Source organism: Bubalus kerabau, chromosome 2 (assembly GCF_029407905.1).
Source record: "Bubalus kerabau isolate K-KA32 ecotype Philippines breed swamp buffalo chromosome 2, PCC_UOA_SB_1v2, whole genome shotgun sequence".
NCBI lineage: Eukaryota > Metazoa > Chordata > Mammalia > Artiodactyla > Bovidae > Bubalus > Bubalus kerabau.
Window position 1 is genome coordinate 13,887,720 of NC_073625.1, and position 72,089 is coordinate 13,959,808.

The following is a 72,089-nucleotide window of genomic DNA, read 5'->3' on the forward strand; positions in this document are numbered from 1 at the left end:
CATTGAAAAATGTAATTCCAGTTTGGATAAGTAAACTGAGGCACAGAAACGAATGGAGTGGGAGCCCATGGATAAAGTAATTACACAAGAAAAACAAGGGCAGGAAGACATTTCCGTCCTATGCACCCCCAGCAGCCTCAAAAGGGAGACCATTTCACTGGAGAAGCAAGAGTTATGACATTTATTGATAGTCAAGGAAATAAATTTTATTTATTATTGGATTGCTGTTGTTGACTATTGCTCTCTGTGTGACCACACAGCTTGATAAAATCTTGAACTTAACCTGTTATCATCACCTTAATGCAACCACATGCTTGACTGTTAGAGTTCACACTGAAAATAAAAAATATTTGCATTTGAAACATTCCTATTTTATAATTACATTTTGATTGCGGAGGCATTATCTGGGCATCCTGCAAAGCTCAACTAATGCAAACCTAATTCCCCTTTAATACCAATCCCAGGAGGAGTTTAACTTGAAAACAGTAAGATTTATGTTTGAGTCTGTAGATTATTTTTAAAATTTTAGTTGTTATATTTTATGTACTGTATAAGGAAGAAAACAGATAATCAGAAAGTTCTGTTATTTCTTCTTTTCCAAAGGAGGCAGGAAAGGCACAAAGCTCACAGTTATCAGTTATATAGTCTGGAAGATGACTGCAGAGCAAACAGGTGCATCATCACACAGTCACACAACGTCTCGGGTAAGATATATGAGAATAGGACATATCTCTTCTATAATTATAATTATTAGGGTGATTAACATTTATTGAACTCTTTCTATATACCATTTCTTCTGCATAACAACCCAAAGAGGTAGGTACAATTAAGTATCTTCCTTATAAAACCTGGTAAATCAAGCCAGAAAGATTAGGTAACATGTTTAAGATCCATCGCTGTGTCTTTTCTATGACTCGACATCTATGCTTTTAACCACTGTTCTATATGTGGATAACCACCCAGCAGTGATTCTCTTTTAAGTGTGATCCACTTAAAAGCATCATCCATATGGCCTGAGAACTAGATGGAAAGACCTTCTGAAGCAGAAACTCTGTGGATGGGATGAGCATCAGGTTTTCACCACCCCTCCAGTTGATGCTGAGTTTCTCTAAAATTTAAGAACCATTGCCATGCAGCATGATACTCACTCAATGTGTTTTTGGTTGAGGTGTATTTTAAGAGACACTATAAAGGATTTTTTTTTTTATTACACATTACAGACACATCTCTCAAATATCCAAGGTCAATCTTCAGAGCACATTATAGCAGACACTTAAATCTTATTTATAAAATCAGTCTAATATATTGTTTTGCTCCTGTCTGTCTTCTTTCCTACCTCCCAGCGCCCCTGCACTTGTACGAGTGCCTGACTCTGCTGCTTTAGGAGAAGACAATCCTACTTCCCTTCATGCTTTCTGAGCCCCAATGTCCTCATGTGTCTACCCCACCTATCTAGGAGTTATCAGCATCCAGCACAGCCTCTGGCACATTGCAGACAGTTAATAATCATTAACAAAATCATCTATTAAACTGCTATAAACTCTGGAGCAGATTTTCAATGATTATTCTAGGGACATTTCCAAAAGTGGATTTGTAATACTTGCTGACTAAATATCTGGGTACAACAAAGCATCTATCCAAGCTGGATATCATCATACTTCCATAACATATACATTAGCAATGTGGTCATTTGTCTTCAAAGATGGATTCTCCAGTGATCTACAGCTTCCCAGTAATCACCTTCTGTATACAGTGATTTTTGGTCATTTTTGAGTTTTTTGTTTTTCATTGTTTCATCTTCATTTTGTTTATCGGAGTATAGTTGCTTTACACTGCTGTGTCAGTTTCTGCGGCACAGCAAAGTGAATCAGCTATATGTATGTGTGTGTATATATATATATATATATATATATATATATATATTCCATTTTGGGGGGGTTTCCTTCCCATTTAAGTCACCACAGAGAACCTATTACAACTCTACAGAGCCCCTAGTATAGTGCCCTGTGCTGCACAGTAAGTTCTCATTAGTCATCTGTTTTATACACAGCATCAATAGTGTATATGTGTCAATCCCCACCTCCCAGTTCATCCCTCCACCCCCCTGCTCCCCTTGGTATCCACATGTTTATTCCCTATGTCTGTGTCTCTATTTCTGTTTTTTAAATAAGATCATCTATCCTATTTTTCTAGATTCCACATATATGCATTAATGTTGTATATTACATTAATATACAATATATACAATATACATAATTTTGAAATTGAATCATTTAGGAATGGAGTTTTTGCCTTGGTTTCTTGAAATATGTATTCAAGGGAAAACCAGCCACCACATAAGGAGTCTATACTGAGACCTTTGTGCTATAAGGGAATCCTAAGAAGCTAGTCAAATGGAGAGGCTCTATGGATAGATAGAAATGTCCAGTCAACCCCTAACTGTCCTGGGCCTTCCAGATGAGGCACAAGACTTGGGAGTGGAAAGCTATCATGGACATCCAGCCTAATGAGCCTTCAGCTGGGACACGTCTGCTATCTGATGGCAACCATATGAAGGACCTCAGACAAGAGCCTACATGAGCACAGCCAATCACAAAACAGTGAGCAACAATAATGCACTGCTGTTTTAAGTCACTACACCTCGAGGCAGTTTGTTATATAGCAAGTGCTAACTGCAACAATAGGTCAGGGTTTAAAAAGTGTTGCATATGCTGAACATATGTCATGGCGCCTAAATGTAATACAATCGGCCAAGGGAGATGGGTAAGATCTATGTATAATTCATTTCATTTTCTTAGCTTTAGTAACACATTACTGTTGCTTAAATGTGGACTGTACGTGCTCTTCTTATGAGTATAAAAACTAAATTTGCATAGAAGGCAATGTGGCATATTGCATATTTCAGTGGAGTCAGAAATTTCATTAACAGTACAAGGAATATTTTTATGAGTATCCATGAAAGGAAAAAAAAAAAGATAAAATTTGTATCCTGTTTAAAATTTTATAACTTGAGTTACACTGTACATTAAGTAGATCAGTTCCTAATACAACCTAAGAAAAGTGACTAAATGTTGACTGGTACTGCTTCCAGAAAGCTGTGAAGACTAGTATCATGTGAATCAGCCTCTTCAGGGAACCAGATACACACACATTCCACCGTTCATACTGGGACCTTCCCCGAGATACTCCGTAAGCCCACCTGACTGATGTTATTTAGCTTAACATTTGTCAAATTCCTGACCCTGAACAATTTTTATTTTACAATTAATTTTTTTTCTTCTCCACCTCTATCCTTCTTCAATACATAGTCGACTAAATGCATATCTTTATATATACCACTTACAATTTATCACATAGTATATATTGAACAACAGACTGATTCCAAATAGGAAAAGGAGTATGTCAAGGCTGTATATTGTCACCATGCTTATTTAACTTATATGCAGAGTACATCATGAGAAACACTGGGCTGAATGAAGCACAAGCTGGAATCAAGATTGCTTAGAGAAATATCAATAACCTCAGATATGCAGATGACACCACCCTTATGGCAGAAAGTGAAGAGGAACTCAAAAGCCTCTTGATGAAAGTGAAAGTGAAGAGTGAAAAAGTTGGCGTAAAGCTCAACATTCAGAAAACAAAGATCATGGCATCCGATCCCATCACTTCATGGCAAATAGATGGAGAAACAGTGGAAATAGTGTCAGACTTTATTTTTTGGGACTCCAAAATCACTGCAGATGGTGATTGCAGCCATGAAATAAAAAGATGCTTACTCCTTGGAAGAAAAGTTATGACCAACCTAGATAGCATATTAAAAAGCAGAGACATTACTTTGCCAACAAAGGTCCGTCTAGTCAAAGCTATGGTTTTTCCCGTGGTCATGTATGGATGTGAGAGTTGGACTATAAAGAAAGCTGAGTACCGAAGAATTGATACTTTTGACCTGTAGTGTTGGAGAAGACTCTTGAGAGTCCCATGGACTGCAAGAAGATCCAACCAGTCCATTCTAAAGGAAATCAGTCCTGAATATTCATTGGAAGGGCCGATGTTGAAGCTGAAATTCCAATACTTTGGCCACCTGATGCAAAAAGCTGACTCATTTGAAAAGACCCTGATGCTGAGAGGGATTGGGGGCAGGAGGAGAAGGGGACAACAGAGGATGAGATAGTTGGATGGTATCACCAACTCAATGGACATGAGATTCATTAAACTCTGGGAATTGGTGATGGACAGGGAGGCCTAGTGTGCTGCAGTCCATGGGGTTGCAAAGATTCAGACATGACTGAGTGACTGAACTGAACTGAACTGAATATATGCTAGCTTTATTCTATACACAACTAAATCATAATGTACTTATAGGTGAAAGTGAAGTCGCTTAGTCATGTCCGACTCCTTGTGACCCCATGGACTGTAGCCTACCAGGGTCCTCCGTCCATGGGATTTTCCAGACAAGAGTACTAGAGTGTGTTGCCATTTCCTTTTCCAGGTGATCTTCCCAACCCAGGGATTGAACCCAGGTCTTCCGCCTTGCAGGAAGACATGTTACTGTTTGAGCCACCAGGGAAGCCTTATAGGCAAAGATCATTTCTTTTTTTTTCAAGCATTATAGAGATATCATTGACATGTAACACTGTGTAAGGCTAAGGCTCACAGCGTGTTGATATGATACACTTATATATAGGAAAATGATTACCACCATAGCATTAGCTATGTAACATGATTAGATGTGACATGACACATCTATCATGTCATGTAATTACAGTGCGTGTGTAGTAATAACACTAAGATCTACTCTTTTAGCATTTTTAAGTATATAATAATGTATTAATAAATATAATCATCATGTTATACATTAGATTTCCAGAACTCATTCAGTTTATAACTGGAATTGTGTGCCCTTTAATCAATATGTCCCCACTTCCCCCAACACCCAGTCCTTGGTGACCACAACTCTACTCCCTCTCTCTATGACTTCAGTTATTATTTTAGATTTCTGTATAACAGATATAATACAGAATATGTCTTTCTCTGTTTGACTTATTTCACTTAACATAATTTCTTCAAAGTCCATTCGTGTTGTTATAAATGACAGAATTTCCTTCCTTTCTCATGGCTGGATAGTAATTCCACAATAGACTGATAGAGATAGATTTACATGTACCTATAAAAAGTACATATATCTCATCAAGGTCCTGATTCCATAGGCTTTGACTATACCTGGAAGTGGACTTGCGGGATCATGTGGTGGATATAGTTTTAATACTCTGAGAAGCCTCGACACTCTTCTATAGGGGCTGCACCACCCTGCATCCCACAAACAGTGCCCTGAATGCACAGGTTCCCTTTTCTCCAGTTTTGCTAACACTTGATATCTTTTGCCTTGTTGATAACAGCCATCATGACAGGTAGGAGGGGATATCTTGTGGTTTTGACTTGCATCATTTTCCTGATATTTAGTGATGTCCATCACATTTTCACATACCTATTGTCTATTTGTATGTCTTCTTTAGACAAATGTCTAGTCAGTGCCTCTGACCATTTTTCAATCAGATTGATTATTTTTTTGCTACTGAATTGTATTAATTCTTTATATATTTTGAATATTAACTCCTCATCAGATAAACGATTTCAATTTGAAAACATTTCTCTCCTTCCATAGGTTGCCTTTTTATTTTATGTATTTTCTTTTTTTCCTGCTGTGAGAGGCTTTTTAGTTTGATATAGTTCTGGTGATTAATTTTTACTTTTGCTGCCTGTACTTTTGGTGCAGTATCGAAAAAAGTTGCTGCCAAGACTGATATTAAGGAGATTTAGCCCCATGTTTTCATCTTGAAAGTTTCCATGTTCAGTTCTTATGTTTAAGTCTTTAATCCATTTTGAGTTAATTTTTGTGAGTGGTGTAAAGTAGGTGTCAAATTTCCTTGTTGAAATTTTCTCAGCACTATTTATGGAAAGAACTATCCTTTCCTCATTAAGTATGCTAGGTTCCGCTGTGAAACACTCACTGACTGTATGTTAGGGGTATGTCTGAACTCTCAAGTGTGTTCCACCGGCCTGTTTGTTTTTATGCCAGGACCATATTATTTTGATTACTATCGCTTTTCCTATTTTCCATAATGCTATCCTTTTGTTCCCATTCTGTATTATTTGTGAATCTATTGTCGGTGTTTGCTTTGTGGTTACTGTGAGGCTTGCATAAAACACTAAACATAACGCACTATTTACACTGATAATTTAACTTTGCACACAGAAACTACCCTTGTACTCCTTTTTTATGTTTCCAATGTCACAATCTATGTATTTTATTGAAATTGTGTATCCATTAACAAATTATTGTAGTATAGCTGTTTTTAGTATTTTGTCTTTAACCTTTATACTACAGTTAGGTAGTTAACAGACAACCCTATTTCAGCACTATTTGTTACCAAGTCTGAATCTGACCATATGATTAACTTTACTAGTGTGCTGTATATTTTCATATGTTTTCATGTTACTAATTAGCATCCTTTCATTTCAGCTTAAAGAATTCTTTTCAGCATTTCTTATAAGGCAGGCTTAGTGGTGGTAAACTCCTCAGGCTACTTTTGTTAGGAAAAGTCTTTATTTCACCTTTATTCCTGAAAGACAGCATTTTCATTGTTGGATGAAGTATTCTCGGTTGGCATTTTTCTTTCCTTCATCACTTTGAATTTATCATCCTGTTCTTTGCTGGACCACAAGATCTGTACTGATGTGTACAAATCCACTTTAGTGGTTTGAGAATCTCCTTTTTCTCTTGCCACTTTTAAAATTCTTTGTTTTATTTATTTTTTGTTTGTTTGTGTGGTTTGAACTGTATTTTATACATATGTATATATATATATATATATATTTTTTTTTTACTTTACAATATTGTATTGGTTTTGCCATACATTAACATGCATCTGCCGGGTGTACACATATTCCCCATCCCCTCCCACCTCCCTCCCCATACCTTCCCTCTGGGTCATCCCAGTGCACCAGCCCCAAGCATCCTGTATCCTACATCGGACCTGGACTGGCAATTCGTTTCTTATATGATACTCTACATGTTTCAGTGCCATTCTCCCAAATCATCCCCCCCCTCCCACAGAGTCCAAAAGACTGTTCTATACATCTGTATCTCTTTTGCTGTCTCGCATACAGAGTTATCATTACCATCTTTCTAATTTTGTTTTAGAAAGCTTCATTTTAGTGGATCTTGGAAAAGTTTGTCTTGGATTGAAATTTTTTGGTACCGATTAGTTTTATGAAGTTAGACTTCCAAATACATCCCCATGTTTGAGAAGTTTTCAGTCCTTAAATAAGCTTTCTGTCCCCTTTGCCCTCTCTGTCCTTCGGGGACCCCAGTGAGCATACATCACCTTCTCTTGATGTCATCCCATGAGTCCCATGGCCTTTCTTCATCCCTCTTCATTCTTTTTGCTTCTCTGACTAATTTCAGTTGCTCTGTCTTCTTGCTTGTACTCTTCTCTTCTGTTTGGACAAATCTGCTATTAAAAATTTCTATTGAATTTTTTAGTGCAGGTGTATTCTCTGACTCCAAAAAAATTCATCTTTGGTTCTTTTAAATTTTTCTGTATCTTTGTTGAGCTTCTCATTTTTATCTCATATGTGTTTCCTATTACTGTTAAGAAGTTTCTCTGTGTTCTCCTGCAGCTCTCTGAGCAATTATTGAGAATTCTTTGTCAAGAAATTCTTGGATCTCCATTTCCTTGGGGCCAGTTACTGGAGATTTACTATATTCCTTTGGTAAAGGAATATAGTAAATTCTTCATGATTCCTTTAGCCTTGAAAAGGTATTTGTGCAATTGGGGAGGCAGTCATTTCTTCCAGACTTTACAGATTAACTGCAGTAAGCGAAGGCTTTCACTCGAGGTTGGGGATGCAGTGTGTGCAATTGGGGAGGCAGTCATTTCTTCCAGACTTTACAGATTAACTGCAGTAAGCGAAGGCTTTCACTCGAGGTTGGGGACGCAGTGGAGCTTACTGGGACCCTGAGTCCAGTGGTACAGGGCGCTTAGTGCGGAGGCAGATAGCGCCTCTGGGTGGGAGCCGGGGGGCATGATGTCTCTTCCACTCAGGCTGTTGCGGTTCATAGCATCAACACCTGTGTGGTCCTTGGTAAGTACCAAGATGGGGAGGGAGGGCAGCAGTGGTTGCCAGGGCTGCTGGGATCCTCAGTGGCACCCTCAGGTCCACCTGCTAGAGACCAGGGCAGGCAGCAGTGGTGGCTGGAGCCAGCAGTGTGAACACACTCAGCAGTGGGGGCCGTTGCAGGTGCCTATGTAGTAGAAGGGGCTGGCTGCATACACGGGCCAGGGCAGGCAGGAAGGACTGTGACCAACCACAGGCTCACTGGCAGCTCTAGGAGCCCAGACTGTAAGCCTGCTCTCCTGTAGCTGCACAATCTGTCCTTTGGCATGCACACTGCCATGGGCGTGTGATGACAGGGGGCAGGCTGGGGGCAGGCACAAGCACAGCTGGAGATGCTGGCTGTAGGTGAGCACAGTGGTGCAGGCCAGTGACGGAAGACAGGGTCTGATCCAAGCCACATGCAGAGGCTCCGCTGTGGACGGGCTCTTCCATGGCTACACAGTCTCCCCTGGCATGCGTGTAGCAGCAGAGGCTGGTTCTGTGCCTGTACACAGCTGGAGCTCATCCCTGAGCATGTGCATGGCAGTGGGGACAGCTGCAGGGGTCTAGGCTAGTGTCCTGTATTCAGGCAGCCATGGATGGCTGAGCTGGCTATCGTTCCTGAGTTCTGGCAGACGCGGGAGTGAGCTGGCATTAGTGACCATGGATACCCATGGAGCGCAAGCTGGTGAAAACAGTAGGGGCTCCAAGGAGGCTGTACTGACCTTTTAGTTGCTTTGGAGACAAAATCTGCTGGGTTTGCCTACAGAACAGACCACTGGGAATGCAACTTCTCTTGCTACATGGCTGCTTTTGGTAGCCCAGGCATTCTTCTCTGCTCCTGCACCTCTGTAAAGTCTCAGCTTCGCAGCCTGGTTAAGGTGAAACCAAATCAGGACTTTAGTTCAGAGCCTCAAAAGGCTGGGAAAGCTCGTGGCTCTTCTCAATGTTCCTCTCCCGGCGAGAGGAACTCTTTGTAGCTGAGAAGTTCCATTTTGGAGCTGAGCAATGCTGACTTGGGGTTGGAGCAGGGGGTGGGGATGATGCAAACAAAATGAAGCTGTCACCTTCTCTCCTTGCATGGTTATTCTCAGGTTTTTGATCCATTGTGTTGGCAAAATCTCTTAAGTGGAGTCCAGAGCACTCCCGGGGCTGTTTTTCATCATGGATAGCTATCTAATTGCTGATCTTCATTGAGGGGGAAAAGGCTGGGGTCTCCAATGTTGCTATTTTGGTGACCTCCAGAAAAGGTCATTTCTTAACTTCCTTTTGTATCCCTGATAGTACCTGGATTAATATATTAGAAATTATTTAAGAGATATTTATCAAAATGAAGGAATGGGATAGTTTCATGGCTGGAAAGATACCTTATTTTGTTTTCCAGACTGAGATACATACAGCATAGTTGATACATTTGAATTGCTTTATCCTCGACCCCTGATTTGTCTGCTGCAGTCTACACTCTATTCTCCAATTCTATTCAGTCTATACAATGGACTGACTTCTTTGCAAACAAGCTCTGATTTAAAATCCATGATAGAACTGTGATCACTGCCAGGCCCACTACTCTCAGCTCACCTTTTGGCTTGACTTAAGTAACAGATACTCAATACCCCAGGCTTCCCCAGTGGCTCAGCAATAAAGAACCTGCCTGTCAATGCAGGATGTGCAAGAAGATCCCTTAGAGAATGGAATGGCTACCCACTCCAGTATTCTTGGAAATACTAAGATCATGGCATCTGGTCCCATCACTTCATGGCAAATAGATGGGGAAAGAGTGATGAACTTTATTTTTGGGGCTCCAAAATCACTGCAGATGATGACTGCAATCATGAATTAAAAGATGCTTGCTCCTTGGAAGAAAAGTTATGACCAATCTAGACAGCTTATTAAAAAGCAGAGACATTACTTTTCCAACAAAGGTCCATCTAGTCAAAGCTATGGTTTTTCCAGTAGTCATGTATAGATGTGAAAGTTGAACTATAAAAAAAGCTGAGCACCAAAGAACTGATGCTTTTGAACCATGGTGTTGGAGAAGACTCTTGAGAGTTCCTTGGACTGCAAGGAGATCCAACTAGTCCATCCTAAAGGAAATCAGTCCTGAATATTCACTGGAAGGACTGATGATGAAACTCCAATACTTTGGCCACCTGATGCAAAGAACTGGCTCCTTGAAAAAGACCCTGATGCTGGGAAAGATTGAAGGAGGGAGGAGAAGGGGACGACAGAGGATGAGATGGTTGGATGGCATCACCGATGCAATGTACATGAGTTTGAGCAAGCTCCAAGAGTTGGTGATGGACAGGGAAGCTTGGCGCGCTGCAGTCCATGGGGTCGTAAAGAGTCGGATATGACTGTTTGACTGAACTGAACTGAACCCACTCCAGTATTCTGGCCTGGAGAAGTCCGTGAACAGAGGAGCCTGGCTGGCTACAGTTCATGGGGTCACAAAGAGTCGGACATGACTGAGTGAAAAACAACAACAACAGCAACTCAATACCCCAGTGTTATATCTGTGGTGAAGTCTTCCCTTAAAGGAAAATGCTAGGGAAACAATGAACAAAGTCATGTACAAGTATAAACCTTCATAAAATATTGAATCAGCATAAGAGGTGACCAGTGAGTCAAGCACTTGACATTTATTTACATGCTTAAAGTTTTACCATAATGTTTAACCTTAAACTAATGGAGAAGGTGTTTTGTGACATCTTCTAAATTATTTCCAGAACTTTGCTTCTTAGTCTATAGAAGAATGTTTATCTTGTTTATCTAAATAAGAATGTTTATCTGTCATGGTGCTGACAAGCCCATCAGCTAAAAAGGGATACAGCACAGATGTTTGCTCTCCATACCACAGCTATCACTTAACCACACCAGGAGATTCACCACCACTAAATATCAACACTTTAACACATAAAACTCTGAAACAGGAAACCTCTCAGGGGGTCTTCAACTATCTCAGCAAGTTCTACTAATAGATTTCATACTGTGAGTGACTCACTCACACACACACACACTCATACACTGCTTTCCACAGTAGACCTAGAAAATATAATGAAAAAAAGAGGAGAGCCCAGCTGGCAGTGAAGTCTCCTTCTTCACTCTTTAAATACTTTAAGCTTCTTCTACTCCCCTTCACATAAGCACCTCATTACTAATCCCTGTCTCCTCCCCCTCTAAGCTTATTTTCACAAATATCCTCAAGAACTCAGGAAAAAAGAAAGCAAGAACAAAAGTCCCCTTTATAATAAGGTAGGAGACTCCCAATATCTGGATAATTGTAGACCATTCTCCACTGAGCCTGTTGATGGGAAAGAGAGGGAGGCATCAGGGATGCAATGAAATGTAGCACATTTGATCAGGAATGGAAACCTCAGGGACTGAAAGCTGCCTTAGTCTGCTTGAGCTGCGATAGCACAATACTATAGACTGGGTGGCTTAAACAGACACATTCATTTCTCACAGTCTTCGGTGCTGCGAGGTCCAAGAGTAAGGTGCCAGTAGATTTGGTGCCTGGTGAGACTCCTCTTCCTGATTTGCTGTCAGGTGACAGAGATATCATCTCTCCCACTACAGTCTCCTCCTACAAGGGCACTAATCCCATTTATGGGGACTCCACCCTCATGACCCAACTACTTCCTAAGGTTCCAAATACCTTCACACTGAGGGCTAGAGCTTCAATATATGAGTGGGGGGGGGGGGACACAAACATGCAGTCTACAGCGGCGGCTTTAGAAGAAGTGGACACCAAGGAAATGGGGACACCGAGGAAGGAGTGTAGCAGAGAAACGGATGTATTTTGCTGTGAGAAATCGGATCCCAGTTTAAAAATTCTCAAAAATATGGAATTCTATATTCATTCTACTCAACTTATTTCCTCTCTCCACTCCACCCTCCTCTTCAGAACTGATGTTTTAACGTATATGTACAAAATTCTCACAGTAAATATTGACAGTTCTGCCTTAGACTATTAAAGTTATGTTATAGTGGTAACAATGCTACTGAAAAAAATTAAGTCAGCACTTTTTCATTTCCATACGAGTCCCAGTGAAGCCACACATCTGTGCAGCTGCTTGAAATATCTGTTTATGTTGTTTTCAAACCAGTTAGCCTTAATTCTTTCCCAGAAAATCACTAGTTGGAGATGTGAATGGCAAAGAAATACTAACCTTAGCACCCTTACATTTCAAATTGTTAGCCTACAGAAATTACTTCCATCTGGTAAATGTATATGTGCAGCTCAGACATCCAGATACAAGAGGCACTTGCATCCTATTGGCAGTTGATACAGTGACCTGAGTCCTTCTCCACAGTTTGATCACCCTTCTTGTTTCATCTCAGCAAGCCCAGGAGCCTACCCCTCGCATTTCAGATGCCACTGATTCATGAACAGTGAATTCATGATTTATGATTTCCTCTTCAAATCAGATTTGCTCACTCCCTCCTACAATTCCATCACCTGTGGCATCTATTGCATCCTGCCTTAGATTCTTCTTATGAGTCTACATCCTAGCTCTCTTCAGAAGTGCTCTGCTCTCTGAGGGCAAGGGTTACAGCTTGTTAATCTGTGCACCATCCTGAGATTGGCACATAATGGATTGTGTGATAGAGCCTGAGGTGTGCCCTTCAGCATATTGTCTCAGCCCTTCAGACACCACAGTAGCTGCTGGTCATAGCTGCTGGTGCCCTATCCATGTGTCCTTGGGTCTAGGAATTGTAAGGTTCCTGGGACTTTTAGCTGCCAGAGCCAACATCTCTTTGCCAAGACCTTACTCTGGAGTCCATTCTTCCCAAGGGCACCATGGGGAAAGTGCTGGAGAATTATGGTGTATTTCCAACACCCTGTCTCTGATCCTCCATCATGACCTAGGGTGTTGGTGTATCAATAGCCCAGCTGCCTTCCACCGTCCATGGCATCACTTTGAGACAAGTGTTTTACCCATGCTCCCTAGTTCATCAGTTTTTAGACTTGAGGGAGCCATAAAATTCCCTGCAGGGTTTATTGGACCACGCTGCATGGTTTCTAATTCAGTAGGTCTGGAGTGGGACCTGAGAATCCACATTTCTAACCAGTGTTTGAGTGATTCTGGCCAACCTTTAACCATACTTTGAGAATCAGTCACTGCTCCAGGTGTCACAGTGATGACTTACTTAGTAGTCTGTTCTTCATTGCTTGCTTTCTCTTTCCTTTCCCTACCTTAATACCTAACCACTGTTTCTGGGATCACCTTGCAAGTCAACTATTTTTTCTCAGTCCACATTTGGGGGTCTGCTTCCAGGGAACCAGAAAAAGAAACAACCAAGATCTATACAGTTATTCTTGCCAGGATACACATGAGAACTTCCTTACTTAGAGAGATTAGTCTACGTCTTTCAGGTTACACAAATGGAAAAGTCCAGCCGTTGACCACAAACAATACTGTCTCCATGGCATAAGGCCTTCCCCATATAAAGTCCTCTATAAACATTACTACAATTAAATTAAATTTTGTGGCTCAACTATCTCACAAATATTAGGATCAGAACCCACTTACTGTCTGGAAGTCTCAAAGGTATCACTATGAGTATTTCAAGTTTTATGGCAGAGCCATGCATCTGGAAAGGTGAGCAGATTTGTTTAAGCAGGTCCCCCAGCATCTGAAGAGTTAGGATTGGCTTGGCTCTGCATTGACCCTGTAAGTCTCTTGATGCAACTGAGGTCTGATGTTTTACTCTGAAAATTCAAATGCTAGCCTGGAGAAGTTTACAGCTGCTTGACAGCTGGAGTCCGAAAATCCTAATGCCCCCCTCTGGAGATAATTAGACCCACTGTCTGCTGTCACTGCTGCACTTTGATTCTCCTTTTTATATTAGTCAAGAGCCCAGATTCATCTCTCTCCAGTATGTATCATTTTTGGCTCGGCTCACCACTCTTAAAGAATTTGTTATATTCTCCCTTCCTCTTTTTATGGATGATGGGATTTTTTTCCCCACACAGAACAAAGCATATGTTGTAGATTTTGAGTGGTCTTATGATTCAATCACATCAGTCTTTAAACAATCTTGTCAAAAATTTAGAGGTGGTTGAATACTTAAAGCTCAAAACCAGACATGACTCTGGCTTCATAGATCAGTCAGTCATGCAGCATCAGGCCCTTGAGAGAACTGTACATAACAGAAAAATAATATATAATTGCATGAACAATTTACTTTATTAGTTTCCTTGGGATTAAGCTTTTACCATCTATTGTAGCTCTGATAGCAAAAGAAGAAAATAAGGCAAAACTTTGAAATTTTCATAACTTATTCTGTTATTCTGTAGAACAGACTTTGAATTGAATTGTATGATAAACTTAAAAAAAGACACAAGGAAATACTTAAAGTGAATGTTCAAGTTTATTTATTTTTAATTAATTTCAGTGATTGTAAAACAAGTCAGATTTCTAGCTTGGGAATTACAATACCAAGAACAAGAGAAAAAAAAACTGAAAAAAAAAAAAAAGAAAGGAGTTGTGTATATTCCTGTGAAATGTCACTATCACCTCTGCCATGAGAAGAATTACTTTCAGTCAATGGTTTAGAGGCCATGAGCAGAGGAGCCAGGCAGGCTTCAGTCCACGGGGTCGCAAAGAGTCAGACACGACTTAGCACCTAAACAACAACAAGAATTGGAGTCCTTAAAGACAGTCCTTTGGAACAGCCTCACTGAATACAAAATGCCTCTGCATCAGTACTGACTTAAATCCATTTGTAAAAAATAAGACAAGTATTTTGAAGCAACTGAGTCTTTTGTCTTACTAAGTGCCTAATGTCCACAAAATCACTATCAGTAAATAATAATAATAGCAAATATTTACATAGTGTCTGTTTTCAGAGCTAGCTTCATGAGTATGTGATCAGCTCAGTCTCATAGGCTCTCACACTCAAGAAAGGAAACCCCAAATGGGGTTTATTATTTCCCAGTTGCCATCTTAAATTCTTCCTAATCTTATCTTTGAATCTCTTTTTTGTAAGGTCCAGTGTACAGTGGAGAATGTGCCGGAGGCTTGAAGTCCCAGCCCATGTGTAATGTCTCCTCCACTGCCCCCCTGGGTCTCCAGGATATGGACTCAGACACCCCAGCCACCTACTCTCCCACCTCAGGCTCTTGGTCACCCTGGTAGCCCCTCTCTGCTGTTCCTGCCCAGTGACCACTGCCACCCTCTGTCCCCAGGAGGGTCCTAGGTTGTAGATGCAGGGAAGGTTGAGCTCCAGTCTCTACAACTATAAACATGTGACATATGGTACCTGGGATTATGTTATGCCACATGACAAGAGGGATTCTGAGAGATAATCAAGGTTACTAAGCAAAGTAGATATCTCTTCAAGAAAATGAGAGATACCAAGGGAACATTTCATGCAAAGATGGCTCGATAAAGGACAGAAATGGTATGGACCTAACAGAAGCAGAAGATATTAAGAAGAGGTGGCAAGAATACACAGAAGAACTGTACAAAAAAGATCTTCACAACCCAGATAATCACAATGGTGTGATCACTCACCTAGAGTCAGACATCTTGGGATGTGAAGCCAAGTAGGCCTTAGAAAGCATCACTACGAACAAAGCTAGTGGAGGTGATGGAATTCCAATTGAGCTATTTCAAATCCTGAAAGATGATGCTGTGAAAGTGCTGCACTCAATATGCCAGCAAATTTGGAAAACTCAGCAGTAGCCACAGGCCTGGAAAAGGTCAGTTTTCATTCCAATCCCAAAGAAAGGCAATGCCAAAGAATGCTCAAACTACCACACAATTGCACTCATATCACATGCTAGTAAAGTAATGCTCGAAATTCTCCAAACCAGGCTTCAGCAACATGTGAACCGTGAACTTTCAGTTGTTCAAGCTGGTTTTAGAAAAGGCAGAGGAACCAGAGATCAAATTGCCTACATCCGCTGGATCATCAAAAAAGCAAGAGAGTTCCAGAAAAACATCTATTTCTGCTTTATTGACTATGCCAAAGCCTTTGACTGTGTGGATCACAATAAACTGTGGAAAATTCTGAAAGAGATGGGAATACCAGAGCACCTGACCTGCCTCTTGAGAAACCTATATGCAGGTCAGGAAGCAACAGTTAGAACTGGACATGGAACAACAGGCTGGTTCCAAATAGGAAAAGGAGTACGTCAAGGCTGTATATTGTCACCCTGCTTATTTAACTTATATGCAGCGTACATCATGAGAAACGCTGGGCTGGAAGAAGGACAAGCTGGAATCAAGATTGATGGGAGAAATATCAACAACCTCAGATATGCAGATGACACCAGCCTTATGGCAGAAAGTGAAGAGGAACTCAAAAGCCTCTTGATGGAAGTGAAAGAGGAGAGTGAAAAAGTTGGCTTAAAGCTCAACATTCAGAAAATGAAGATCATGGCATCTGGTCCCATCACTTCATGGCAAATAGATGGGGAAACAGTGGAAACAGTGTCAGACTTTATTTTTTTGGGCTCCAAAATCACTGCAGATGTTGATTGCAGCCATGAAATTAAAAGACGCTTACTCCTTGGAAGGAAAGTTATGACCAACCTAGATAGAATATTCAAAAGCAGAGAAATTACTTTGCCAACAAAGGTCCATCTAGTCAAGGCTATGGTTTTTCCTGTGGTCATGTATGGATGTGAGAGTTGGACTGTGAAGAAAGCGGAGCACCAAAGAATTGATGCTTTTGAACTGTGGTTTTGGCAAAGACTCTTGAGAGTCCCTTAGACTGCAAGGAGATCCAACCAGTCCATCCTAAAGGAGATCAGTCCTGGGTGTTCTTTGGAAAGAATGATGCTAAAGCGGAAACTCCAGTACTTTGGCCACCTCGTGCGAAGAGTTAACTCATTGGAAAAGACTCTGATGCTGGGAGGGATTGGGGGCAGGAGGAGAAGGGGACAACAGAGGATGAGATGGCTGGATGGCATCACTGACTCGATGGATGTGAGTCTGAGTGAACTCCGGGAGTTGGTGATGGACAGGGAGGCCTGGTGTGCTGCAATTCATGGGGTCCCGAAGAGTCGGACACGACTGAGAGACTGAACTGACTGCCTGAACTGAAGCAAAGTTACTCTAAAGAGGTGTTATTTGAGTGTGTCCAACACTAATCACATAGGACTTGCAAAAGCAATGAGTTTTCTCCAGTTGGGAGCAGAAGGAGAATTCAGATATTCAAAGTGTGAGAAGGACTTCGTGTATCATTGCTGTATGGAAGATAAAGCAGGACTTGTAGGAATGAATGTAGGGGCTGCAGGGTGGGGGTTCTGCGAACAGAGAGAAGCCTTCACCTAACAACCAGCAAAGGAATTAGGATCCCAGACCTACAACCACAAGCAACTGGATTATGAAAACAAACTGGATGGTCTCAGAAAAGGATTCCTTCCCATAGTCTCCAGACCACAGCTCAGACTGATCTTGATTTTGACTTTCTGAGAGTCTAGTCAAGTCCTCCTCTGACCTTTACTACTATGAGCCAATAAATGGATATTGCTTTAAGATGCTAACTTTGTGCTAGTTTGTTACACAGCAATAGAAAAACAAATTTACCTCTATTCTGCCTAAGTGGTCATTTGGCATTACTTTTTAAGAGGAAGTCAGTTATTACATGATTGGTTGGTTGGTTAAAGTAGCCTCTTAAAAGACAGCTTTGCTGTATTTACATCCACCTACAAACAGTACTGGTCTATCAAATAATATATGACCAGGCTTAAAGAGTTTTATGAGTGATAACATTTATACTTAAGTTAAATACAGATTTAACTAGCAAAGTAATGCTCAAAATTATCCAGGCAAGGCTTCAACAGTACATGAGCCATGAACTTCCAGATGTTCAAGCTGGATTTAGAAAAGGCAGAGGAACCAGAGATCAATGCCTGATCAAATTGCCTACATCCATTGGATCACAGAAAAAGCAAGAGAATTATGAAAAAACATCTACTTCTTTTTTTATTTTTAAACTTTACATAATTGTATTAGTTTTGCCAAATATCAAAATGAATCCGCCACAGGTATACATGTGTTCCCCATCCTGAACCCTCCTCCCTCCTCCCTCCCCATTCCATCCCTCTGGGTCGTCCCAGTGCACCAGCCCCAAGCATCCAGTATCGTGCATCGAACCTGGACTGGCAACTCATTTCATACATGATATTTTACATGTTTCAATGCCATTCTCCCAAATCTTCCCACCCTCTCCCTCTCCCACAGAGTCCATAAGACTGTTCTATACATCAGTGTCTCTTTTGCTGTCTCGTACACAGGGTTATTGTTACCATCTTTCTAAATTCCATATATATGTGTTAGTATACTGTACCGGTGTTTTTCTTTCTGGCTTACTTCACTCTGTATAATAGGCTCCAGTTTCATCCACCTCATTAGAACTGATTCAAATGTATTCTTTTTAATGGCTGAGTAATACTCCATTTTGTATATGTACCATAGCTTTCTTATCCATTCATCTGCTGATGGACATCTAGGTTGCTTCCATGTCCTGGCTATTATAAACAGTGCTGCGATGAACATTGGGGTACACGTGTCTCTTTCTACTTCTATTTTATTGATTATGCCAAAGCCTTTGATGGTGTAGATCACAACAAACTGTGGAAAATTCTTAAAGAGATGGGAATACCAGACTACCTGACCTGCCTCCTGAGAAATGCAGGTCAAGAAGCAACAGTTAGAACTGGATATGGAACAACAGACTGGTTCCAAATTGGGAAAGGAGTACGTCAAGGCTGTATATTGTCACCCTGCTTATTTAACTTATATGCAGAGTACATCATGAGAAACGCTGGGCTGGAGGAAGTACCAGCTGGAATCAAGGTTGCTGGGAGAAATATCAATAACCTCAGATATGCAGATGACATCACCCTTATGGCAGAAAGCAAAGAAGAACTAAAGATCCTCTTGTTGAAAGTGAAGGAGGAGAGTGAAAAAGTTGGCTTAAAACTCAACATTTAGAAAACTAAGATCATGGCATCTGGTCCCATCACTTCATGGCAAAGAGAAGGTGAAACAATGGAAAGAGTGAAAGACTTTATTTTCTTGGGCTCCAAACTCACTGCAAATGGTGACTGCAGCCATGAAATTAGAAAATGCTTGCTCCTTGGAAGAAAAGCTATGACCAAACCAGAAAGCATATTAAAAAGCAGATATATTACTTTGCTAACAAAGGTCCATCTAGTCAAAGCTATGGTCTTTTCTAGTAGTCATGTATGGATGGAGTTGGACCATAAAGAAAGCTGAACACCAAAGAATTGATGCTTTTGAACTGTGGTATTAGAGAAGACTCTTTAGAGTCCCTTGGACTGCAGGGAGATCCAACCAGTCCATCCTAAAGGAAATCAGTCCTGAATATTCATTGGAAGGACTGATGCTGAAGCTGAAACTCCAATACTTTGGCCACCTGATGTGAAGAATTGACTCATTGGAAAAGACCCTGATGCTGGGAAAGATTGAAGGCAGGAGGAGAAGGAGATGACAGAGGATGAGATGGTGGGATGGCATCACCGGCTTAAGGACATGAGTTTGAGCAAGCTCCAGGAGTTGGTGAGGGATAGGGAAGCCTGGCATGCTGCAGTCCATGGTGTTGCAAAGAGTCAGACACGACTGAGCAACTGAACTGAACAGACCTAAATACAGATAATCAAATATGCAATAAAACATAAGACAACTGAGTGTTCTAAAACTAATTCCTGACTCCATTCATGCCAAGCCCATATTTTGTGCAGGGTGCTATAAAACTTAAGAGGAATGCTAAAATTTTCTACCTCTCTGAGGGTCATACTTAATCCATAAAAGTGTCAGAGAAAGAAAGAGCAAGAGAGAGCAAAACTGGTGGAGAAGGTGTATCATATTTCCTTGTCTCTGCTTCGTATCTTAATGTGGACAGTGTGTCTTTTTGATGAAAATTATTTTACTCTGAAGTCAAACAGGGGTCCTTAACTTCCAGCTCCTGTGAGCTACATATTGGTAAATAGATGGCACAGGAAAAGAGAAGAGGCTTTGTTCTGGACCCATTTGATGTACAGCTCGAACACAGGACCAATCAGAGCTGGCCCCAGTCTCCAGCTCATCTTTATGCCCCTTATAACTCATCCCTCTCTGCACATCAACCATTCCTCGCTGGACCTCCTTAATGTAAGACCCTCCAAAGACTGAGTTCTGAAATGTTCAAAGAAAACCTTTCATCTATTCCTCTGAACCCTATTAGTCACTCACCATCTCAAAAGCAGATGTTCATCTCTGTGTGGTAGAAAATAACCATCACACCATTAGAATTCAACTTTCAAACTCCTCTCCTGAAGCATCTGAGTTGTCCAGAAAAAAATCACTACATCAACAATCCACTCTGAATAAATGAAATTTAAGTCAAGACCCATATTATCATTTTACAATTAATTCTCAATGGAGGAACATGTTTTACATTTTTTTTTTTTTTCTTTTTGGTGTCACTCAGCCAGGAGACTCTTAAACACAGCTTGCTACCAACCATTATTTATGCTCCTCTTCTGAGCGGCACCTAATAACTGCTAATTAAGTCTTTTGTAGCCTGACTCTGAACTAATTAGGGTTAATTGAGCCTGCTTGTACATTTGCTATTCTAGCTCTTTTCCTGATAATCAGGATTTGGGAGCACATTGAATATTTAGTGAGCTGAGATTTCCTCCACTGGGCATTCTTCTGCAGGCCTCCGTCATCTGTTAATGGGCAACAATGAACCACTCTCTGCTTTATGTGTACCTTGCTTTATGTTGTGTGTGTGTATAAACAGTCAAGGAAAGTGAGAGAAGAGGACAAACAACGAGGTTGGTGTCATGCTATTTCAATTTTGATTTTTAATCATTTAAGAGACTCACTCAGGGATATATCTTCTCAGAGAGAGACAATGGAGTTTCTGAGGTTCTGTGCTTGTGGTCCATAAATAAGATGGTTTTTCTTCCTAGTCCTATTCATTTTTAGATGGTTATATCTTTGATTTTTTTTTGTTTTTTTTTTTAAATTTTATTTTATTTTTAAACTTTACATAATTGTATTAGTTTTGCCAAATATCAAAATGAATCCGCCACAGGTATACATATGTTCCCCGTCCTGAACCCTCCTCCCTCCTCCCTCCCCATTCCATCTCTCTGGGTCGTCCCAGTGCACCAGCCCCAAGCATCCAGTATCGTGCATCGAACCTGGACTGGCAACTCATTTCATACATGATATTTTACATGTTTCAATGCCATTCTCCCAAATCTTCCCACCCTCTCCCTCTCTAGGATTGTGGTATGCCTGTCATTGAGGAGCCTGGTTCTGTATTATTATTATCACTTATTATCATGTTAGCATGATTATTTGATTTGTATTAATAGCCTCTATGAGAATCATTTCACAACCTTTCAGACCACTGAAAACCCAATCTGCTTTTAAAACCTCAATAAATGTTTTGATCATTTAGCTTGGAATTCCATTCAGTTTTTTAGTCATATCTATCATAAGAAACAATTCTACACAAAAACAAATTTTAAAATTTGTTTTCATGGCCATTCTTCCAAGGAAATTAAGTTGAACAACAAAAACTGAAAGATAATTCTAACATGAATTAACAACTTTTCTAATATCACCAAGATGACTGGCTAGTCAATAATTTCTTTTTGTATGTTGGCTGCTGAGCCAGAATTTAAAGCAAATAGTTTGGCCACAACAAAGACTAAACTAGAATTTCTTTCATGACCCTCAGATGGGGAGGTGGATAGAGGTCATCCTTGAAGCAAAGAGCCCATCTTATGTTTCTTTCAGATCTCATATATACTAAAAAATTCATTTATTAGTAAAATATTAGTGAATAAATGTGTCTTAATAGGGTAGTAAATGATATAGTTACCTTCTCTATCTTTCTATATATGTACAGTCTAGATGTTTATGTTATATAGTCCCTTAATTCCTTATGTTTCTTAGGTCAGCAGGTGAAAAGACTTTGGTGATCATTCATTTTAATCTCTCTCTTTACAGATGATAAAGCTAAGTAAGGATAACAAAGGTCAAGTAATGGACCCAAGTTTGCTCACAACTGTTGATGTTGCTGTTTAGTCCCTCAGTCATGTCTGACTCTTTGTGACCTCCTGGACTATAGCCCACCAGGCTCCAATGTCCATGGGATTTCCCAGGCAAGAATATTGGGGTGGGTTGCCATTTCCTTCTCCAGGGGATCTTCTCAACCCAGGGATAGAACCCACGTCTCCTGCACTGCAGGCAGATATTTTACTGCTGAGCCACCTGGGAAGCCCTTGCTCACAATAATGCTAAAGCTGAAATCCAAACTCCGGAGCAAAGTTGACCTCCTGGAAGAGGGTTTCATTGTGAATGGAAATTCTGAGAACTGATACTGTGTCTGGTCATCTGTTGGAAGCTCCTTTACCTTCAGAAATATGACCAAGCCAGTTACAGAGCCTCAATTCCAAACCTCCATTTCTGCACTGAAGTACATAAAGCATCCTGTAGCAGCGGCCCATTTAGCATCAGGGCTATTTTAATTTATGTAAATTTGCGTTAAAATATAAATTTACATAAATTAAAAGTATCATTTACATAAAGTCCAAAGAAAAGTCTTATTACACAGCTTTCAATTCAGAATTGAAATCTCCCTTTGAAAAATATCCAAATAAAATAATTAATATCTATATATAGATGTGCCAATATGTGTAAAGGTTCAAAGAAAGTTATATATAAAAGGGAATATATATAAACTCTATAAGCAAAGACTATGGATAATTTGTTTCCATTTTAATTTAATCCAAAATTAATCGATAAAAGTACTATTTAATATATATTTCCATTGAGCTCTCAAAAGCCTTGTTTCAGTGGCTTTAAACCAATGATTATTTTACATGCATTAAAATATACTGCAAACAATTGGCTGTTCATTGAAATAATATCTAATTACTGCAGTAGGTAGGGGAAATAATAGAATCCATAATTGTGGCCTAAAAAACTGCAGTTTAAAGCATGCATGCTGCTGTTAAGATTTATGATCACACTAATCAAATTGATGTCAGGGTTTATTTCATAACGGGAATTTTATGATTCAGGAAAACAACTCTGATGGCTGAGAACAAGTGAAATGGATTGTTCGATGTGCTGTTCCAGAGAACGGTGTGATCATGTATTTCCCAAGGAATTCTTCCATTTCTTTTCCTCACAGCTCCTTGCATTCTAGTGTGATTAATACTGTGGGCAATTCTTGATTTTTCTGGTAAGATTACTGTAACAGGCAATTCTTAGAGGAAGGGGAATGCAGAGTACTGATAATTAGAATTAATCAAACTAGAAAAGGATTCATTACTAGCTCTTGTTTCATCTGCATTGCACCATTGTGTTCACTGTGTCCTAAATTAATTTACAGAGACTCTCTAGAGGTGATGACACGGAGAGGTCAATGCCATTGAAAGAACCTTCAGTACTCACAATTCCCAAGAGAAGGAGACATGTCATATTATGCAGGTCTACATGGGGAAGGACCCTGGTTGGTTAGGAGGCAGAAGGAACAACAAAGTGTGGCCAGAGCCTTACTTCCTGGAAAGGAATGGACAGGAGAGGCAAGTTTGAGTACATTTAGGACTGGACAGTTCAAATTATTTCAGCAGGCTCTGGGCTACAGGGGTGGTGTCCAGGTACCTGGCACCCAGTCCTGGGATGATTTACAGAAGGGAAGTATTGACTAGGCACATGAGCATTAAATGAAGGAGGTGGTAGGGCTGTGTGGTAGGCTGTGTGGGCTTTCAATTGGTTGGTTTGCATTTGAATGTTGTGCTGACCTAAGAATCATCTTCTCTCCTGGAATTAGGTACCTCTGAGAGGGAAAATCTCTCCCCAGCCAGCAAGGTACCAAGATGTCAAAGCATTATAAAATACACAAAATAGAAATACATGATTAATATAACCATCCCTAAAGCTTTATCTCTACTCTTCTTGGTCTGTTTAATTCCAAGAGGAAAAGACTGGTCAAGGGAGGAACTTGTTAAACTGAAATGAGGAAAAAAATCAAGGTTTTATTGGGTGTTCTATATAAAAAGATTGTCTTTGCATTGGACTATGTTGTGAATGTGTTGCCCACATTTACAAAAACATTAGAGAACTGGTTACGTGTATACTGAACATCACTCAGATGTGTGATACTATTTGCTAGGGGCTTCCCAGGTGCTCTGTGGTAAAGAATCAACTTGCCAATGCAGAAGATGCAGCTTGATCCCTCGGTCAGGAAGATCCACTGGAGGCAGGAATGACAACCCACTCTGGTATCCTTGCCTGGAAAATCCCATGGACAGAGGATACGGGCAGGTGACAGTCCATGGGATCACTAGGAGTTGGACATGACTGAGCGCATATGCAAAGGTGTTGTGGGTTTACACGCAAAATACTACTTGATAAATCTTCTGTACAATCTTCTTTCCCTTCAGAAACACAGCCACAAACATACATACACACACAAATATATACTAGAAGTAAGAATTCAGAAATCCTAAATGTAAATAAGGCCTAGATTTAATAACTGAAAATAGGACAAATTAACTCTAGATTATTTTCCTAAGAGCCTGGACCCTGCAGTTGAGGGACTGAATTCACATCTTCACATTTCATGATCTAAATATCTATTTTGTTTTCCTTCTTCTCTTCCTACCTACCTCTTTTGTTTTCTATCTCCTTTTAACAAACTCAGTTGAGTTCATATTGTACAGTAAGCTGGCTAAGTGTTGGTGATACAAAGATGAAAAGACACATCAGTATCCTAAAAGAGCTAAGGTACTAGTAGAAAAACACTGCTGAAGTATGAATGTTTACTGGACACTCTAGGAGCTATTTTAAGAAGAGTATTTGAAAGAGAAAACTGGAGCAGGGAGACCTAAGTGTGTTGAGGAGTCAGCGCGACACTCAGAGGAAGAAACCCAAGCTGAGAAGGGGCTGTCAACGGGAAAAAATTGCACAACCTAAAAGTTGAGGATTGTGTTTTATTTGGCAGACTTTCCTGAGCTTCAAGGCCAGGAAACAGCCTCTCAGAGAGTTCTGAGGGACTGCTCCAAAGAGGTAAGGGAGGAGGCAGGATAATATAAAGGATATTTTGCAACAAAGACCAGGTATTCAGAACACCAGAAGTTACTGTTAATTAACGAAAATCAGACACATCCGGTTAAGGAATTTAGTGCTTTTCTAAGTATGGGAAGATGCAAGAGTCTGGGCTCACTGAAACCATCCCTTTGATATGCACCTCAGCTATTCAGGGCAAGTGTTTGGTGCTTCCTCATCCCCAGTCTCTTCAGGGTGCACAGTTGGGGCGGCTGTGATGTGATGGTCTGATGGCTGCAACAGCCTTTGTTTATTGATATGGTAGGCAACGTTTTTCATTCACAGGACCAACAGTTGAAAGGTAAGCGAAGGAAGCAGACATTCTAAGAACACTGAGACTATATGCTCAGTGGTGAAAGGAAATCTGGTTGCGTTAGGGAACTGGTCATAGATGAAACTGACTGAAGGCTAGAGAGTGAAGGCAAGTGGAAAATATACACAAAAAATAAAGCAAAGGCCAGATCATGAAAGATCATGTTTTATGTGAGGCTATAAAGTTTAGATTTCATCCCCTCCATTCACAAATATCAGCTGAGACCTAGTCTCAGACAACACTTCAAATATTGAAAATGTGGCAGTAAACAGGACATCCAGTCTTCACATAATAGTGCAAACGCGTACAAAAATGTATAAAATTGCGTCGGATGGTGACACCTGTAAGGGGAAGCATGAAGATGTGAGTGCTGTTCTAAACAGGGTGATCAAGGCAACTCTCCAAAGCACAAATCTTTAAACAAGGGTTTAATGAGGAAGTAGTCTTTTGCATGGAAAATCCCATGGACAGAGGAGCCTGGTGGGCTGCCGTCCATGGGGTTGCTAAGAGTTGGACATGACTGAGCGACTTCACTTTCACTTTTCACTTTCATGCATGGGAGAAGGAAATGGCAACCCACTCCAGTGTTCTTGCCTGGAGAATCCCAGGGACGGGGGAGCCTGGTGGGCTGCCGTCTATGGGGTCGCACAGAGTCGGACACGACCGAAGCGACTTAGCAGCAGCAGCAGCAGTCTTTAAGAGACCCAAAGTGAGAGGAAAGCCATAGGAATGCTCTAGGTAGAGGCAGGGATGAGGCTGGGATATTTGGGACAATAAGAAAAATCCACAAGGCATGAGGTGTGAGGGAAGGACTGGGTGGTGGGAGGAAAGGCTGGAGAAGTGGGAAGGTCCCTCCTATGTAATGATCTAGGTGAGATGTGAAACTGAAATCCATGCTGTGCTGGGAAGGTTTTGAGAGCTACGACAAGTAACATACTGCGATTTATGTTTGAAAAAGAGAGGTTTGGTGTTTTATATCTTACTTGGATGGTAGTTTCACAAATACATATATTTATCTAAACTCATCAAAAGAGATACAGTACCCATGTGTTTTATCATATGTGAATTATGTCTCAAAAATATGTTTAAAAGATCATCTGTGGAGATTCATGTAGAGCGAGGTAGTGGAGGCAGAAGCTGGGTGGGCACACCTTTTTCATGGCGTCAGTTGAGAGTCATTGAAAGCTGGCAAGAAGCAGCAGCAGACGTGTGCTTTTGAAACATAACTTGATACTCATCTGCGGAATGGACTGGAGAACCTGAGAACAGGAAGCCTGGTTAGAAGCACACTGTTGCTGTAGCCCAGGCAGGACATGATGAGGGCCAGGGTGCAGACGACGACAAGGGGATCATTAATGTAGTCAGGAGGTAGAATTGCCATAATTTGACCAGTTGCATGAAGGGACTAAGAGGGAGAAGACTCTAACATGAATGATTCTCATGTTTCTGACTTTGGAGCTTGAGGAGAATATGATACATTCATTGAGACAGAAGTTGTGAAAGAAGGAAATTATTTTGGCTGCAGGGTGGGTGTGGTGCCATTCCATTGGTACGTGTTTAATTTGGGGATGTTTGTGTAACACACAAGTTGAATTGACCAGCATGCAGTTATAAATAGAGGTCTAAGAACAGCCAGCGGCCTGGCTTATAAATTAAAATGTGTGAGTTGTTAATGAATGAATATTGGTTAAAACTCTAAGGATGGATATGAATGCCCTGAGAGAATCCCGAATCACAGACTACAGACTTCAAAATGTGAAAGTGATTTTTTAGTGTGAAAGAATCATTTACTTCTCCATAGCCCATATCATTTAAGCAAGTCTTTACCAAGCACATATGTGCTTGGTAGTAAGCTAGGCATTGTGGCTGATAAAAAAACTGAAATTTACATAGGATTTTTCTTTTAATGGAGACAAATGCATACAAGTTACTAGAATCATCAAATCCTTTCAAATATCAAATCTTGAACTCATTTTATAGAGGAATCACCATTTACTGAATGCAAGCATTTGCCTGGAGTGAGGTGAATTTCAGTTATCCAGGTGGGCATGACCTAAACGCAAGGGCCAAGTTAAGAGCAGAGACTTTTCTCTGGCTAGTAGCAGAAGAGGAAATCAAAGAGATGTGATCCATCTGGCCTGGAAAACTGCAAACACCCTTCTCGTGAACTGCCCTTGGGGACCACATGGCAAGGAACTTCAGGCAGCTTCCTGTTGCTGAGAACAGTTCCTGCTCAAAAGCTAGCAGGAAAAGGAGGATCTCAGTGCTACCTCTGTAAGGAAATGAATTCTGTCCATAGCCTGTGAGCTTTGAAGAAGATCTTGAGTGCCAGATGAAAACTGTAGTCCTTGGCCAACAGAGTCCTGTGAAACCCTTAGCAAAGAGGCCAACCCCTCAGTGCCTGGATTTCTGATCTACAGAAACTGGAGGGTAACAAATGGGTGTTAAATTGGTGGCAATGTGTTATACAGCAGAACATTAATACACGCACATACCCAATAATTCTCCATGCTGAGGCTCCAAGGGTTGAAGGAACACACCCTGGCTCCCAACGCTGGCCAGCGGAGCAGCAAAGACTGCAACCAAGGGGTGTGCCTGACTCTCCCCAACCCTTCCCACAGTCCTTGCAGAGAAATGCTGTGGTAAGGTAAGCTGGTACCCGGAGCAGAACTGACGCTCAGCATCCTCATCGTAAAGCTTTGTTTTCACCTCTGAGCTCTGCGACCTCTGCTCCGAGCTACAACATGGAGCCGGCCTCCTCTTCAGCACCCATCTGACTTGAGGGAAAGGAATAAACACTCTTCTCTTGTAGCCATTAATCTTTGACCACTGAGACTGCCTAACAGAGTTAGGAAGGGTGAAATTGACTCTTGTTTTGTAGGACTGAGCTGGGACCCTGATTTATTTCACCTTGTTTGTGAAACAGCAGCTAATGACTCTGGTTCACTACCCACCTGGACTAAATTCAGGAGACTCACAGGAGAGGACAGCTGGGGCCGGAGCCAGCACACTTCGGTCTTGGCTGTAATTCATCTTCCCTCAGGTTCAAAAGGCTTGGGGAGCCAGAGAAACATTTACTGTTCTCTTATTAAAAGGTGTTAATATCTTAATGACTGTGCATGAACAGGTTTATATTTCAGTGCTTCCTATACCCCAGATAAACCCAATAAGTACTTTCATCATGCTAATAACAATACAATACTAAGAATCTCTAGTCCCCAAACTCCTGACCCATAAGGAAGGAATACAGCAACACCTTATGGAAATATTGTAAATATCACACATGATAATGGGCATGAAAGTGCACTAAAAACTAGATTGAGAGTAGGCTCAAAGCAGTTATCTATAAAAAGGAAAAAAAAAATCTAAGTATTTGAAACTATAAGAATGTAGAAACTGTGGAAGATGAATGGTCAGAAGTTTATTCTATTTTCTATGCATTAAATCTCTCTCTTTTTCCACTGAAATGAGATGTTCCATTTTAACCTCTTTAATCCATCCTAGCATCATCTTGAGAAACTCTCAGTTTACATGTTCTAGTACTTTTGGCCACCTGACACAAAGAGCCAAGTTATTGTAAAAGACCCTGATGCTGGGAAAGATTGAAGCCAAAGGAGAAGAGGGTAACAGAGGACGAGATGGTTAGATAGCATCACTGTCTCAATGGACTTGAATTTGAGCAAACTCCGGAAGATATTAGAGGACAGGGAAGCCTGGAATGCTGCAGTCCATGGGGTCTCAAAGAGTCAGACAGAACTTGGCCACTGAACAACAAATTCTCAATTACATTCAGTCCCATGCTCCTAATCTCTTACAGAAAAAGGTTGTGTCAATTACAGCTGCTGAGCCTGCACCTTTCTTACAGCTGAATTGTCCTGCCTGGTATAAATGGAGTTATATTACTACCAGCTCTATCAGAGCCATACACTGGGCTACGGAAAACTGCCAAATGAGATGCTGAAATTGGTAGGGAAAAGAAATGGAATTTTTCAGCTCCTTAAAAGGGAATTATCCTCAATAGAGAGTGAGAAAGAAAGAAGAAAAATTACAGAGGGAGTGTTACAGAGTTACTTACAACACATTTTTATGCAATGGACAACAGCAAGAAATTTGTCAGCATTGAGCAGCATTATGGTTTGCCAGAGCTATAAAAAGGTTATGCAAACAGTAACCCAAAAGGAATAGAAATACATTAGAATTTATAGGCCTAAATTGCTCACTATGTAAATGAAGCCTTCAAATATATATGGTTTATGGAAATTAATGTCTTATATTTATTACCCAGCTCCAAGATTAAAATTGGAACCACACTGATTAGGTAACATTACAAATCAATTCCCATAGAGAGAAATAATAATAATACATCAAAGTACAAATGCACTGATTAAACAAGTTGATATATAAGAAGGAAAAAATATGTGTGCTTTTCTTGACTGCCGTTTCTGAATGCTAGTCAGTTTTCTCCCCATTCTTCCCAAAACAATGGGCTGAAAGCAAGCAGACAAGTTGGTTACGACACTTGCTATTTCAGTTAACACACAGAAGGAAAGGAGAGAGAGAAAGAGCTGGGTTCTTTTCCTGCAAGTTAAATATCAAATCATGTGAAGCCTGTATTGCTAAATGTGGCAACACTTCAAGTGCTACAATCAATGTAGCATGTAGACAAAGAGAAGACTGGAAAGCAACAGCGTATTACTGGACCATTCTTTACTTCAAGTCTCTCCAATTCCTTTAGCTCTTCCAGACAGGGCAGGAGAGTTATAAAGTATTGACAGAAGGGACAATATAAAAGGACTGACACATTCAATATTTAATTCAGTCAGATACACTAATGACCTGTGAAAACTATTAGAATCCAGGTTGTCCAAAAGCATTCAAACAGTTTATTCTACCATAAGGGAAAAAAAAGATTTTATTTTAAAAATGACAGAATGCAAGAAAAGTTAAATCTCAGTGCACTTCAGGGTGCCATGGGAGAAAGGAGAAATTTCTAAAAATGTGTTTTCAAGGCTTTCCGTGGGAGGCTGTGCTGTGCTGTGCTTAGCCACTCAGTCTTGTCCAACTCTTTGCAACCACAGAAGGACCGCCAGAAGCTCCTCTGTCCACAGGGATCCTCCAGACAAGAACGCTGGAGTTGGTTGCCATGCCTCCTGCAAGGGATCTTCCCCATCCAGGGATCGAACCTTGTCTTCCGCATTCCAGGCAGATTCTTTACCATCTGAGCTACCAGGGAAGTCCATGAAAACTGGAGTGCGTAGCTTATCCCTTGTCCAGAGGAACTTCCTGACCCAGGAATCGAACCAGGGTCTCCAGCATTGCAGGCGGATTTTTTACCAGCTGAGCTACCCAGGAAGCCCCATGAGAGGCTACGTGAGCATAATGCTTGCAGAAGTACTATTTATCTAAATGATTTGGGACTTGGTTTCCTTTTATGAATAGGTAAACTGTCCCTGTTAGAGAAAGGACCAATAGACAAAACACATGTTAAAACAGACACATATTTTAATTGACAATAGTGATTTTCTTTATCATTTTGCTTCTGCTCAGATCTACCCCAAATATCTCATTTATAAAACAAATAATAGTTGCTCACAAGCTAGTGGTAGGAGAACCTTTTCCACATCATTAAAGAAGGATGTGGGCTTCCCTGTGGCTCAGACAGTAAAGAATCTGCCTTCAGTGCAGGAGACCCAGATTCAATCCCTGGGTTGAGAAGATCCCCTGGAGAAGGGAATGGCCTGGAGGATTCTAGGGACAGAGGAGCTTGGTGGGCTACAGTTCATGCCATGACAAAGAGTTGGACATGACTGAGCGATTCATATATATATATATATATATATATATAGAGAGAGAGAGAGAGAGAGAGAGAGAGAGGGAGAGGGAGAGAGAGAGTGATTCATATATATATATATATATGAATCACTTTTCTGTACACCTGAAACTAACACAATATTATAAATCAACTATAGTTCAGTTTTTTAAATTAATTTAAAAAAGGAAAGCAGCATGAAAGGAAAAGGGCCTTTCTTGCAAAAGGAACACTGAAGACCAAGACAGAAAAGGGGAAGACATATATGTTAAGTTGCTTTCCAGTTGGCTAGAGCATAAGGGACATAAAGGAAACATGTGGGAAGGAACATTTTAATTTTAACATCCATGTAAGGGTTACATGGGAGATTTCAAATATTTGAGGTGTAAGGACTTAATTTTATTATTAATTGGGAAATAGGAAAGATTTTGAGACCAGAGATCACAAAGTCGAAGATAATCTTTGGAAAGAGTAATTTTGCAGCTATGGATGAGATGGTTAGACTTAGAGGACAAAGAGAGAGAGAATGAAATGGGACCAGAGAGAAAGTAATTACAACAGTTCCTGAAATACTGTGCTGATCTCAACTAGGTCCACAGGTAGATAAAGAAGGGACCCTTATCGTTGCCTCGAGGGAGGTGTGGCTGGGCAAAAAAAAGAGGCACCCTACGTCTTCACTTTTTCTTTCAATAGCCTAACCCTAGAGAATACCTTATAGTTTGCAGCAAGGAAATGGGATGGACTTCACTTTTCACTTTCATTCATTGGAGAAGGAAATGGCAACCCACTCCAGTGTTCTTGCCTGGAGAATCCCAGGGATGGGGGAGCCTGGTAGGCTGCTGTCTGTGGGGTCGCACAGAGTTGGACACGACTGAAGCAACTTAGCAGCAGCAGCAGGGTATGTAAGAAGAAGCAAGAGGCAGAGAGATACTTCTCCAGACTAAGGTGTTCCCCTGGACTATACGGAAGAGGGACAGAAGTCTGTGGCTTACCGAGCTGTGGGACCAGTGTCCCCAGAGAGGGCTGGCAGCAAAGTCCAAGACAACCACTTAGGCACCAGTGTCTCCAGCCTCATAAGAGTCTTGCCTCCCATGCATGGGGGGAAGAACTTAACAGCACCATGCAAACAGGGAAGACATATATCTCACCACACAGATACCTAATAATTGGAGGCTCCCTCCAGCATCCCTTCATTACAGATGTTTTGGAATTGCATATGGCGTGACCCATGGGAGCAGGATGAGGGAAATCCCAGGAATACTAACCTTGAATTTCTTATCAATACATCAGGAACAGGACTCGAGCCAGATATTAAATTGATTCAAAGAAAATTAGAAGTGTTCAATTTCTTATCCACCTGGATTTGTAAACTGAAATTCATATACTCTAAACGTTTACATATTTTTGTATTCTGGGCATATGCATAGCACATGCTAAGCAGGCTATACTCAAAAAACAGGTGTGCATAAATGTAAGTGGATGAAATTCAAGATAAATCAAATTTGCAGATATATTTGCCCTATAGTATATAATAATAGAAATGTTTGTATGTATTTTTACTACTGATAATTGCCTACTTTTTTCTCCAAATATCTGGCTTCTTTGTCTTGAAAATCAAATTACCAGACTGCATACAAATAAAATCCTGTTGGCTCATCTGAAAGTTCCTGAATTTGTTTGTTTTCTTTTTTTAACTCAAAGTAAGCCTAATACTTTAGTTCATAGATTTTAAATCCGAAGAGATAATAATTGGTTGTATTTACTTATTAACTGTGGTAAAAATAGAACAATCCTGCAAAAATTAAATTAATCATGGCCTTAATAGCAACAAATATCTAGTTTAAGATTACACCATCAGGACTGAGCACATTTGCAGGCAGAACCTACCCCAAAATTTGTGTTTATTTATTTTACCTATCAGAGTCCAAGTCAACCCACATATTCATTCCTATGTCCTAGAAAGATATAGAAACAACTCAAGTGTCTGTTGGGGCAAGAATGCATACAGAAGAATATACATGCAATGTTATTCAGTCGTGAGAAAGAAGGAGCTCTTGCCATTTGTGACAACATAGATGAACTGGAAGACATCGTGCTATTACATCACGGAAGCACCCTAGCTGTCCACTGGCAGACAAATGGATAAGGAAGCTGTGTACACATACACAGAGGAGTATTGCTCAGCTATAAAAGAGAACATGTTTGAGTCAGCTCTAATGAGGTGGATGAAACTGAAGCCTATTACACAGAGTGAGAAACACCAATACAGTATATTAACTCATACATATGGAATTTAGAAAGACAGTAACAATGACCCTATTTGCAAGACACCAAAAGACACAGAGATGTAAAGAACAGACTTTTGGACTCTGTGGGAGAAGGTGAGGGTGGGATGATTTGAGAGAATAGCACTGAAGCATGTATATTACCATATGTGAAATAGATGGCCAGAGCAAGTTCGATGCAGGGAGCAGAGCACTCAAAGCGGGTGCTCTGAGACAACCCAGAGGGATGGGGTGGGGAGGATGGTGGGAGGGGGGTTCAGGACTGGGAACATTTGTGCACCCATGGCTGATTCATGATCATGTATGGCAAAAACCACCACAATGCTGTAAAGTAATTAACCTCCACTTAAACAAATTAATTAAAAAAAATAAAAGATACCGTGCTAAGTGAAATAAGCCAGAGAGGGAAAGACAAATACTGTATTAAGAGAGCAGATTTCAGGTACACTAATCACCAAAATGTGGTAATTATGTGAGGCAATGATACATTGATAAACTTTATAATAATCATGTATATATACATATATATATATGCCAAATTATCATGTGGTACACTTGAAATATATATATTTATATATATTTAATAAATAGAATTATTCAAAAGTTTCTTTCCCTATACAACAAGGATAACAATGGGACGTAGGGAGGGATAGAGGGAGAGAGAAGAAAAAGGAAGTTAAAAATAATAATAATAATATCAACAAACAGCACACACAAAAAACAGCCAGTTCACAAAAAAGGGATTTATAAATGGTTCATAAAGACATGAAATGAGCTTCAACATTATCAGTAAGCAGGAGAATTAAAAATTAAACAATGAGATACCACGTTTCTTCAAGCAAACAGGCAGGACAGTATAATGCTACATGCAGAGACACCAGAGTGGTTCTGCCCGAGTCTGAATTCCAGCTTCATAGTTGATTAGCCTCCAAATCCTGCACAAATTACTTAGCCTCTCCCGGTCTATTTTCTCATTTGTATAATGGAGATCGTAACTACTTCACAAGGTTGTCATGGCCATTAAATTAGTTAGTATGTGTAATATGCGTGAAACAGTACCTAGTCAATAGTAAATGCTCTTAACATGTTTGGAAAGAAATAAAACTCATGTCGGGAAGGGCATGGAGAAATAAGTATTCTTCAGTTATTTTCTGAGCACCTCCTATGTGCCGGCCACTATCAAGGTGCTGAGGATACAGGGCAGAATTCTTCTCTTAAGGAAGTATGCTTTCTAATGGATAGAAAGAGAGGAAACCATGCACATAAAAATAAGTAACCTAGTTAGACCATTTCAAGTCCAGTGTATTAATATTCCTGTGGGGAAAGTAAGGCATGTTGACATGAAAGAGAGTGATGGAGGAGAGACGGGGGTCAGGAAACGTGCCTTAGGGAGGTCACACTTCAGTTAAGATCTGCAGGATACAAAGGAAGCAGCTTAACCTCACATAGAGGGAAAGCGCTGCAAGTGATGAAACAGCAAGTGTCTTTCAGATTCTTCTGATAGTTTCTTTGGCATCTTTACTGATTGTAGCCTGTTAAGAAGGCCATGTGGCAGTTATCTGGCACACTATTCATACCCTATGACTCCAGGTGTGTATTCCACTGAAACAGTGCACAAAAATACACGTATGCAGAGGTTCTTAATAGAACAAAATCAGAAACAACACACCAATGGAAAGGCAAGTTGTGATATGTCTATAATATGCAATACTCTTCAGCAGTAGAAAAAGTACAAGAACACTAAATTAAATCAGAAACCGCTCAGCTTCAGAAAGAAAAAGGATAAGAAGAATCTATTCCTGTAGGAAGCAGGCTGACAAAAGTCCAGAACTCTAGGTGCCTGCAGCTTAGGGAACTGAAATGCTAGCCGTTGCATGATCTCAATAATCATGGCAGAAAGTAAGAGAAAAATGTACTGAATGAGCACTTAAGTGCCCAGAATCTCAGAACCCCAGAAACCCCAAATCTCACCTGTCCACAAAAGTTCCTTTCAATAGGGAATTGCCCAGATGGCCCACTGGGAGGTTAGTTCAGGATTGGAGGTGCGTTCGGGGTTCCATGAGCAAAAGTGAGCACAAAATACTCATGAGAGATACCCAGAGGCACTAAGGCTAGCGCGCTCAGTTGCTCAGTCATGTCAGAGTCTTTGTGGCCCCACAGACTTTAGCCCACCAGGCTCCTCTGTCCATGGGATTCTCCAGGCAAGAATACTGGAAGGGGATGCCATTACATACTCCAACTGAGGCTAGAGGAATAACCAAATCCCGTTCAGTGGGAAAAGCCAAGATTCAAATACTAAAAATCCCAGCTGAAATTCCACAATGAGAGTAAGGCCAGAATTGCAGTAAAAGTGACAAAGCTGACTGATGAACGTTGCAATGACCAACAAGCTCCTGAAGGCGGCCCAGGCCAGTTTAAAACGCCATCAACTGAGCTAATCCCACCATACAGGAAATTGAGCCTAATGAGATCGCCTCAAAAACAACAAATGGGGTGGTTGAGTCTGCAGCTGAAGTTTCCCTTCATTAGGAGATAAATCAAGGAAGAAGGGGAGGTCGCCCAAGAATGATAGAATTCACTTCCCTTTTTCTGCCTTCAGTCCAGTGGGTGACTGTATTACTACAGCCCCCCTCAGGGGAACTCAAGGCCATGAAACACTCGTAAATCTTCCTCTTCCCTGCCAGAGCCCCTACTCCATCCTCCCCGGAAAACACAAAGCTCACGCTGTGATCACACAAGGAGTCTTACAGGAAGCAGGCTGTGTGCTCTGTGTGCCAAGTCACTTCAGCCGTGTCTGACTCTTTGCGACCGTATGAACGTAGCCCACCAGGCTCCTCTGTCCGTGGGATTCTCCAGGCAAGAATACTGGAGCGGGCTGCCATGTCCTTCTCCAGGGAATCCTCCCAATCCAGGGATCAAACATGATTCTTAGGTCTCCTGCATTGGCAGGCAGGTTCTTACCACTTAGCGCCACCTGCCGAGCTCCTTGTAAAAACTCCAAGCACAGCTTTCTACTATAACCCAATCAAGAAGTCATCATCAGGGCCTGACTTGCCAGAAAGGAATTTTTCAATGAGTATGGAAATCTGTCCAGGTCTCCCATGGGTGAAGATTAGGAGACAGTGCTTCAACAACTTCATTAAGCAGACACATGCCTGCGAAAGAACTCTGGGAAGCGAAAGAGGAGAAAGTGCATCCATCAAATCCTTGACAGGGTGATAGAAAGAAGTCAAGGTCTTGTCAGCTGAATTCCATACTGACTTTCTTAGCAGAAGATCAACACGCTCCTGGAGGCATCAGCTAAGAATGTCGCTCCCGAGCCTGTTATGAGGGGGGGATACATGTGCTTCGTACTGTGTGAAAAACCACGGGGAGGAAATTGTCTGCCCCCTTCCAAAACTCGGCCAAAGCTTCCTGCTGCCTTTTGTCACAAAGCGAGGTTGTGCAGTCTTGGTTCCCTTTGACTTATCTTGTGTACAGTCTTAGAAGCCCACACCCTCGTCCCCCAATGTGGTGGATTTATAAGTCGTAGACCAGCTCTTGGAAGCATCTCCCAGCCGATCAATATGCTGAGAGGCTCTGCAAAACAGGCAATAGCCATCACAGCATGTCCAAATTCTCTGTTTTCCCTTTTACATCTGTTAAAGGTCAGAGACTATATTTATCACAACCAAATAGACCTGGATATTGAAAAAATATCTTTGCTGGCATATTGTGTTCAAATGGGGTGGGGTGTGGGAAGGCTTCCTTCTGGTTTCTGAAAAGTTCACATTAAATGAAAGCACATTGCACTTTCATATGCTTCTTTCTATCAAAAGATTCCAAAGTACTTAAACAACTTTAATTAAGTTCTCCAGCATCTCTCAGGAACAAATCAATATTTTTCATACTCCTTGTTACAGGCTAGGGAAATAAAACCCAGCACTACCAACACCCTCCCTGAGCTCATATTTAACATTCTTTCCTTGAAATATGGAAAATTCCTCTTGAATATATTTAATTATGATGAAGTAAAATTTTCTTCCTAATGTGCCCGTGTCTCCTCTGTTGGGGATGAGGAAAAAATAAAAGGGAGCCCCAAATAAGAATCTGAGAATATTTTTTGGAGGCCTGGATATTAAAAGTGGCTTTCCTGGTGGCTCAGTCGGTAAAGAGTCAGCCTACAATGCAGGAGACCTGTCTTTGATCCCTGGGTCGGGAAGATCCCTTGGAGAAGGAAATGGCAACCCACTCCAGTATTCTTGCCTGGAGAATTCCATGGACAGAGGAGCCTGGTTCACTTTGGATATTAAAAGCAAAAAGAAAATATATTTTCCATCTCACAGGCAATATAGGAGAATATCTGATTTTTTTCAGCCTGTAAACAAAAGAAATAGAGACATATTTTCAGAGCCCTAAAAAATGAAAATATTCTAAATTTGCAAAAGCATCTGAACCAGCTCTTCACCTCAGAAATGTCACCAGCATGGTCCAGTTCTGTAAGCAGACTTGTGGCTGACCAGGGGGAGAGGGAGTTGGGGGGTGGTGGGGTGGCTGGGGACTTTTGAGTTAGCAGATAGTTTGTATCTGCTATTATATATACAATGGATGAACAATAAGGTCCTACAGTATAACACAGGGAACTATATTCAATATCCTGTGATAAACCATAATCAAACAGAATATGAAATATATAAATGCATAACTGGATCACTTTGCTGTACAGCAGAAATTAGCACAACACTGTAAATCAACTATACTTGAATAAAAATTTTTTTAAGAGAAATTGTCCTCTATCAACCTGTGGAAGAGTGTGGTGGGTGCCAACTTTTTCTTACATTCTCTTTGTAGGATAATTAGGTTTCTGTTTAATTTCTTTCAATTGAAGACTGACGTTCTCTGTGCTCAAACCGTCTAACTGTCCACTGGGGAGAGACTGGGCTCCTGCAGCAACCAGTGGGTTTTGGGCTGTTTGCAGGATGACAGGAGGGCAGGAAAAGGCTGCTCTGCCCTCCTGGAGGTGACACCACGGGGAGTTCAGGGAAAAAAATAATCTAAGAGAAAAAAGGCAAGTTAACTACTCACGTTTGTGCACCTGGGGGGCTGCTGTTTTTAGGGAACAAATTGCTATAATAATAGCTACACTTCTAACACCTTCCTGGGTTCACCTTGGAGATGGTTTTAAGCTCCTGAGATGGGAGGCTTTTTCTGTTAAAGTGAAAGCTTTGAGTGCCTGCAACTCTCCCTTAATGGCTTTTGGAAAGAGAGCCTTCTGCATTTCCTGCCCTGGGAAGCTCCAAGTCCAGGAGCATCTCAGCTGAGCTGCATCTAGACTTGTATTTACGCAGCAGCTTCATTGCGCAATGCAGGGGCCACTAACTCTCTACGCATAGCATGAAGCAAAGGGCAATGATGGCCTCTAGGCAGGGTAAATTGGCCTTTCAGGCCTTCTGCCATTTTGCTCCTTAGTAATCTCTTCTCAGACCCTTTATACCAACATCCTTGAAAGTAGTTTTGGTGCATCTTGCTGATCTGGAGTGTTGCCATTTCCCCTCTCTGTTCACATGCATTTCCAGGGAGAATAATGTTTCCAGAAAGAGGACTGGTTTTTTGATCCAGGGCACACATATGTAATCGGATGAGTTGATGGAAAGATCCAACCAATGGCAACATCTTCTTTCCCTATCGTCACCTCCAAGATAAAGAAATCAATATTATGTTTCTAAATATTCATTTAGGAAGACCTCACATAGGATAATCATACACTCTGGTTTATGCCTCTTTTCCTGGTGTGGTTTTTATTCATGCTCCCTTTTACCTTTGGAAGTGTCCTGGTTTAGAGAAGGATGAAATATGTAAAGTCTAGGAAGGAAACAGTTGTTGTGCGTGCATGCTCAGTTGTGCCTGACTCTTTTAGACCTATGGACTGTAGCCCACTAGGTTCCTCTGTCCATGGGACTTCTCAGACAAGAATACTGGAGTGAGTTGCCATTTCCTTCTCTAGCGGATCTTCCAGACCCAGGGATCGAACCCACGTCTCTTGTGTCTTCTGAATTGGGAGACAGATTATTTACCACTGCATGACCTGAGAAGTGGAAGGAAACAAGAGTTTTGGCCAATTCCCTCACCACACCCTGGACCTGCCTGGTATGTCTTCTGAAGTTGGATTCCAGATGCTAAAGACCTGAACTACCTCAAGATCCCTGCACCCAAGCTGGCAGCATAACATATCTGCATATGGTGCATCGATCATGTGGCCTCAAGATGTGTGCATATCAGAGCTGACCACGAGAAAGGCTAGAGAGCATTTCTTCAGTTGACAGACACTCACCTAAGCTACCTGTCACCAAAATTATTACTGAGTTTGATTTTTTCCCCAAGCATGACTAGCATGGGCATAAACTCAGAACTAATTTGATTTAGAAAAACAATGCAGCATTTCTTATAGCCAGGTGCAGAGAGAGAAATTCAGGCCTACCATGCAAGCACCTAAGAACTTCTGTTTGCATCACTAAAGTAATTGGTACACAGGTGGGAGCCGAGTCTAGGGCCGACCGGTTGAATCAGGCGGTTTTATCCCCTTCAGTGAGCTCATGAGGTCCGAGTTCTCAGTGGTCTGGATTCCCTCAGGGCTGAGTGTGCCAAATGGGAAGAAGTGGAGGGAATTGCTCACAGAGGTACTGCTACAGCATTCATTTATTCAGTGGATTCCATGTATATTTATAAAGTAAGCACCATCAACTCTTCCATGGCTGTGTTACTATAAATTCCTCTCTTGCCTATCAACTCCATAGGCTATGCCCAGCTCTGTGGTACAAGTACATATTATTTCACCTGCAGGATAAATACTTAAGCAAGAGAGGTTTTTAGTTCAGGTAAAACAGGACATCATTACAGACATGGAGCCAGGAATTCATATCTGAGACAACAAGACTGAAACACAGGAACAACTGAAGTCATAATAATTAAAAGAAAACACGTATTCAAGATTAAAAGATTAAAGAGAGCCATGATGGGGAAGTGTTCAGGAGATTTGTTGTTGCTGAGTTGCTAAGTTGTGTCTCACTCTTCACGACCCCATGGACTGCAGCACACCAGGCTTCCCTGTCCTTCACTATCTCCAGGAGTTTGCTCAAATTCACATCCACTGAATCAGTGATGCTATCTAACCGTCACATCCTCTCCTGCCTCCTTCTCCTTTTGCTTCAATTTTTCCCAGCATTGGGGTTTTTCCTAATGAGTCAGCTCCTAGCATCAGGTGGTCAAAATACTAGAGCTTCAGCTTCATCATCAGTCCTTCCAATGAATACTCAGGATTGATTTCCTTAGGATTGACTTATTTGATCTCCTTGCAGTCCAAGAACTCTCAAAAGTCTTCTCTAGCACCACAATTCGACAGTATCAATTTTTTGGTGCTCAGCCTTCTTTATAGTCCAACTCTCAGATCTGTACATGACTACTGGAAAAACCATAACTTTCACTATATGACCTTTCAGGAGATTTAGGAGATTACAGATTTAAATATTAAGCTGTTTAGTTAATTAATCATTGTTCCACCTAATTCTCAAAGGAACATAAGAATTTAAAGGTGTAAGCACAGTAGGATAATTAAGGAGGCAGACTGAGAGAATGCATACCCACCTTGTATATGATGTTTCAGATATGCTAGGAGTAAGGATGCAGGTGGGGTGTGGCTGCTGTATGTGACTTGAGGACTTGATACATTAAAAAAAAGGTCTCAAGGAAGGATTCCTTGGAGGAACATAGTTGTGCAAATTAGGATATTGGAAGTCTTAAGTTAAGCCAAGGTTTATGAGTAAATGAACCTATGAAACATTTTAATGTCCTAACTGCTATTTCCCACTGGAGCATCCAAAATGAGAGTGCATAATAATTTGAAGTCATGAATGATAATGAGCCATAAGATATCCACAGACAGCGGAGACAACTGGAATTCCCGGGGCATCAGGGGCATCATGGGCTGCTGGTCCTAAATAGCTTTGAGATGGGATGGGACCTGGGATGGACTTTGAAGTGTGGTAGGAGATGGGTGGAGGAGCAATGAACCTCAAGCTCATTCCCATGCTCACCTCTAGCCATCATGACCAACAGCAACTAACGTTGATGTGCTTTTTATCCAAACGGGTATTCCACTGGGCGCCTCTGAGTGACTATATAAAAATAATAACAATACTAATCACCATCAGAATTAGCCGCAGTCTAGACCTTGAAAGGACACAATGATAAGTGTCTCCACCCGGATAGGTCCTCCCATTTGTGGTGAGAGCCTTCAGAATTAGTCCTGGGTGATTGCCCAGGAGGAAATTGCATAAAGTCCACTATCTCATTTATGGAGGCCACCAAAGAGCTATCAAGTGAAGGTGATCTTCTGCCGCGATCAACTTTGACTAGACTCAAACCAATGACCCTGCAGCAGGAGGCATATCTACAGACTAGCTTCCCTCTGACAGGTACAGGGTTGATTTAAGCCTTGCAGCTGTTGCATTAAAGAATTATTTGTGCTGCTACTGAAATCCCCCCAGCTGACCCCTTCCCAAAATAATTATCAGTTACAGCACAGATATTAAAATGGCACCTTAAAAATTAAAATATAATTCTTTTAAAAAAAGACCATATAAATGTAGAATTACCTGCTATAGATGCTTCAAATTACCAAGAGACCTTATTTTATTTCTGTCACAGCAGAAAGTGCTTCATCAGGAGGAATTCATGTGGAGAGCCAACCATGTCCTAGTTATTTTGTATTTAATATGCTTGAGATGTTTAATTATTTTTGATTAATTCAGTTACCATTAAACTGCCCAAAGACGTGGATATGTTTTGCACTGAGAGGCTTGTCAGTGTGTGAGCTACACAGACACAGCCTTAACGGAATCGACAGAAAAGCCCAGCATTGAGGGTCAAAACAGATGCAGATTCAAACCCTGGCTCTATGCCAGCTATGTGAACGTTGACAGCAAACATCCCTGAACTGTGGTTTCACCATTTATAAAATGAATCTGACTTCACAGCATATCATGAGAACTAAATAAGAAAAATGAAGGTAAAGCATTTTGGATTTATGACTAATTTGGTATAAAAAAAAATTAATGCAGTAAGTCCCTTACATACAAATGAGTTTCATTCCAAGAGCACATTCATAAGTTCAATTTGTCTGTAAGTCTAACAAAGTTTGTCTAAGTACCCAAATAACAGCTATAGAGTATCAACCTATAGAGTATAGGTTTATAATGTGCTCACATCTTTGAAAGTTCACAACTTACAGGGTCGTCTGCAAGAGACTTACTGTTAACAGAAACCTCAGTTAAACAGAGCTGGGGGACCAGAAGGGACAGTTCACAGACCCTGCAAAGAGAGCTGAGCTAGACAGGAAAAGGAAAGACACCTCTTTCCAGGCAGGGACTCAGCCACTGACAACCATGGACTCTGTATTTACTGCCATCCCCTCCAACTTCCTTTCCCCCTCTATTAAAACGTTCTCCTTCCCTTACTGTGCAGGGATTTCCATGTGGATCCCCAAGGTTGCAGACATCAATCTCTAATTCTCTACTGCTCCCAAGTAAACCCATTTTATAGGCAGTCTATTTATTTTAGGTCAACACTAGGCAAGCACTCAGTAAATGGTAATTATTACTATTCTGTAGGAATGCTAACCATCTACTATGCACAAAAGTAAAACACATCATCATTGCTTGCTTTGCCTGACAGTAGGCAGATTTCTCGGAGAAGGCAATGGCACCCCACTCCAGTACTCTTGCTTGGAAAATCCCATGGATGGAGGAGCCTGGTAGGCTGTAGTCCATGGGGTCGCTAACAGTCGGACATGACTGAGCAACTTCCCTTTCACTTTTCACTTTCATGCATTGGAGAAGGAAATGGCAACCCACTCCCGTGTTCTTGCCTGGAGAATCCCAGGGACAGGGGAGCCTGGTGGGCTGCCATCTATGGGGTCGCACAGAGTCGGACACGACTGAAGCGACTTAGCAGCAGCAGCAGCAGCAGCAGCAGCAGGCAGGTTTCTAAGGATGAGCCCCAGTCCCAACTCAGATAAATCCGAAAGAAATGAAGCTGGGGAGAGATTTCACCATTGCATCTTAGCCCACATTTTGTCTTGTCTCTTCCCAGTACCCCCAAAGAACATTGAATTTCAAACAGGTGGCCTTAGTACCCACTGAGCACTCTGGCATCACATCTATTTTCCATATAATCTAAGTAGCCTACTGGGACAACTACAACCTTCATGGTAGCTTCTTCTGACACTTATTGAGGGACCCCTGACCCTCAATCGGAGAATTTAAAAGGTGGAGCAACTCCCAGAAAGTCAGAGGAAGAAAGGAGTTTGCAGGTCATGTAGCACCCTCTTTACAAACAGGAAAATTGAGCCCTGAAAGATTAAATAACTGCAGTTCAGTTCAGTTCAGTCGCTCAGTCATGTCCGACTCTTTGCGACCCCATGAATTGCAGCACACCAGGCCTCCCTGTCATCACCAACTCCTGGAGTTCACTCAAACTCACGTCCATCGAGTCAGTGATGCCATCCAGCCATCTCATCCTCTGTAATCCCCTTCTCCTCCTGCCCCCAATCCCTCCCAGCATCAGAGTCTTTTCCAATGAGTCAACTCTTCGCATGAGGTGGCCAAAGTACTGGACTTTCAGCTTTAGCATCATTCCTTCCAAAGAAATCCCAGGGCTGATCTCTTTCAGAATGGACTGGTTGGATCTCCTTGCAGTCCAAGGGACTCGCAAGAGTCTTCTCCAACACCACAGTTCAAAAGCATCAATTCTTCGGTGCTCAGCCTTGTTCACAGTCCAACTCTCACATCCATACATGACCACAGGAAAAACCATAGCCTTAACTAGACGAACCTTTGTTGGCAAAGTAATGTCTCTGCTTTTGAATATGCTATCTAGGTTGGTCATAACTTTCCTTCCAAGGAGTAAGCGTCTTTTCATTTCATGGCTTCAATCAACATCTGCAGTGATTTTGGAGCCCTAAAAAATAAAGTCTGACACTGCTTCCACTGTTTCCCCATCTATTTCCCATGAAGTGATGGGAGTGGATGCCATGATCTTCGTTTTCTGAATGTTGAGCTTTACGCCAACTTTTTCACTCTCCACTTTCACTTTCATCAAGAGGCTTTTGAATTCCTCTTCACTTTCTGCCATAAGGGTGGTGCCATCTGCATATCTGAGGTTATTGATATTTCTCCCAGCAATCTTGATTCCAGCTTGTGTTTCTTCCAGCCCAGCGTTTCTCATGATGTACTCTGCATATAAGTTAAATAAGCAGGGTGACAATATACAGCCTTGACGTACTCCTTTTCCTATTTGGAACCAGTCTGTTGTTCCATGTCCAGTTCTAACTGTTGCTTCCTGACCTGCATATAGGTTTCTCAGGAGGCAGGTCAGGTGCTCTGGTATTCCCATCTCTTTCAGAATTTTCTACAGTTTATTGTGATCCACACAGTCAAAGGCTTTGGCATAGTCAATAAAGCAGAAATAGATGTTTTTCTGGAACTCTCTTGCTTTTTCCATGATCCAGCGGATGTTGGCAATTTGATCTCTGGTTCCTCTGCCTTTTTAAATAATTTGTTCAAGGCCATATAATTAGGTAGAGACAGAAGCAGAAAAAAGACTCAAAAGACTCCCAACTCCACTTTACTGTCCTCACCAGACTTCCTCAGCTGCCGTGGCTCACTAATGTGTTTCAATCTGGCAACTTCTTAAATGAGAGGAACTACTTAAAATTTCTTGAGGGGACATCTTGGTGGGGGATGCTGGGTAACTGAAGCAGTAGAACAGGAATTAGAGCAAAGAAATCTTTGTCTTTGCTGCCAGTGTATAAGTGTCTCCAGGAAGAAGAGAAAAGAGATTACAATTATTGAGTCCTCACATTCTTCAGGCTTCACCAATCTAAGTCTAAAACCTGGGGAAAGTAAGTGCCCTTTCCCTCCATAATGGTAAACCCAGGTGCCCTCAAAAACCCCACACCCTACAGCAATTCTGGACATCCTTAGGAATATCTCACTCTACTATATGAACATCTTCACAGTTGTGATGGCCATCATTTTCCTCTTTAGTTTTTTTTTTTTTTTTTTCCCCTGGTCGCACCGTGTGGCATACAGGGTCTTAGTTTCCCTGACCAGGGATCAAACCTGTGCTCCCTGCAGTGGAAATGCAGAGTCTTAACCACTGACCTGCCAGGGAATTCCCTCTTCCTTAGGTACAGAAAACATTCTTTTATGACCACTAGCTTAGCTAATATGATGCAGACTGTGAAGCCAGCACAGCATGACATATTTCTGGTGTCTCTACATAAGGATTGGTGTGCCTTATGAATCAAGCTGCTATGTTTTTTGTTTTTTGGTTTTTTTTTTTACTTCACATCACGCTCCAGTAGTAATCTAGAAGGAGAAAATACCGTTCATTGGCACACGGACAACACTTAGTCACAACAAATCAGGTCTTCTCCTCTCAGAATCTATCTAGTGAAACTAGGCTTTCCTTTGTTCATTGCAGTCCATCTACTAAGACTCAGAAACAGGTCCCGAAGGCTCCTAAGGCTCAGAAACAGACAGACAATGAATGGTCCTGAAATCATACCTGTCTTCCAATACTCCATAGTGTCCTTAAACAAAAATAGTCATCTAAGCATTTCCCTTGCCTTGGAATGTGTTGTCAATGCCCTGCCCCAATCCCGTCGCCAAGGTTCTGAAAGAAACTGAAAGTGAAAGTCACTCAGTCATGTCCAACTCTCTGTGACCCCATGGACTGTAGTCCATGGAATTCTCCAGGCCAGAATACTGGAGTGGGTAGCCTTTCCTTTCTCCAGGGGATCTTCCCAACCCAGGTATCAAACCCAGGTCTCCCATATTGCAGGCGGATTCTTTACCAGCTGAGCCACAAGGGAAGCCCAGTGAAAGTGAAAGTGAAAGTCGCTCAGTTGTGTCCAACTCTTTGTGTCTACCTTCAGTCAGAAAGGTCTGGGACCTCCCTGGTGGTCCAATGGCTGAGGGTCCACACTCCCAAGACACAGGGCCCAGGTTTGATTCCTGGTCAGGGAACTAACTCCCGTATGCCATGTTGCAACTAAGACCTGGCGTGCGCATGCACAGGCTCATGTTTACACAAACTTTAACGCAAGTGATTAAAAAAAAAAACAACAACAAACCTGGGTTTCTATTATTTTAAAATTGAAGTTTAGTTGATTTTCAATGTTTTGTTAGTTTCATGTGTATGGCAATGTAATTCAATTATTCATTCATATATATCTATTTTTTTATGTTTTCCCTTATAGGTTATTACAAAATATTGAGTATGGTTCCCTAACTCTCATGATTTTTACAAAACTGTTACAAGTAGGAAGTATTGCTTCTCTGTGCCAGATGCCAGCCCAAGGTCCCAGAACTAGTAACTTGGGAATTAGAGCTAGGAATTGACCCTCTGTCTGAGGTCACAGGGGCTTCCCAGGTGGGGCAGAGGTAAAGAATCCACCTGCCAATGCAGGAGATGTAAGAGATTCAGGTTCGATCGTTGGGTGGGAAGATTCCCCAGGAGTAGGGCATGGCAACCCATTCCAGTATTCTTGCCTGGAGAACCCCATGGACAGAGGAGCCTGGCGGGCTATAGTCCATAGGGTTGCAAAGAGCCAGACACGACTGAAGTGACTGAGCATTCAAGTTGAGCTCATGTTCTTGGCACTGGGCTTCCCACAAAACTTGGGAAAGATACCATCTTCCATGTCCAAGCACAGTCCTCTACTCTGTACCAGTCAGTTCTGCCCAGTCTACTTTTCCAGCTTTCTTGTTTGATATGTTTTGTATATGATTTTTTTTCATATTCTTTCTGTGGATGAACTCACTGTGGTATTTTATCCTATCCCTGGTACCTCTGTGACCTACCTGAGTCACTTTAGAATCTCTAATGTGCTCTTACAATCCAGTAACTGATGTCTACAGGCTGGCTTATTATGTGTTAAAGATAAGCACTTTTCAAAGAAAAACACAAGCACACCATATTTCTGATTAAAACTAATGGTGGACTAGGTACAAGCAAGGAAAGCTCTTAGATAGCCTGACAGTGACTAATAGAAGTTTGTGTGTTTATGTATCTTCCAGTGAATTATATATGCTGCACTGTAGACACAGATGGAAAACAATGCAATTTATCTCTTATTTTCTTTAATGGTTTGGCCCATAAAAACAGGTCAATCATGAAGATGCCTTCTTGAAATAATAACCTCAAAATCAAACTTCCACACAGACACTCAAATGTAATTCAGCATCCAAAGGGAAAAATAGACCCCTCGACTCTGATTTAGCCTGAAGTCACTACAGACACTCGAATATTCTTGTCCAGAAAATCCCCCAGACAGAGGAGCCTGCCACAGTCCATGGGGTCCCCAAGAGACAGACATGACTGAGTACTCATGCGTGCACTACAGACATGTCCACTATATTGGGAGGACCCTTGTATATTTTCCACATGCTGCTGCTGCTGCTAAGTCGCTTCAGTCATGTCCAACTCCGTGTGACCCCATAGATGGCAGCCCACCAGGCTCCCCTGTCCCTGGGATTCTCCAGGCAAGAACATTGGAGTGGGTTGTCATTTCCTTCTCCAATGCATGAAAGTGAAAAGTGAAAGTGAAGTCGCTCAGTCGTGTCCGACCCTCAGCGACCCCATGGACTGCAGCCCACCAGGCTCCTCCATCCACGGGATTTTCCAGGCAAGAGAACTGGAGTGGGGTGTCATTGCCTTCTCCATTTCCACATGCACAGGCTATCAATTATCATGAAAACTGCACGCAAGACAGTTTCTGACAAGTCAGTCTCTCAATATTTGAACTTCAGGAATAGAACATCCAAAAACTGATTCCATTATGGATGACACAGATACCTGTGAAAGACAATGGCAGCTACCCTTTGTCTTCTACGTTCCCCACTGGAAAAATGCCAGGTTTCTCAACATCCTGAAAGAGGTCATAGCCTTGATTAATTTAGCTACTACCTCCTTATGTATCTTGGGGCACAGTACAGACATCATAAACTGTCCTCACAGGGGTCAGAAATCCCTGGAGTGCCAAGTGGCAGGGAAAGCTTGAACTAAGACACATGCCCCTACTCATTTGCCATACCTGTTACACACTGCTCACCTTGACCTTCGATCACTAGGGAAATAATATATGTTTTTAGGGTTCTGATATTTTATTTAAAAATTTGCTTTCTAAGCTTCCTAACCTCTCACCGGAATTGTAACTGCTTCCTCAGTGTCACAACTTTTTACTACCTGGTGGAGTTATTTATTTATAAGGCCTTATTTATAAAAATTACTGTGGTTTTATTATGATAAAGTGGAAAGCAATCATGGAACGCATTTGAAAAATACTGAAAGGATAAAGTAGAAGTGTGTAATCATCCACAATTTAACCACATCTCATTATATTTCTCAGAGTTCTAAAGTGGTTTCTTTTCTTTCTTTCTTTTTTGGCCATGCTGCATGGCTTGTAGGATCCTAGTTTCCAGAACAGGGATTGAACCTAGGCCCTTGGCACTGAGAGCACAGAGTCCTAAGTACTGGACCATCAGGGAATTTCAGATCACTAGGGAAATAATATTAGCAGCAAAGACAGGTACACCCATCCAAAGTGCTTTTTGAAGCATTAATTAATGTAACCCTTACTATATTATTTCATTGTGTCTTCTCTGATTTTCCTATCATCTTCTGCAGCACAAGCCTTAAGCACACATCACTCAACTCTGTTTCACCTAAAAAGATAAACATCTCCCTCCTGACTCAATCAAGCTTTGTTCTCCTTTGCTGACATTCTTCCTGTTCCAGTTTTGTTAACATTTTTCTAAAGGTTCTAGATATGAATTGTCCAATAGAAAGGCCATTAAGTTTTTACTACGTAATTTTCTTATACACTTTAAGTACTTGCACATTTCTTACACATTTCAAGTACTCACATTTCTTACACATTCTTATACATTTCAAGTACTCCATCTTGAAATAGCCACATGTTTGCTGATGGCTACTGTAGAGAATAATGCAGATCGAGAATGAGAGGATCCCCTGGAGAAGGGAATGGCAACCCACTCCAGTATTCTTGCCTGGATAATTCCATGGACAGAGGAGTCTGGTGGGCTACAGTCCATGGGGTCTCACATGACTGAGTGAGTCACACACACACACATACAGAACATTTCCATCAACTCAGAAAGTTTTATTGAACAATGTTCCTCTACAGGGAAGGTCCAGTTTTTGTTGAGGTGGTGCTTGTTTCATTTCCCCTGTCTATCACAGATTCTTTTTGATCTATACTCTATTCAGAAATTTCTCTTTAGGCTACAGTGGGGTGACAGGAATGATATTTATTCTTTGGTCTTCAACAACTGGAAAGTTGGAAAAATACACGAAATACATTTTGAGATTTTAGGCACTGGAGAAGAGGCAGGACAGAAGCTGACCTCTGAAAAAAGTAAAATGAAGAGAAGTGAGTTCTATGATTGACCCAGCTTATGCCCAGTGACAGTTCCTAAGCCTACACTAAAAGAAATGATACAAAAATTTCTTTAGATGAAAGGAAAATAATATTAGATATAAATTTGTATCTACTCAAAGAAACAGAGTTCCAGAAGTATAGGCTAATATAAAAATAAAATTCTCAAAACTTTAAATCTCTTTGAAAGGTACCTGACCACTTACATGAAAGTAACAATAGATCATGGGATTTATACATGTGTATATTAAAACATAGAGCACATAGAAGTTCATAATTTTAAGGTTTTTGATTATACATGAAGTGACATAATTTTACTTGAAAATAGACTGTGATAAGTTCAAGATATACATTGCAAACACTAGAGCAAACACTAAAAATAAATAGAGGTACAGCAAATAAGACAGCAGAAAAAGGAAATAAGAAAGAGAATACTAGAAATCAATGAAATAGGAAACACAGCGACAATAATGATATCAATTAAACCATAGGTTGTTTTTTTAAGAAACTGAAAACAAGAGTCAGACAAACCAAGAAAAAAGGGATAAGGTGAATAATCAAAATTAAGTATGCAAGAGAGACCATCAATAAGATCCTCAAAATATTCAAAATATATTTTATAAAATATAGTAAGTAAAAGTGACAGTGAAGTCGCTTAGTCGTGTCCGATAATAACTTTATGAAAAAACAGACACAATCGATGATGAGTGTTGGAGGAGAAAGGGACAAGAGAATGAGATGGTTGGATGGCATCACCAACGCGATGGACACAAGTCTGAGCAAGCTCTGTCAGATGTTGATGGATAGGGAGGCCTGGCATGCTGCAGTCCATGGGGTCACAAAGAGTCAGACATGCCTGACTGACTGAACTGAACTGAACTGAAAATCCTGAAAAATTAGTTCAGTTCAGCACAGTTCAGTCGTTCAGTTGTGTCTGACTCTGCAACCCCATGGACTGCAGCACGCCAGGCCTCCCTGTCTATCACTAACTCCTGGAGTTTACTCAAACTCATGTCCATTGAGTCACTAATGCCATTGAACCACCTCATCCTCTGTTGTCCCCTTCTCCTCTCACCTTCAGTCTTTCCCAGAATCAGGGTCTTTCCCAATGAGTCAGTTCTTCGCATTGGGTGGCCAAAGTATTGGAGCCTCAGCTTCAGCATCAGTCCTTTCAATGAATATTCAGGACTGATTTCCTTTAGGATGGACTGGTTGGATCTCCTTGCAGTCCAATGGACTCTCAAGAGTCTTCTCCAACACCATAGTTCAAAAGCATCAATTCTTTGGTGCTCAGCTTTCTTTATAGTCCAACTCTCATATCCATACATGACTACTAGAAAAACCATAGCTTTGTCTAAGACAGACCTTTGTTGGCAAAGTAATGTCTTTGCTTTTTAATATGTGGTCTAGGTTGGTCATAACTTTTCTTCCAAGGAGCAAGCGTCTTTTAAAAATCACAAACTGCCAAAGCTCATGAAATAAGAAATATGAATAGTCTTATTCTTAGTCTTAAAAGCTAAAATCATAAGCTGAAAAATTTCACAAAGAAAACTCCAGACTCTAAATTTTATTTAACATTTAAGGAAAAAAAAAATAATACCAATTACACAAAAACTCTTCCAGAACACAGAAGAAAATAAACACTCCCCAACTGATTTTATGAGGCACAAAGTGCCCCAATTTCAAAAAAAGGCAAAGCTACACAATAAGAGAAACTACAAACCAATATCCTGCACAAACATAGATGCAAAAATTCATGACATATTTTGGCAAATCAAATCCAGAAATATCTGCATCATAGCCACCCAGGGCTGAGCCCAGGAAGGCAAAGTTGTTTTCTGATATTTGAAAACCAGTCAAGCAACTCACTATGTTGACAATCAAAAAAGAACAACCACATGATGATTTCAAGGAAAAGCACTGGACAAAATTCAATATCCATTCACAATAATATTTCTCAGTAAACCTGGAATAGGAGGAAACGTCCTCAATCCGATTATGGACATCTATGGTAAAAGCCATAGCTAACATAATTACTGGTGAAAGGTTGAATGCTTTCTTTCTAGATGGAGACTGAGGCAAGAATATTCCATCTTATCATTGGTTCTATTCAACATTATCCTTGAGGTCTTAGTGAAAAGAGAAAGAAACACAAAAGACACACAGATTGAAAAGGAAGAAATAAAACTTTCTTTATTTGCCAATGACATGACTGAGTACAAAGAAGTCCAATGAATCTACCAAAAGGAAACTAGAGAAGATAAGTGATTTTATCAACTTTGTAGGACAAAAGGTCAATATACAAAATACATCATGTGCTCTATTCAGTGAAATAAGTGTATTGATCACATATTTTGCTGGTGCAGCAATGTCGAATTATTATAAATGTTTCTATCATTTATTCTCAAATTTTATACTTCTCTCATTATGGATTGGCAACAAAAAGTTCATGGACTGGGACCAGCCTACAGACCACTACCCACATGACACTCAGATATTTATTAACTGAGTGAAACTTCCATACATGTAGTACATATATATTAGACACCGTGCTGAACACAGTCTCCCATGTGAACAAGGCTCAGTTCCTAGGACTGGATCTGCAGTACAATAAGCAACATAAGACCACTACACACATAATCAATATTTTTAAGAATATGTTTACAGCCATAAGTGATGGGAAGTGATTTGCATTTGAAGAATGGGAGAAAGGAAACGAAAGACTTGTTCTGATCACAAAAATCTTAATGGTTGAAGATGTATTTGAATTTGCCATAGAGAAGTGACAACAGAGCAACCCCAACCCACCCACACAACAGTGAGCTTACGGTGAGGCCCTGATGCCTCCTGTTTGTTTCTAGGAAATGGATTTCGACAAAAGCTTCTGGGATTTGGAGGGGTAAAGAACAGACATTAAATCTCCCACATTAACATCCTCCCTATACTCCAAACCCACTGATACTTCTGATTCTCCAATAAGTATGATATTCATGGCTAAAAGCCCAAGTAAAGTTTTTATACAGATTGTGACCTGTGTACCTAGAATCATAGGGTGTTAGAAGGGGAAGATCCTTAGAGATAAGATGACAAAATTTTGCAAATATGGCAACGGGAGATGGACATTTTTTCCTAGGCCACATGGCTTTTCAGGAATCAGGACATGTCAGATGCAGCTCTGACACTAAGTCCAGGACTCTTTGCCTTATGCCACGCTGCCTGCCCAGACACCAGAGGAAGGAACACCACCACCTATAGCTGCTGTCGCTGCACACAATTAGACCCAACAGAGTGATGTCTGAAACAGAGTGACAGCTGTAACCTAGACACAGAGGCATAACGGGACATGGATGGAGGGCTGAGGACAAGTTCCCCAGGCATCTACGGACATGAGCTTAGAAGAAGCCTTCTGGGCAGGGCGGGCGGTGGGGCGGGAAATGACCCAAGGAAGAGAACAGTGGAGGTATATTCAATATTCATCCAAAAAAAAAAAATATTCATGCATGTTCAACCATCATTGAAAGGAGCAAAATCCTAGGATCACTAAGACAACCCAGTTATTATTAACTGACACTCACAACCCCAGAAAAGTAAAAGCTACAAGATGTTAGTAGAATATCTGAGTGACACTGAGAGCAGTGTTGTCCATGAGCATGACATCGGCAAGACGGACAGTGATGGGACAACCTTCACAGCTGATCCCTTGGCTCCATCATCAGGGGTACCTATAGTTTTACATAAATACCATAAAATAAGGATCCGATTACCATATCCAACCAGCAAATGGGTGCCGAAGCACAATAAAATGAACTGAAAAATAATCCCAGAAACCTTCAACAGACACATAGTAGCATATCCCTATTTAAATAGAAAAATCAAGTCTGAATATAGGATAGATTTTTTTTTTTTTAATGGACTTTTGAAATTCCCATTGTCTCAGAGCTCGCTTTCACCATCTCCTCTCCCCTTTTTGTGGACCCAGAATATTACACAGCTTTACTTCCTGGTTCACATATCGAAACTGACCTTTTTAAAATTAAAGCTGTTTTTCTTTTTTTAGAATAGTGGTTCTTACCTGTTATTATGCACTGAAATCACATGAAGCTCACAGGAAGTCGAGCCAAGCTGCTGTGTTCAGCCACACAGTCTCACATGCAGTGAGTCTGGGTTTGGCCCTGAGTACTGGCAGTTCCAACCAACCTCCAGATGCTGGAAGCTGTGGCTGATGCTTCCTGGTTGGGATACTGGACTTGGCAGACAACCACTGCTTCACAGCTCTCCTCACCCTCCAACCTCTTGACACAGCTTTTCACATTATGAAACATGATAACAAGCACACAGCTCTGATGCTGGCCTCCCTCCATATAATTCAGGCAAGGCACTGAATGAGGGTTCAGTAAGTATTTGTTGTGTAAGTAAATCAACAGATGAATGAATCACCGAGTTGGGAATGAACGAATAAATGAATAAAAGCATTTGCTTTTTTGTTTGCTTCAAAAGCACTTAGAGTAACCCTAAACACAACAAAATGAAACACAGTATGAATAAGAAATACAACCAAGATGATTCTACCCCAGAACAAAGAGACTGTTCTAAAGATAAACTTCTATTATGGCTTCCAAACCATAGAGAGCACATTCCCAGCACATCTCAGATGTTCACATTTTCTTCACCTCCAGGTTTTAAAAGTTTAAATACAGTGTACCAGTCTCAGACTATCTTTACTCATAATCAACAAATTATTTTGTGATTTTTAAACCCAAACATCTATAAATCTTTAACAATCACACCCTTCTACTTTAAAAAGGTAAATTGAACAAACGCACGTATGTCTTCTCCCTCCTGGAATCCACTAAGTCATAAACCTGCAAAGACAAAGAGCTGGAGGTCAAGGATTATTCAGAAGATGGAAAATAGTGACGGAGAGGTGATTGTCTTCACACAGCAGCGAAGGTGGATCCTGGGTGATTAGAAAAATAAAGCAACAAGCAGCAAGCAGACACATGTGGGGAACACAGGCACAGCTCAGGAACTGGAGAACACCTTGAATAGCCATGGCAGGAAGTAAGGTTAAAACGGTCAGATTAATTGAAAGTTGAAAAACGTAAACTTTGACATCCTGACATCCTTGCCAACACCATGCTAACAATTCATATCTGAGATCTCACCATTATTACAAAAAATAGAGACCAAGTCAAATAGGAAAAGGAACCAAATGGAAAGCAGAATCATTTTTTAAGGTATATAACATTCCTTAGAGAGATAGAGACAACTTTGCATGAAATAAACCAAATTAACTGTAATAATGATGGTTTAAAAGTTCTTTTAGAACTAACTTACTTTTGGAGTAAATTACAAGGGAAACTGTTCCACTGCAGAGGTGGTGGTTTTGAAGAATGAAGTCAGGAGCAGCTGAGTCCATGCTGCTCATGAGCAGCCCATGAGCAGTCCATGAGCCCATGGTCATGAGTCCATCCATGTCTTCCCCAGACAGTGATGCCCTGTGGAAACATACACACATCGTCAAGGGATGTATGGTTGGACCATCCATACTGATCTCCAGCCTGAAGACCAAATCATGTGATAGATTTTGAATTTAGGAAACACTGTATCTATACTCAGTGCTGGGCAGGAGTTGTCAAAAAGACATGCTCACTGTAACATATAAAAGCATCAATGACTCTACAGGCAAATATGGAACATCTCTATATGATAATCATGAGAAAGGGATCATATTCCCTATTTCCAAAAATAAAAGAAAGAACCTAAAGATAGATGGCCATGTGACTATAAACAATCTACAGAAGGTAATATACTAGGATTTATGCCAGCCACACTCTTAGTTGCCCTAACCCTAAACCCCTTCTGGAATCATCAGTTAAAACAACAGTCTCCTAAGTTTGCTCGGAAGCACCTGGCAGCTGAATGAGTCCTCTAAGTGTTAAGTTCACTTCTACCCCTGAGGTGTGTATTCCTGCTTCTCCCCTCCCTGTGTCCCAAGTCTTTGTTTCCATCAGTTTGAATCCTACCCGTCAATCAGTGTTTAGTTCAAGCACCTTTTCCTTCGAGAAATGTTCCTCTAATTACTATCCAATGATTTCTCATTGTCTTCAATATACAAATTCATTCCTCTTACTAAGACACTCTAGGCCCTCATGGTCAGATCTTGGCTTTCCTATTCAACCTAATTCTTCACCACTACATCCCCCACCCTTGGCACTCTATCCTCTAGGCCTAGGGCAACATGCTGCTTCCTTAGACCTCTGTGCTTTTGCATAACTGCTCCTCCTCCCTTTAACTCCTACTTTTTTTTTTTGCGGGGTGGGGGGTGTGCTACATGGTGTGAGGGAAATGAGATCTTAGTTTCCTGATCAGGGATTGAACCTGTAGACCCTGTAGTGGATGCACAGAGCCTTAACCACTGGACCATCCAGAGAGTCCCTAATTCTGCTCATCCTTCACGTGCAGTTCAGGTCATCTGTACCCTCATCTGGCTTGGCTGCCCCACCTACATACTACCGTCACTTGCCTTTAAAAGAAACCCATTTATATCCACAAATAACCACTATTAATTGAACATCTGTGATATTGAAGACACTGAAATTAAGTGTGGTACTTGTTTTTCCTTATTTTAATCACTACAAAATGTATGTGGTATGTACTGTTACTCCTATTTTCCAGAAGAAGAAAGCAAGGCATAGAGGGGTTTAGAAATGTGTCTAGCGGACTTCCCTGGTGGTCCAGTGGTTAAGACTTTGCCTTCCAATGAAGGGGTTATAGATTAAACCCCTGGTCGGGGAGTTAAGAGCCCACATGCCTCAAGGCCAAAAAACCAGAGCATAAAACAGAAGCAATACTGAAGCAAATTCAATAAAGACTTCAAAAATGGTCCACATGAAAAATGTTAAAGAGAAAAAACAATGTCTAGATTTATTGGTAGTTCATTGAAAAACTAAGATTTGAACATAGTTGATTTTACATTTTACCTGTGTACTTAAGATTGTTAATTGTTCTTATAAATGAGGGCATGACTGCAAACTCCATAAAAGGCAAGATCCATAATAAGTGTCATAGTCTTCCATCTCTATCACACAGCATAGGGCCTGGCTGATAATAATTACTCAATAAATATTTGCTAAAAATGATCTGTTGTTTAATGTTTTCTGCATTGTCTGTGTGCTCCATGAGGATGAAGACAGTATATTAATCACCTTTCTTGTTGTTTTAGTCACTAAGTCATGTCTGACTCTTTTGTGACTCCATGGACTTCAGTCTGCCAGGCTCCTCTGTCCATGGGATTTACCAGGCAAGAATATTGGAGTGGGTTGCCATTTCTTTCTCCAGGGGATTCTTCCCAATCCAGAATCGAGCCTGTGTCTCCTGAGTCTCCTGTCTGTGTCTCCTGAGTCTCCTGCATTAGCAGGCTATTCTTTACCACTGAGCCACCTGGAAAGTCCCCTATTTTATATATGGTATTTTACAGATTTTATAGATTTTTAAAATTATATATAGTAGTGTGTTAATCCCAAACTCCTAATTTATCCCTCCTCCTCTTTTCCCTTAGATACCAGCACAGTGTTTGTTGGAAGAATGAATGCACTATAATTCTGAGAGAATTATATATATGTGTGTGTGTGTGTGTGTGTGTGTATTTACACACACAATTTTGACAGCTCTGGTAGAGCCTTGGGATCACACCTTGCTGGTTTTGAACATGTATTATTATCCAAAGGAATCTCACACCTTTAAAAGTCAAAAGCTGTGTCTTCCAGTTCAGGATCTCTCTGCATTGGTTAGCATAACACTTGGCACATAACAGATAATTAAATATACTGTTTTTGTTGTTCCTCAAGAAAAAAAAAGTGATGAATCTTTTCCGTGAATTGTACAAAAAGCTTAGATATCATTTGCTTGAATAACTCTGTTTTATCCCTTCAAGTGAAACACGAGTTTGGCTGTGGAGATTTGAAAGCCGTCCGACATGGACTGGCCTAAATGATATATTGGCACCCAGGGAAATCCTGCCAGGTTGAAGGCTCTGTGGTTTCCCGTGATGAGAACGATCCAGAAAAGAGCCATACCTGTTCCACAAAGCCAGTGGGCACCAGGATATGGGTGAGCAAAGACCATTAACATTTTAAGTATGGAAATGAGAGGTTTTGGCATCCCTGGGAAAAAAACGATGTGGCCTTTTAGAGACTGCGGGATCTGCTGCCAAATGTCTTTCCCCTTGAAACAAAAACTATGTTCAAGTCTCGATAATTACCACTGAGCTGTGCCAACCCCAGAAATCCTTCCCAACCAAGTAGCTCCACCGGGAGCTGAAATTTACATTTATAATCATTTACCTTCCCCCAAAATGTTAGTTTTCAGGACTAAACTTCACACACGTAATAACCTTGGGATTAGATCCGCTTTAGACCTGAATCTGGACCTACCCGTGTCAAGCAAGGAAACATATAAGAGAAAGACAGCTCCCCTCCCATTTTTAAGAGGATATTTGGAGGGGAATATGAAAAGAATTAAACAGCTGAAATATCAGAAGTATGACTGCCTTTGTAGTACCATGTGACCTGTTTTTCTGGAACTTTGCAATTGCACAAATGAGCAGGCTGTTTTTCATCTATCTCCAGAGGACTCTCCAGACACAAGAGAGACACGGTTCTCAAATCCATCTGGTCCCCTTTGCTTATCTGAGCAGAATCAAACACACAGAGGCCCAAATATTTGGCCAAACAACAGAAGTAGCCAGGCAACAGATACTTAAAAAAAAAAAAAAAAACTGAAAAAGATTAAATCACATGCATTTTTTTCTGATACACAGTCCTTAGTCACTGAAAATATTCATCAATAGTATTCATATGTGATTAATTCACAGTGAGTCCCAGTTTTCTGTTTTCTATCCCATCGGTTTATGAATTCAGAATCATTAGCAAACTGTGCATCAGGGCTTTATGTTTTTATTTCTTTTTCTCTCTAGAAAAATTAATGTAAGTTCCCGGTTGATTTCTCCATCTTTCTCCCAGAAAAGATACCAAAAAAGGCAAGATTGACAGTGGAGATATCTGACGGTAGTGTGAATGGTGGGTGGGGTGGGCATTGGTAGGTAGATGGTGGGGTCAGGTGGGGTGGGGTGGTCAGCACTCATCTCTGTCTTCCTGTTGGGATACACAACAGTGAGGAAAAAATTTAACTGCCCCTCGCTCCTCTTCAAGAGTGACAAGGGTAATATATTACTGCCAAATCTTGTGAAAACGTTAGGAGACACCATTCCAGCTGTTCGAGTCAATGAGAAAAGCCATGAGTCTTGTCAAGTCCTTTTGCTACTTCACAGCATAAGGCTGTCACTTCATTAATTAGACGAGCGTGTTGCCACGCGACTCCAGTGAGCACACTCTCCATCACCAATCTTTGTCAATTTGGGTAATAAAACAGCAATTGAATCATCCCCCCCTTCCACTCCTGCACATTAGTAACTGTTTTATGATAGAATTTCAGTTTCCTGGTGCACTTGATTAGTCAGTCTGGGGAGGACTTTCATAGATACAGTAGGAGTCTAATTAAAAGGCAGACTGCAAAGAAACCAACGGTTCAGACACAGTTCAAAGAAAACAAGTTCCAGGGACTACATGATAAGATTAAACATTCTACGTAACCCATTTCTTAGATGAATCTTAGGCTAAAGGGGAAGGAATAGGCTCGTCGTGGGGTCATGGGGAATGGGGGCACTAGAGGTGGGGAGGGTGCTTGGAGGAGGGAGCACGCTGGTAACAGTTGTGGATTCTTGGGAGAGTGCTTTCTGACTGTGACCAGGAACCCACAGTGGTGTGGGTGGGCAGCCTGGGAAAAGAAAGTGCCACCACCATCAACTCCTGGTGAAAGGGGTCTCTTGTGCCCACAGCCCCTTCCTGATCCGATCTGGCGGCTGTCAGCAGACATTGTTTTCTGCTCAGACTTTGGGCTCTTTCAGTCTTTTGGAATTAAGTTCTTAAAACAATTGCATTTTTCTTCTAAATACATTACATCTGATAAACTTTATATTTCAGAAAACTCCACTGGTGGTAGGAGTTCTGGATCTCACCGTTTTCTCCTGGGATCTGTCCTAGAAGATGATTTTGTCACAAATGCGGGGCACTGGGGTTTTTCTCGGGGCTTCCCTGGTGGCTCAGATGGTAAAGAATCCGCCTGCAATGCAGGAGACCAGGGTTCGATCTCTGGGTTGGGAAGATCCCCGGGAGAAGAGAATGGCAACCCACTCCAGTATTCTTGTCTGGAGAATTCCACGGACAGAGGATTTTCTCTAGACAAAACTGCTTTTGGGGAAAAAATAAAAAGGCTTGGTGGGGAGATTAAATATATATATATATATATCTGTCTCCACAATTTCACAACAGTTCTGTTTTCTGTCTACCACCTCCCCCCCATATTTCACCTGCCACAGGCCCCTCCTTCCAACACTGGCAGTGCTGCTGGTGGCTCTGAGAGCTCCGTGAGCACCCCGAGTATAGCACCCGGTGATAAGCCTTCTGGTGTCCATTGGCAACAAGAAGCCAGAGGGCACTTCCTTTCTTGCTGTGACGTGACTCTGGCCTGGGGGCGGGGCTGGCACCGGAACCGTTAAGGTGCAGCCGTTAGGGCGGGGCCACTAGCAGCAGGCTCAGCCAATGGTTGGCCAGCATCACAGTGATTGCCCGCCCCTTCCTCATCCTCTGTGTAAAAGGAACCGGAATTTTGACTGGGGAAAGCTGGTTCTTTGAGGCATTAGTGCCCTGACCTCTCAGGCTGATGGCTTTCTGATTAAAGTCGTTATTCCTGCCCCAGGAACTTGCCTCCCGATGTACTGGTCTTTCGTGTGGTGAGCAGAAGTCCTTATCAACTCTGTCAGAAGTGACCCGACATCTCTCTTGTGGAGTGGAATCCCAGGTATAAAGAGGGGAGGCATTAGAAACTTTTAACTTCTAGCTATAAATAAAACAGGAAAAAAAAAGAAGAAGAAGAAGAAGAAAAAAGCTGGCTCCCTCTCTGGGCACAAGTACCTGGTAAAGAGCAGTAGGATGAAATAGGAAGTGCATTTTGCCCAAATCCCGGAGAAATAGGCTCTGGCTAGCCCATTTCTAGTCACCATAATATTCCTTTGAATTAATCGATGAATCAACCGAGTGATTTAAGGCAACCGTTTTCTCTCTGCTTCAATTTTTTCATTCATAACTTTCCACCTCAACACCCCTTACTCTCTCCGTTATGCCTTGTCCCCTCCCCTTCCCCTACCCACCAAAGTGATTTTGACAAGTGCTTTAGGGCAACCATCCCCAACCTTTTTGGCACCAGGGAACAGTTTCATGGAAGGAAATTTTTCCACAGACCAGGGTGGAGGGGATAGTTTTGGGATGATTGAAGTGCATTACATTTTCTGTGTACTTTATTTCTATTATTTCTTCAGCTCCACCTCAGATTATCATGTGTTTGATCCCTGAGGTTGGGAACCCCTGCCCTAGGGCCCTGACAGATGCTTCAGAAAAAGAGGGGTTGAGGCTTATACTTTAACCAGGAAAATATACACACTAGAAGGCAACAGCACCCCACTCCAGTACTCTTGCCTGGAAAATCCCAGGGACAGAGGAGCCTGGAGGGCTGCAGTCCATGGGGTCGCTGAGGGTCGGACACGACTGAGCGCCTTCACTTTTTCACTTTCACTTTCATGCATTGGAGAAGGAAATGGCAACCCACTCCAGTGTTCTTGCCTGGAGAATCCCAGGGACGGGGGAGCCTGGTGGGCTGCTGTCTATGGGGTCGCACAGAGTCGGACACGACTGAAGCGACTTAGCAGCAGCAGCAGAGCCTTACTAATGAAAGTAATCAGGGAAGCCATAAGGTAGTATCATCACATTCTTAAGTGGAAATGTAAATTACATATTGCCATAAGACTAAAACTCTGAAAAAACAGAGAGAGAAGATGAGTCTAAGAAAAGAACATTATAACAGGTAGGTTAAAAGAAAAGGTCACATAATTCAAGCAGCTATTTAAAAAAAAATCAGAATCTTTTTAATTATCAGAGTTGGATGAAGTCTATGGTCCATATTAATATCAAATTCTGTGATCCCCTGAATAGGAAGTAGATAATTTTGGCTAATCTCTACATAACAGTGATGAAGAAAAACACAATCTACAGTTTTCTTGGGAAAGAGTGTATTTATCTGGGCAACAGTGCATTTTCACTAAAGTGCTTCCCTTCTTATCCTTACACTGTTCTCCCTGAGAAGGTTGTGCACAGTAATTAAGTGCAGCTCATAAGTGTTCCTGTTGTATATGATTTAAAAGAACCTCATGTGTGCAGAATTAGATTAATTATAATCCTCAGGTCATGATAATCTTCAGTGATCCACACTTGACATTAATTTATTTCATTTATGAATTTTAGTAATAAAAAACATTCAAGAGTGTCCCATGCAACCCAATATAGTAAAACTCTGACAGTAGCTTTTATCTATATGCTCCCCCCAATCCTGTTCTCCTGCCTCTCCTTCTACCTCAAATATAATCCCAACTTTTGTACCAATTATTCCCTTTAATATTTAATAGTTTTAGAAATACATATGTATGCTTAAACAATACATTACTTAGTTTCACTTCTTTGAATTTTGTAGAATATTAGCCTGAGTACAATATTTTGGGATTTGGTATTTTTCATTTCCATTAAATTAGTAAGATTCATGCATATCTCAGTTAATACATGGGGTTGATTCAGTACATGTGTGTGTGCTAAGTCATTTCAGTTACGTCCAACTCTTTGCATCCCTATGGACTATGGCCTGCCAGGCTCCTCTGTCCATGTGATTCTCCAGGCAAGAATACTGGAGTGGATTGCCATGCCCTTCCCCAGGGGATCTTCCCAACGCAGAGATTGAACCCGCATCTCTTATGTCTCCTGCATTGACAGGCAGGTTCTTTACCACTAGCACCACCTGGGAAGCCCCTGATTCAGTTCACTACTCTGTAATTCATTGCTTGAGTATGCTATGATTTAATTACTATAGCTCTTAAGGCTGCTCTCAGATTTTTACTATTATGAACTATGATGATGTGAAAGTTTTTATTTACATCTTATATTGATCTTGTGCAACTATTTCTCTTGGGTATACACCAGAAAATTGAATTGCTCATTTATTAAGATGTGTAAGTGTTTGGGTTTCCAAGACAATACCTTATTTTTCCAATATGTTATACCAATTTACACTCCTATCAGCAATTTACAGGCAATCTTATTGATCTGCATACTCAATACTTGGTATCTTTAGACATGTAAAATTTTAATCAATGAAATCAGCAAAATGTGTTATGTCATTATGGTTTTATTTTGCATTTCCCTCATCACTGATGAAGCTGATTATCACTGAATATGGTTACTGGTCATGAATATCTTTTCGTCTGTGAAATGATTGTTTTCCCATTTTAATATTGTATTGTAGAAACTCTTTATGCACTAAGGGCTTCCCTGGTGGCTCAGACGGTAAAGAGTCTGCCTGCAGTGCAGGGGATCAGGGTTTGATCCCTGGGTTGGGAATAAGAAGGAAATGGCAACCCACTGCAGCACTCTTGCCTGGAAAATCCCATGGTTGGAGGAGCCTAGCAGGCTACAGTCCATGGGGTCGCAAAGACAGGACTGAGCAACTTCACTTTCACTTTCACTTTATCCACTAAGGAGGTAGTGACTCTCTTTTGTCAATTGTGTGTATGACAATATACTTTTTTCCTATTTATAGCTTTTTTTTTTTACACTTTCATCAAGCTATCCTTTGATTACCAGAAGTTCTCATTTTAAAATTGATCTGTCTTTTCCTTTATGGTTAGTAGTTTTGATAGCCTGTGGAATAAAATGTTTCCTACTCCTGTATCACCTCTATTATCTAAGAAAATTTTACCACTTAATATTTGAATCTTCAGTGCATCTGAGGTTGTTTGCTTTGTATGGTGAGAAACAGATATTCAATTTCCTAGCCAGTGGAATAATATCAGAAAAAGAAGTAAAGTATAAGACTAGGTTGGAAAGGAAGAAAAAAACTGTTCTTATTTGCAGACAACATGATTGTTCACATGGAAAATCCTAAAGAATCAAGAGAATTATTATAAAAATATATTATAAAATATATGAAAATATAATTATTATAATAAGAGAATTGAACAGTTTTAAAAGTGCAAAATAAAAAATTCTATTGTATTTCTATGTCCTGCATGGTAAATCGCTTCAGTCGTGTCCAACTCTCTGGGAGCCTATGGACTGTAACCTGCCAGGTTCCTCTGTCCACGGGATTCTCCAGGCAAGAATACTGGAATGGGTTGCCGTGTCCTTCTGCAAGGGATCTTCCTGACCCAGGGATCAAACCTGGGTCTCTTACATCTCCTGCATTGGCAGGCAGGTTCTTTTCCACTAGCGCCACCTGGAAAGCCCCTGTATTTCTATATAGTAGCAAATAATAAGAAAATGTAATTTTTAAAATAAAGATATTAACATAGCAAGTAACTATAAAATATTTAGGAATAAATCTAACCAAAGATGTATAAGGTCCAAGAGCAAAAAATAATCACAAAATTCCACTCAGGTGGTCCAGAGGCTTAGACTCTGCGCTCCTAATGCAGAGGGCTCAAGTTCCATCCTTGGTTAGGGAACTAGATCCCGCATGCTGCAGCTAAAACCTGGTGCAGCCAAATAATTAAAAGAAAAGAAAACTATTAACAAATAAATTAAAATTCCACTGAGAAACATTCAAGAAAGACTTGTAGACATCATATTTGTGATAGAAACATACAAAGAAGTCAATTCATCCCAAATTGCTTATAGACTCAATGCAACTCCAATCAAAGACAACCAGACTTGGATGAGGCTGAGTTTTAAACTTCTATGGGAGTATAAAAAGTCAACAATAATCAAGACATGTCTAAAGCCAGACAAGAGAGAGTATATCTCAGCATATATCAGGATTTATGATGAAACTTCAATAGTTAAGACAAGAGTATATTAAAGCAAAAGTAAACAAACTCACAAATGTTAAGATTAGAAAACCCATAAGAAGACCAACACACATGTAATTTTGAAAGATCATACAAGTAGCATAGCAGATCAATGTGAAAAGGGAGATTATTATTAAAATGGAACTAGAAAAATTGTTACAATGTCTGTAAGTAGAAAGTGGTTTAATTTATATAATCAATGGTTTTTATTAAAGTAGTATTTCAAAGCTCTCAGACTTATCTTCATCAATAAAAGGCACCTGGAAGTTTTCTTTTTTAAATGTCTCTGAGTGTATAAGGGGTCTATATTAAGATCTCTAAGGGACACGCCTGGATAACAACAGATAGTCCTTAATTCCCTTTCAAGAAGGATGGGGCTGATTAACTGGAAGCTTTTGGATGGTTGAGAGGGAGATGCAATATGAGGCCAAAGGTGAACTTCATTATACAAAAAGGAAAAGCTAAGTCTAAATCCACCCATCCTCTTTTTAGGCCACTCCCCCTCACAATACTCACCATTTCTTCTCCAAAAAAAAAAAAAAAAAAAAATGTCAACTAAGTTTTAAAGGATTCAAAAGTATTAGCTTACCCAACGTATATATGCTTTTGCTTCACAATAGTTAACAAAGTCAGCACTCATTTGCTTGGGTCCACTTTTCAATGCATTTTCAAAAAAAAAAAAAAAAAGACACACACATTTATCACTCACATATGTGTTTTCCTCTTCACCCTTGAACCTTAACCCTCTGTAGTCTCAACATCTGGGAGCCTGAGCACGTTAATTCATTTCAGCCTATAAATGCTGCTGTGTAGAAATTTACATGTTGTCTATGGAAGCATCCACTTAACCATTCCTTTACCTACTTTTCTGATATTTATTTAAGGGTCTTTAAGGCCTCTTGGACAGTACTCAGTAGTAATAAGTATTCAAAAAGTGTTTCTTTTCTCACAACATATTACCTGAATTCTTTTCATTCATGCTACCCTGTACTCTACTTCCCAATATATTACCAATCTTCTCTGCCATTGGCTAAACACAATCTTTCTTATCAGATGACTAAAATTCTCCTCTCAAATATAAGGCTGATATCACTGCTCAACTACCTGACTCTTTGTGTCAGCTGTAATTGTAATTTCTCTTTGTTCCCATCCAACCTCTCAGGAAAATTTTGATCTCTTTCCCTAGAATCAGAGCCAAAGCATCCTACCCTAGCACTAATTTAAGTGGCTGGTTTTCCCAATAATTTTATTCATTATATGATGGAAGGAATGAGTCACACAGTGCTATTGTAAGTCTTTTCAGAAAATGTATAGGTGTAGAGAAACAAAGCATATATATTAAATAATTAAAGAACAATCCAGTTTAGCATGTGAATTCATGCTACACCTCTGCCTTTTCAAATACACCCTATGTTTCAATTGCCTCGCTAAAGTCTACAATATTATGGAAAATTTCTTAGTTCACAATTTGGATTAGAGCTTTGCTTGCTTAGGAAAAATAAAAGCATTCCAAACTCAGACAGGAACTTAGAATGGGCTTGTTATTTGAAATTCTTTTTCCCATGTTGGAATGCCTATAGCCAGTAATATCTCTCACTCATTTGATACATATCCATTAAAGACAATTCACAACAGGCTGTAGAATATATGGCCTGTTTCCCCTACTAGCTTCTTGAGAACATCTCTTCTACCTTCTCTGTAACAGTCCAGGTCCCGGAGAAAGCAAATGGTACATTCAAACTGGGGTAATTTGAGGAAGTTTAGTAAAGGGGATATTTACAACCCCTAAGGGATAGTACAGTATTCAGAGATTACTAATTGTAGTGTTTATTCCTTGATTAGTCCTAAAAGGCAAGAATGCAGAACAATCATCATAAGTCAGAAGAAGAGGAAGCTTTTTGGTGCATCTTGGCTGATCTTTCTTCAAGGGGAGCATCTAGGATTAAGGCCCCTGTAAGGAGAGGAGGGCACAGCAACCCACTCCAGAATTCTTGCCTGGAGAATCCTATGGACAGAAGAGCCTGGCAGGCTAGAGTCCATGGGATTTCCCAGGCAAGAATACTTTAGTGGGTTGCCATTTCCTTCTCCAGGAGATCTTCTGAACCCAGGGGTCAAACCTGGGTCTCCTGCACTGTAGGGAGATTCTTTACCAACTGAGCCACCCAATCCGCCTGCCAATGCAGGAGACGCAGGAGACTCAGGATTGATCCCTGGATCAGGAAGATCTCCTGCAGTAGTAGATGGCAACCCACTCCAGTATGCTTGCCAGGTAAATCTCAAATACAGAGGAGCCTGGGGGGCTACAGTCCATGGGGGTCGCAAAGAGCCAGACACAACTGAGTGACTGAGCACACATGCATGCAAAGAGAGTAGTAGAGGAGTCAGCACCCTGCCTACATATGCCTCACCTCCTTCCCTCGGGTTCCTAACAGCAAAGACAAATGCAAAAGAGAGCCCATAGTTGCAACCCTACAGAAAGCCTCCTAAGGAAGAAATCAAAGTGAAGAGCAGAGAACAGATCTGCAGGGACAAAAGAAAGACACAGAGCACATCCTGGGGTAACTTCCTTATAAAATGGAGCAAACCAAAATGGAATTAAATCAGAAATAAATAAATAACAAAGTCACCTGAAAAATTCACAAATATTTGGAAAACGGGTTGTCTGTTAATCAAACAAGGAATCAGTAGAGGAATTAGAAAGTATCTGTCCCTTAGTCAAAATAATAGCACGATATATCATAACTCTGCATTCAGATGCTTATATCTTTCCTTTTCTCCTTTGTACTTAGAGGGAAATTGATAGCTTTACAGCTGTTTCCAACGGCAAAGGAGAAGCCCCAGCAAGACAGTGGGAGGAGCGAATTTGTGTTTAGAATCAAACCCCTTACCCACCAGAGATGCTCAGAGGGCTCAAACAACCCTTGTGAGCACCAGAACCCAGAGACCCCACAGAGACAGCCAGAGCTGTGTTTGAGTGTGTCCTGCGAAGGTGCAATTCAGCAGTGGCCTGCCACAAGGGCAGGGCCTCTGGGTGTGGCAGATCTGAGTATGGCGTAAGCCCTCTTAGAGGAAGTCACCGTTAACCCCACTGCAGAACCGCCAACACTTACACAGGACCACGTTAAAGGTTAGGAGGGGCAGCCGTGAGGAGATATCCCTTGTCCAAGGTAAGGAGCAGTGGCCGCGCTTTGCTGGAGCAGCCATGAAGAGATACCCCACGTCCAAGGTAAGAGAAACCCCAAGTAAGATGGTAGGTGTTGCGAGAGGGCATCAGAGGGCAGACACACTGAAACCATAATCACAGAAAACTAGCCAATCTGATCACATGGACCACAGCCTATCTAACTCAATGAAACTAAGCCATGCTGTGTGGGGCCACCCAAGACAGGAGGGTCATGGTGGAGAGGTCTGACAGAATGTGGTCCACTGGAGAAGGGAATGGCAACCCACTTCAGTATTCTTGCCTTGAGAACCCCATGAACAGTATGAAAAGGCAAAATGATAGGATACTGAAAGAGGAACTCCCCAGGTCGGTAGGTGCCCAATATGCTACTGGAGATCAGTGGAGAAAGAACTCCAGAAAGAATGAAGGGATGGAGCCAAAGCAAAAACAATACCCAGTTGTGGATGTGACTGATGATAGGAGCAAGGTCTGATGCTATAAATAGCAATATTGCATAGGAACCTGGAATGTTAGATCTATGAATCAAAGCAAATTGGAAGTGGTCAAACACGAGATGGCAAGAGTGAATATTGACAATCTAGGAATCAGCGAAATAAAATGGACTGGAATGGATGAATTTAACTCAGATGACCATTATATCTTCTACTGTGGGCAGGAATCCCTCAGAAGTGGAGTAGCCATCATGGTCAACAAAAGAGTCTGAAATGCAGTACTTGAATGCAGTCTCAAAAACTACAGAATGATCTCTGTTCATTTCCAAGGCAAACCATTAAATATCACAGTAATTCAAGTCTATGCCCCAACCAGTAACGCTGAAGAAGCTGAAGTTGAACGGTTCTACGAAGACCTACAAGACCTTTTAGAACTAAGACCCAAAAAAGTTGTCCTTTTCATTATAGGGGACTGGAATGCAAAAGTAGGAAGTCAAGAAACACCTGGAGTAACAGGCAAATTTGCCTTGGGGTACGGAATGAAGCAGGGCAAAGGCTAATAGAGTTTTGCCAAGAGAACCCTCTGGTCATAGCAAACATCCTCTTACAACAACACAAGAGAAGACTCTACACATGGACATCACCAGATGGTCAATACTGAAATCAGATTGATTATATTCTTTACAGCAGAAGATGGAGAAGCTCTATACAATCAGCAAAAACAAGACCGGGAGCTGACTGCAGCTCTGATCATGAACTCCTTATTGCCAAATTGAGACTTAAATTGAAGAGAATGGGGAAAACCACTACAGCATTCAGGTATGACCTAAATCAAATCCCTTACGATTGCACAGAGGATGTGACAAATAGATTCAAAGGATAAGATCTCATAGAGTGTCTGAAGAACTACGGACAGAGGGTTGTGACATTGAACAGGAGGCAGTGATCAAAACTATCCCTGACAAAAGAAATGCAAAAAGGCAAAATGGTTATCTGAGGAGGCCTTACAAATAGCTGTGAAAAGAAACTAAAGTCTAAGGAGAAAAGGAAAGATATACCCATTTGAATGCAGAGTACCAAATAGCAAGCAGAGATAAGAAAGCCTCCTTCAGTAATCAATGCAAAAATAATAATAATAATAATAATAAAGGAAAATAATAGAATGGGAAAGACTAGAGATCATTTCAAGAAAATTAGAGATCCAAGGCAACATTTCATGCAAAGATGGGCACAATAAAGGACAAAAATGGTACGGACCTAACAGAAGCAGAAGATATAAAGAAGAGGTGCCAAGAATATATAGAATTATACAAAAAAGATCTTCATGACCCAGATAACCATGATGGTGTGATCACTCACCTAGAGCCAGACATCCTGGAATGTGAAGTCAAGTGGACATTAGGAAACATCACTCAAACAAAGCTAGTGGATTTGATGGAATTCCATTTAAGCTATTTCAAGTCCTAAAAGATGATACTGTGAAAGTGCTTCACTCAATATGCCAGCAAATTTGGAAAACTCAGCAGTGGCCACAGGACAGGAAAAAGTCAGTTTTCGTTATAATCCCAAAGAAAGGCAATGCCAAGAAATGTTCAGACTACCACACAATTGCACTCATCTCACATGCTAGCAAAGTAATGCTCAAAATTGTCCAAGCCAGGCTTCAACAGTACATGAACCTAGAACTTCAAGCTGGATTTAGAAAAGCCAGAGGAACCAGAGATCAAATTGCCTACATCCATTGGATCACAGAAAAAGCCAGAGAGTTCCAGAAAAACATCTGCTTTATTGACTATGCCAAAGCCTTTGACTGTGTGGATCATAACAAACTGGAAAATTCTGAAAGAGATGGGAATACCAGACCATCTGACCTGCCTCCTGAGAAGTCTGTATGCAGGTCAAGAAGTAGCACCTAGAACTGCATATGGAACAACAGAGTGGTTCCAATTCTGGAAAGGAGTACGTCAAGGCTATATATTGTCACCCTGCTTATTTTACTTACATGTAGAGTACATCATGCAAAATGCCAGGCTGGATGAAACAAAAGCTGGAATCAAGATTGGCGGGAGAAATATCAATAACCTCAGATATGCAGATGACAACACCCTTATGGCAGAAAGTGAAGAAGAACTAAAGAGCCACTTGATAAAAGTGAAAGTGGAGAGTGAAAAAGTTGGCTTAAAACTCAACATTCAGAAAACTAAGATCATGGTATCTGGTCCCATCGCGTCATGGCAAACAGATGGGGAAACAATAGAAACAGTGAGAGACTTCATTTTCTTGAGCTCCAAAATCACTGCAGATGGTGACTGCAGCCATGAAATTAAAAGATGTTTGCTCCTTGGGAGAAAAGTTATGACCAGTATAGATAGCATATTAAAAAGCAGAGATATCACTTTGCCAACAAAGGTCCGTCTAGTCAAAGGTATGGTTTTTTCAGTAGTCATGTATGGATGTGAGAGTTGGACTATAAAGAAAGCTAGGCACTGAAGAATTGATGCTTTTAAACTGTGGTGCTTGAAAAGACTCTTGAGAGTCCCTTGGACTGCAAGGAGATCCAACCAACCCATCCTAAAGGAAATCAGTCCTGAATATTCATTGGAAGGTCTGATGGTGAAGCCAAAACTCCAATACTTTGGCCACCTGATATGAAGATCTGACTTCTTAGAAAAGACCCTGATACTGGGAAAGATTGAAGGTGGGAGGAGAAGGGGATGACAGAGGATGAGATGGTTGGATGGCATCAAGGACTCAATGGACATGAGTTTGAGTAAGCTACAGGAGTTGGTGATGGACAGGGAGGCCTGGCATGCTGCAGTCCATAAGGTCGCAAAGAGTTGGACATGACTAAGCGACTGAACTGAAATGAACAGCTGTTTTCAGAAAGAAGAAATGCTTCAACCTAAGGTCTCAGCTTCCACAATTATAAAAATATTGAAAAGAGCATATTAAACCTAAAGAAAGCAGAAGAAAAGAAATAATAAAGGTCTGAACAAAAACCAATGTAACAATACAGCAGAATATTAGAGAAAAAGTATGAAACTAAAAGCTGGTTATGTAAGAAATTCAATAAAAATGATAAACTGTGAGCCAAATTGATCAGAAAAAAGAGAAAAGATACAGTTGTCAATATCTGTAATGAGAGAGCTGACATACTATAGATCCTTCAGATATTTAGAGGAACTAAGAGAATGGGAAATATATGGGAAAACAGTGGAAACAGTGTCAGACTTTATTTTTTGGGGCTCCAAAATCACTGCAGATGGTGACTGCAGCCATGAAATTAAAAGCAGCTTACTCCTTGGAAGGAAA

General features: G+C 40.9%; 2 long non-coding RNA genes across 4 annotated transcripts; both read right to left on the reverse strand.

Annotated features, from left to right (window-relative positions):
* Positions 1-14,584: 14,584 nt before the first annotated feature.
* On the reverse strand, positions 14,585-37,554 carry LOC129643029 (uncharacterized). Of its 3 annotated transcripts, none has more exons than XR_008709990.1 (3): positions 36,409-37,532; positions 28,062-31,016; positions 14,585-14,787 (listed from the first exon to the last, which is right to left on the reverse strand). It is a non-coding gene; the product is annotated as an uncharacterized LOC129643029 (long non-coding RNA). The 3 variants fall into 3 exon arrangements; XR_008709989.1 differs by lacking the exon at positions 14,585-14,787 and adding an exon at positions 26,652-26,825; XR_008709988.1 differs by lacking the exon at positions 14,585-14,787 and having other exon boundaries at positions 30,359-31,016; positions 36,409-37,554.
* An 18,067-nt stretch (positions 37,555-55,621) lies between these two features.
* LOC129643030 (uncharacterized) lies at positions 55,622-60,707 on the reverse strand. Its single transcript, XR_008709991.1, has 3 exons — positions 60,588-60,707; positions 60,237-60,465; positions 55,622-55,656 (listed from the first exon to the last, which is right to left on the reverse strand). It is a non-coding gene; the product is annotated as an uncharacterized LOC129643030 (long non-coding RNA).
* Positions 60,708-72,089: the final 11,382 nt, after the last annotated feature.